This window comes from Bufo bufo, chromosome 11, assembly GCF_905171765.1.
Source record: "Bufo bufo chromosome 11, aBufBuf1.1, whole genome shotgun sequence".
NCBI lineage: Eukaryota > Metazoa > Chordata > Amphibia > Anura > Bufonidae > Bufo > Bufo bufo.
In genome coordinates, this window is record NC_053399.1 from 22800338 (window position 1) to 22872426 (window position 72089).

A 72089-nucleotide genomic window follows, 5' to 3' on the forward strand; every position below is an offset into this window, starting at 1 on the left:
GCTTTATGTGATGTGCCAAGATGTCAACTCATCTCCTTCTGCTGGGACCCCCACCAAAAGAATGGGGGTCCTGTGTATGCCAAATGAATGGAGCGACAGTCACACATGTGTACTGTAGCTCTGGTTACCTCCATAGGACTGACATCAAGTGCTGATTACAGTGTTTTCTGTAATCTTCGGCAGTCCCACAGAGATGACCGGAGAGGGAGCACACATGCTCGACTGTTTCTCTATTCATATGCAGGACAAAGAGCCACAACCATAATGAAATAAAAAAAATAAAAAAACACTACTCATCTAATCAATCCTTGGCCAATCCAGCATAGACTCAATGACGCTCCACCCTGCCTTTGTTAATAAAAGGGCAGGATGTGACTGCTGCAGCCAAGCAGTGGCTTCAGGTCATGTACCATACTATTGGCATCACGGTTCCCATCTCTAAGCGATGATGCAAGTAGTACGACTGTGACGGTTGCTGCCATTGATTGGCTGCTGCTGTCATGTGTCAGCCTCTTGTAATTAATTAAAAGGTCAGAGGTGGAATGAGCGAGAGATTGAAGAGGTGAGTTTTCTTTTTCTAGCATTTGCAGCTCTAATTTTCTAATTTTGATTAGAATAATGTAATGCTTCATATTGCCTCTGGAGGCACTGTAAGAAACAAAAAAAACTTGCTGTCAGATTCCCTACCGATCACAACTGATTGCTGAATGTGATAAGTGATCGGTTTATTGTGGAGGCACCCTTCTAAAAAAGGATGGTCCAAAGTGCACAACCCTTTATAATGAGAATTAGGGCTCTTTCACACTTGCGTTCTTGTCTTCCGGCATAGAGTTCCGTCGTCGGGGCTCTATGCCGGAAGAATCCTGATCAGGATTATCCTAATGCATTCTGAATGGAGAGAAATCCGTTCAGGATGCATCAGGATGTCTTCAGTTCCGGAACGGAACGTTTTTTGGCCGGAGAAAATACCGCAGCATGCTGCGCTTTTTGCTCCGGCCAAAAATCCGCATTGCCGGAGCCGACATTTAGCTTTTTCTGAATGGTTACCATGGCTGCCGGGACGCTAAAGTCCTGGCAGCCATGGTAAAGTGTAGTGGGGAGCAGGGGAGCAGTGTACTTACCGTCCGTGCGGCTCCCGGGGCGCTTCAGAGTGACGTCAGGGCGCCCCAAGCGCATGGATCATGTGATCACATGGATCACGTCATCCATGCGCATGGGGCGCTCTGACGTCACTCTGGAGTGCCCCGGGAGCCGCACGGACTGTAAGTATACTGCTCCCCCGCTCCTACTATGGCAACCAGGACTTTAATAGCGTCCTGGGTGCCATAAACGCATTTGGAAGACGGTTCCGTCTTCAAATGCTTTCAGTACACTTGCGTTTTTTCCGGATCCGGCGTGTAATTCCGGCAAGTGGAGTACACGCCGGATCCGGACAACGCAAGTGTGAAAGAGGCCTTAGGTCTATTCCTCTCCATCAGCTACAGAATAACAGAACTGAATATGATAAACAATCAATAAAGTGGCAGCAAAAATCACATGCCGCAAACGACAGCGATTGATCAGATATCGAACAACACTGAACTTCTAGAAACCAATGGCTTATTGGCTAGAACCCAATAATTATGAAACCCCACGTCCCATAAGGTTGTCGCCAAGCACTAGTACATGGGCTTATATGTTACTAACTAGCTTTTTGGATATGTTCTGGTTGAGCATCTCCGTCATACTGTATATGTGGAGGAATGCTTCTTTGGGACAATAAAGACAGAAAAAAAAACCACAATGTTTTATAAAGAAAATACAGTTTCGCACCCAGTTTTGGTGCACCAATTTGTATAAACTTGACCACCTACAATCATTAATGTTGTACAAGCTTCGTTAAAGCAAGTCCTAATATTCCCATTCGTCTGTCTTCATATCCAGGTAGCTCAGGATATTATTGGCAAACTTTACCGCTTGTTTCCTTGCAATTTTTGAACGTTCATCGCCCTGTGAGTCAATGGCGTCTAGGGTGAGTAGCTGCTTGGTGAGGAGCTCTTCTAGCAGCTTGTAATTTTTATCTGCTCTGCTGCCATCAAATGACAGGACCTCTCTCTGAAGCTCAGATAGGCTCCCAAGAACTTTCCATACAGCAACGTGAGATAGGTGTTCTGGAATGACCGGATCGCCAAGGTTGTGCCTCCTTTCAAGAGCTTCCTTGAGGTCAATGTACGTGATGACAGTCTGTACCTCCACCACCGCTCTCCTTCTTGCCTCTCGAATGCAAGGGTTCTTCTCTACGCTCACTTCGTCCAACTGAGCAATAAGACTCTGAAGTTCGGACTTAGTCCCCAAGTGAATTTCAGACATGTTAATTTGTTTTTCGAAGAGCCTGGCTTTTATGTCGGCCAATCGTCCGCGAATGGTTTCTATCTGAACTATGGACTGATTCGTGGCCAGATCATAGGCGCTGGTGAAGTGGGCTTCCTCTTCAAGGTCCAGGTACTTGAGTAAGTTGTTAATTTCTTTAACCACCTCTTTTCTGTATGTCCTAACTTCTACGTGGCCGGAAACATCTAATGCATCCAGTTCTGCTATGAACCCGGAAAGTACACAAGATAAGTGTCTGTAGGTTTCACATTCATTGACACCGGCAAGAAGAGCGATCAGGCTGGCCCGAGCCTTGTTGACTTCGCACATAATGCAATTAATTTTAGATATGGATGGATGAGCATCGGTGAAGAGGGGAAGAGCCAGGACCTGTTGCTTCAAACAATTTTCAAGTATCTCTTGAATGGCGAGAACTTTAGTTAAAGTGCGATATCTGGCTTTTCTTAAAGAAGCTTTTCCTTCTGTCTTGACTTGAGTAAGTCTCATAAGAATGGTCTGAACGCCTTCTTCAAACTCCTCTGTGATACATCCTCTCCCTCCATACAAGGGACCTATTTGTTGAGCTACAAGATTCTGCATCTCCTTGAAAATCTTCTCGATCTCCAGCCGACATGGATGGTTTGCAGTCTTCTCCAGTTCTTTATGAAGCCTCTCCACCTCCTCGGTTGCTCTCCGGCGGGCTTGCTGAATGTTCCCCTTTCCTTCTGTGTCTATAGATTCAATCTCAAAAAGCTGTTTGGTCAGAGCTTTCTCTAATCTTTTGTACTCTAGGTCACTCTGTAAGCCACTGAAGCTAGCCACATTCTGCTCAAGGTCTTTGATCTTCCGTTGGATCTCCTGAAGGGCTGTGATCGAAGCATGTTGATTACCCATATCCATACTCCAATAACCATCCGCTTATAATCTGAACTGGAAGACAGAAGAAGAATTTTGAGTAACAAGACAATCACATAGGCCATACCTCCTTGCATTTAAATTATCTCAAAAGGGTAATTCCAATCAGTGGTGGTAAATATTACTTGCCAGTCCAAAAGATTAATGGGCTTGAAAAGTGTCAACCTTCTTTATAACAAAACGCTTCTGCCTACAGCAATTTTAAAGGGGTTGTGCCATAAAATACTTTTCGTCCTTTTTTATTTTATTTTTTATTTTCTAATTTACCTCATTGGCAATTTTCTCTTATCCCCCATGCTTGAATCCTACTTTTTGGTTTGTCATGTGTCTGCTGTCCCATCATGCCTTAGGGCAGTGACATGTGGCCTGACATAGCAGATCATGTGACACTAACCACACCCCTTGTTCTTACCAATGAGGCTTCCTACATCCTACATTACAAGTCTCAAATGCAGGACGTACCCAACAGCAATTGAATATCCAAACAGATTGGCCACATTGCACAATGATAGGATAATAACTTTACAATAAGGCAGTTTTTATAAATGGTGGTAATTGGGGGAAGTGATATAACAGCAATATCTGCTGGGCGGGATACATTTACATTAGTGGCACAACCCCTTTAACTTTGGTAACTCCACTACTCTTCATAGCAGAGGTTATTTACATCAGCCATGGTATCACAATGGACGTAAGATACGCAAGAAAGCTCAAGGCACCAAGAGCGCTACCGGCTGCAAAGACTCAATATTTCCAGTGTTGATCCTTTTTTTCCAAAGACTTCTGCAGTTCGTCCAGGCATGCTGGATATCAGCTTCTGGGCCAAATCCTGACTGATGGATGGCAAGCCACTTTTGTGTAATCAGTGATTAGAGTTTATTACAATATCTGTGGTTTTGATTGTCCATCTGCTTTTTGAGGATTGACCACAGGTTCCCAATGGGATTGAGATCTGGAGAATTTCTTGGCCTTGAACCCAAAAATTCAAGGTTTTGTTCACTGAGCCACTTAGTTCTCACTGTTGGTGCTCCATCATGCTGGTAAAGCATTGTTAATAACCAAATTGCTCCTGCATGGTTGGGAGAAGTTGGAGAAGTTGCTCCTCGATGGTTGGGGGAAGTTGCTCCTGGATGATGTTTTGATACCATCCTTTATTCATGCAAAATTGTAAGTGAGCCCACTCCCTTGGATAAGAAGCATCCGAAGGGGCTTCATCAGAGAAAATAACTTTCCCCCAGTCCTACGCAGTCCAATCCCTGTATTTCCTGCAGAATGTCAGCCTGTCCTTAAGGTTTTTCTTAGACAAAAGTGTTTTTCTGCTGCCCCCCTTACACCAGACCATCCTATAAAAGCCTTTGATTCCCTGTGTGTGCAGATGCACTCTCACCTGCCTACTGCAACTCCTGAGCAAACTTCTCATCCAAGGGAGTAGGCTCACACACAGTTTTGCCATAAATAAGGAATGGAATAAAAACATCCTCCAAGAGCAACTTCTCCTAACGATTCAGGAACAATCTGGTGATCAACCATGCTTTTTCGAGCATGATAGAGCACCATATCACAAGGCAAAAGTAAGAACTAAGTGGCTCGCTGAACAAAACCTTGACATTTTGGGTCCATGGCCAGAAAACTGTGCCTCCTTTCAAGAGCTTCCCAAACCGTGGTCAATCCTCAGAAAGTGGGTGGAGAAACAAAAAATACAGAAATTGAACTGATTAGGCAGGAAAGCGTTGCCATCAGTCAGGATTTGGCCCAGAAGCTGATATCCAGCATGCCAGGGTGAATTAAAAAAGAAGGGTCAGCACTGGAAATATTGAGTCTTTGCATAAACTTGATGGATTTGTCAATAGCTAAAAAACTCATAAATGCTTAGAATTACACTTCAGTATACAACAGAAACGTCTGACAAAAAGATCTAAAAACACTAAAGCAGAAAACTGTGAAAACCAAAATTTGTGTCAGCCTGCCGAATCTCTTTTCATTCTGGCATTGCTGTCCAGCTCCATTCACTATAATGGGGACTGGCGGAGAGTGAAAAGAGACAGCAGGCTACTAGAGAATCTCAAGGCTGTACAGAGACAAGGGCTCAGAATTTTTCATAATGACCAATTGAAAAAATTATTTTTAGCTAGTACAATGCAATAATAATAAAAAAAATGCCTGCAAAGGTTTAAATAGCCTTCAACTCTCTCCATATAGAACTCATGCACGCTAGGTCAAGTTGAACCATGGGGAGGTCGGGAGGGATAGCTACTGAATGGTCAACATTAGTGACTTGGCCACAGATCACAGATGTCTTCTCTATGAAGAGCTACCGACAAACATTCTTTCCAAGCAGCCGCTTTGTTACTAGCTCAGCTTGACAGCAATTTATATGACAATTGTACTTTTTGAGTGAAGTATCTCTTTAATTTGCAGATAACAGTACCATTTTCCTAGAGGAACACCTACAGTAAGTAATCAGCTGCATATTACATTCAGAAAGCTCCTCAATCTATCTTCCTCATGGGGGGGGGGGGGGATTTAAAAGCCTCAACCAAGCCGACCAGAAATAGCTGAGGCGGCTGCTCTGCCGGTGACTGTGAGTTTGCCTGGAATCTGACTGCAGCAGCGAGCTCTTAGTCTGCAGGCTATGACTGAGGCTAGGAATACTACCACATAAACCTCTGTCCTGCACCGCAGAGCACACGCAGCATCGGCCGAGAGCAGCTGTTCCCCAAACAAGCCGGAACAGCAACATCTAGTCCTTACTGAGGGAGTCCTGGGCAAGACACTATATTTTATAGCAGTTAGGTGCCCTTTGTCAGTCTTTAGTAGACGTAGTATTTGTGTGGCATAGAACCAGCCTCATCATGTCTGATAAAAATCCACCTCTCTGCAAAATGTACTGCAAAAATATATAAGCAAAAAAAAAAGGGGTGCAGTATGTTCAGATTTGTAGGGTATGTGCCAAAAAGTTAGGCATTCACTGCAAATTAATAGCCATATTGGATCCCTGACTCCTAGGACTGTCCAGTCCAGTACTGCCTAAGGCCTCATGCACATGACTGTACTCTTGGTCTGTGTCCGATCTGCAGAACTCACATGGACCAATTAATTTCCAAGGGTCTGCAAAAAAAACAAAAATGGATAGCACACGGATGTCGTCTGGGAGATGTTCACATTCATGTGGCCAGGCTGCATATAATAAAACCTGTCCTTTTGGCGGACCAGAATAGGCTCTTTTACAGTGGGTCCTGTGAAAACTGCGGGATGCATATGGATAGGATCCGCGATCTGCGGACCGCAAAACAGATACAGTCGCGTGCAGGAGGCTTTAAGGCCCCTTAACATGGCCAATGATGGGGGGCAATTATCAGGAAGGAGCTTGTTCCCAATAATTGAGTAAGGGAGCACATGACAGGATGTTAACCGCATGGCATCTCCAAGTAGTGGCATCCACCAGTAGTTTTCACTTGATCAGATTATGGGACTACTTGGAACCACAACCCAAGAACTAACGTAGTATATATAATACTGCTCCAGTTCAAGGTCTAGAAAGCATTTACACCGCGTGAACAGAATAAGATTTTCTGTCTATAGTGCTGCAGGAAAATGACCAGTGATGATTAAGATTCTGCTGGAAGTCTGATCTCCACGCAGGTGATTGAAACCAAAGAAATTCTGCTAATAACCATTTATTCTATTCTTAATGTACAGATATAGGTTCAGTACAGAGCTACAGGTGAACAAGTGGCTCGGATACGACCTCTCACAGACACAGGAATCTGCTAGACTGTGATAAGGAGAAGGATTAGGAGCTGCACGTTTAGCATGATATTACTAGCGTAGGAATGTCCTGTATGATATGAACACGCTGTCAGGTTAATAAAAATATCTACATAGACGCTGCCTAACCTACCTGTGAAGAACGTCCCAGGAGTTCTCCTCCAAATGTCGTTATGTAAGGACTCTCTTAGTGGCGTCACGATGTGTATGAACTGGTCCTCCCACCAGTATACTTCCTACACCCAAGGGGTTGCTTCCTCCTTGCGCCTCAGCATGCATGGGAGTACAGAAGAGCAAATATTTCCTAATTCAAGGTAGACAATGGACTTGTCTTACATGAAGAGGGTGAGGCCTCAGTTGGGGCGGAGTACGAAGAGCACAAGTAATTATAGAAGTGTATGTGGTTACCTTAAAGACATTCAAACACACTCAAAGTCTCTGAAAATCCTCTATGTATCATGGATAGGAAGAAAAACTAAGACAGTCCTACCGGTAAATGGTTTTCCAGGAGTCTGACATGACAGCACCCACTGGAGGATGTTCTATTGGTCTCTGTAGGGATAGGAGGCGAGAGAGATTAAAAGGCCCCTCCCCACCTCCACTCTCCAGTGTTCTTCCAACTTTAGTACACCGGATAGGAGCCAACTTATTTATTGAAATCACAATGTTTAACCTCACATTGTTACAAAAATGTCAGATCAAATAAATCATGTACAAGAACATAACAAGGGGGGGGGGGGGGGGGGGGGGGTAATATCGGGTGCTGTCATGTCGGACTCCTGGAAAACCATTTACCAGTAGGACTAAATCTTAGTTTCCAGGACGTCCCTCCATGACAGCACCCACTGGAGAACTATTGTCACCGCCAGTTCTGTGAGAAGGTCTGGCAGACGTCCTTCTCTACCTCTTGCATGACGTTCTTTGTTTTGGTTTCACTTTGTCATCTCCTTTCCTTCTCCCAGGTGTCACCTATTTAGACTAATCGTCTTGCTTTATATTCCCTCCCATACTGCCTCACTTTGCGGTTTATACTACTTCCTGGATGAAGTGTTCACTGCTGGAGGCTGCGGCTGCTGTTTGCTCAGATAAGTCTTTTCATGTATTGTGTTTCCTTGCTGGCTTGATTCTAGGTGAGGAACCTATATAAAGCCCAAACAAAATTCAGGGCCCACCCCTGATTAAATCATGAAAACCGACCAAAAGGAGTGGGCCAAATATATTGCAAATAACACTAGTGGTACAAAAATAGTCAAAAAATAACATAATTTTATTAGAAAATCACAGAAAAGACACATGATTGACACAAGTCACACTAAAACATTTAATACAGGTCATAATACATATTAAAAACCAAGGGGACCGATGGTGAACTGACAGTATATATAAATAAAGTTTATTGATTCTAGGTGACCCTGACTCCGTCCGTATTAAGTGCAGGGAGCCGGTGGTTGTGTCCCCTCACTATTATGGGTTTTCAGGTGTCACACAGTCTTTGGTACGTGGGCATGCAATCGTCTACCATTGAGACCCTTGCATGGGCATAGCAGTCAGGGAGAGCTCTTAGGGTTTTATAGGGCTCACCTATATGCTCCTTAGTTTGGGATCAAGCCAGTCGGACGTTTATTCATAAGTTCCAGCTATCTGCAACATCATCCGTGACAACTATCACCATCCGTGACAGAAAACTAGGTGGATCACCGCCTGGAGAACCTTCCATCCGAATGCCAGGTCTTGGTTTGCTAGGGAATCTAGCCTATAGTGTTTAGCGAAAGTCAAGAAACTAGCTCATGTTGCGGCCTTGCAAATCTGATCAACCGTAGCGTCGGCTTTCTCCGCCCACTACGCTGCCGTGGCTCTGGTTGAGTGGGCTTTTATAGAGGACAGACAATATTTTGCAGTCTGTAGCATTCTCTGATAGTCTCTTTAATCCATCAGGCTAAGGTATGTTTTGACGCCTTATCTCCTTTGTTCCTCCCACCGAACTGAATGAAGAGGTTAGCCGATTTCCTCTAGGATCTTGTTCTTTGAAGGTAGGCCATGACTGCTCTTCTAACATCCAGACAATGGAATTGTTCCTCCTGTATGTTTTTGGGTGAGGTACAAAATGAAGAAAGCATTATTTCCTGGTCCCTATGAAAAGGGAGACTACCTTAGGCAAGAAGGACGGGTCCAGTTTCAGTATTATACGGTCATCTAAAATTTTTAAATATGGCTCTATCATGGAAAGGGCTTGGATTTCCCCTATTATGTGAGCTGTAGTTATCGCTACCAGGAACACCGCCTTAAGGGACAACATTTTGTCCGATATCTAATCAATCGGTTAAAAAGGAGGGTTACAAAGGCCATTTAGAACTATATTTAAGTCCAAAGGGGGAAGTGACTGTCTAAAAGGTAGGTCTCATCCTGGTCACCGCCTTTACAAATCTTTTTATCCATCTGTGGTCTGCCAATAGGGGGTCTAGAAAACAACCTAATGCAGAAATCTGGACTTTAAGGGTACTAGGTTTTAGACCCATATCAAAGCCCATCTGAAGGAAATCCAGAATGCGACCAATTGACAGAGAGGTGTCATCTGGATGAGTCAGGGATAGCCATGAAGAGAACTTCTTCCATATTTTGCTATATATGGCTGAAGTTACTGGTTTTCCGCATTTTTGTAATGTTGAAATTACCTTGTCTGAGAGGTCCTTCTTCTTTAGAGCTTGCCTCTCAGGATCCAGGCTATTAGATTAAATTTCTCGAGATTTTGATGTTCTAGGGGACCTTGTAGCAGAAGATCTCGTCATTTTGGGAGGGATATTGGATCCTCTATCGACCTCTCCTTCAAAATAGGAAACCAGCCTCTCTTGGGCCATGCTGGTGCTATCAGAATTAGAGTTGTTGAACTCACTCAACTTTATTTTTAAACCGCCGGAATCAGAGGCAGTGGCGGGAATGCATATGTTAGGGCCATATTCCATTCCTGGCCTAAAGCTTTCACTCCCCTCGGATTGTCTCTTGGATTTAGCGAATAGAAACAATCCAGCTGAGCATTCTCTTTTGACGCAAACATGTCTATTTGTGGGACGCCCCACCTGCGGCAAATCATTTGAAATACTTATTTGTTGAGCCTCCATTCTCCTTGGTTGAAGTTGTGTCGATTCAGGGAATCTGCCGTGGAGTTTGGAGGCCCCCTTTAGGTGAATAGATGAAATGGAAAGTATTTTCTTTTCCGCCTATGTGAATATTTGACTTGACAGACTCTGAAGTAGAGGGCTTCTCGTTGCCCCCTGACGCTTCAGATAGCAGACCGTGGTCATATTGTCTGACAATATTTTGATGTGTTGACCCTGAATCAGATGCTCCGCAGCCTTTAGTGTCTCCAGTACCGCTTTCAATTCTCTGAAGTTTGATGACCTCCGGCTGTCCTGTATGGACCATCTTCCCTGAAAGAAACGATCTTTTAAATGGGCGCCCCAGCCTTTCTGACTTGCGTCTGTGGTAATCAGTATTTCCCAAGCCATGTTCCATGTGCTTCCCTTCTTCAGGATCTCCGGGTTCACCGACTAGGACAACGAGTCCTTTACATTCTGCGAACTGATTATCCTGGAGTTGAGGGAGCGATGGTCTTTGTCCCAAGATGAGAGCACTGAGTCCTGCAATGTTCTTGAGTGGAACTGAGCCCACGGTAGAAATTGAGATGCATGAAGTCATTAGACCCAGGATTTGCATGGACTCCCTTAAGGTATGACCCTTTTTTCTTCCTGAAGGATTCCATCCTTCCTCTTATATTTTCCTGCTTCATCTCTGGGAGATAGGAACGTTGCTCTCCTGAATCCAGCAGGGTTCCCAGGAACATTTTCCTGGTATCCGGATGCAGGTCCGACTTCTTGTAATTTATAATCCATCCCAACTCTGTTAGGAGGGATAGAGTTTGAGAGATAGATAGAGATAGAGTTTGAGAGATAGATAGAGATAGAGTTTGAGAGATAGATAGAGATAGAGTTTGAGAGATAGATAGAGATAGAGTTTGAGAGATAGATAGAGATAGAGAGAGACTAGATACCTATAGCAAACCCAACTTCCGAAAATTACAGGGCAGGGAAATAACTTACCTGGCCCAGGACGGGGGAGTCTGTACCAGCCTTCTGCTCCCCAGACAACTGGACCTCCATGATGCACAACTGAACATACAGCCATCATCACTTAAATGGACTTACCCCATATTGGTCCGCCTCACCCGCCACCGCGCAGCTCTGCCTCCTCTTCTGGGGGACTCATTCCAAGAAGAGTCAACCCCCCATGCGAGGCCACCGCATACCGCGGCCTCCAGCATGTTTTTTTGATGCCCACCGTCTAACCCACATGCGATGCGCGCCGCCATCTTCTTCCGGCGCACGCATCCGGTCACGTGATCCGCTCGCAGGGCGCCTAGAGAAGCGCAGGAGCCGCAGCCGAGCCCAGAGCTCCCCCACGAGAGAAGCGGCGTCCCCTGATACCGTGGCAACCATCATAAGAAGGAATGGAGTCCAGGACGGAACCCGGACCCCAGGTATCAGGGGAGAGCTAGGGGACCTCTTCCCAGAGGGGTGCTAGCATAGGCTACCAGAGGCTGAGAGGAGAGGTAAAAACCCCCGACCCGGCCTCAGCCTTTCTACCCCCATCCGGGGGCTTGCATGTTTGTCTTCATCCCAAGCAGGGACTCCTCTCTGCTCCTATCCCTGTATGGACAGGAAGAACACTGGAGAGTGGAGGTGGGGAGGGGCCTTTTAATCTCTCTCGCATCCTGTCCCTACAGAGACCAATAGGACATCCTCCAGTGGGTGCTGTCATGGAGGGACGTCCTGGAAAACCTATTGAAAACCTTTATTATGCCAAAACTATTATATGTACTACAAATGCTTCCTATCTTCTTGCCCAGCTCTCTTTTCTCTCAAGTAAGGAAGGTCTTTTCCAATTTCCTATGGAATGGGAAGAGACCTAGAGTGGCTTACCATAGACTAATAATGAGGAAAGAGCCTGGAGGATTTGGCCTTCCAGATGCCCTTACTTATTATAGAGCAATACATCTTAAAAGATGGCTCCAAATCCAAGTTCCTGATTTTGGGGCACTGGGCAATGAACTGGAGCAGGTATACCTCACACATGAACAGAGAGCAGGGCTATGGTGCCTCACTACTACGCCCTTAGATGATAACCCACTCCCGAGGGGAACAGCATCAGTGATTAGAACCCTGAATAAAGAATATGGCCTTCTGAGTAGTCCCTCACGGAATATATGCCAGTTGACCTTATTCCTCTATTTGTAAGGCCAGGAGTGAAAGATATTGCTCCGATGTGGGATAAACTCAGAGAGTACACGGTAGAAAAGTTTCTTGGAGGCTTACCATATGGAGGGGGTCCTGCAGAGCATCCCACAGGTTCCCAGGGGCAGCAACTTCATGGATGCCTCAGAACTTAACTCCACCAGTAAATTATTACATAAACAAATAGGTGAGAAAAGGGAGAGGACGGGGTTCGAGAAATTAATGGCTAAAGGGAACCTCCCAGGGAAACTGATATCGTATTTACACTAACTCCGAGGAGTAAGGTTACGCCCAATTATATTCAGCACTGGACGACAGAATTGGGTAGGAAATTTTCTGAAACAGACATTATGCGCTTACACTCTAATTCGCATGGGTTTTCCAGGTGTATTCAGGTACAAGAACATTCTTATAAGGTTTTAACACATTGGTACAAAACCCCCAAACAGTTGTATGTAAGAGGTCCTCCAAAACTCTGATAAATGTTGGAGGTGTGGGGCTGAGGCGGGAACATCGAGTCATATTTTCTGGTACTTACCTTCTGGTCAGCAATCCAACAATCCATTCAGAATATATCAAACCGTTCTATGGTTCTAACTCCAGAGTCTTTCCTGCTCTGGCTGCCCACGCCGACCTGGCAACCGAACCTTCCAAAAGGGATTTGATCACCCATCTGATTCAAGCAGCGAGACTGTTAATACCACTGAAATGGCTCAGCGTGGAGCAGTGAAAAGACTAAGTCAATCAAATGTATACGTTGGAGGAGTTGGCAAGTTGGCAGGATAGAGCACATGACAGATTCCTGGAATTGTGGAACCCATGGAGGTCTTATAGGTTGGGGGACCCCTCATAAAGTGGTTCTAGAAAATATATCCCCCTTTTGTGTCATGGTCTTACCTGCTTGCTGCTCTCCTTCGTTTGACATGTGCTGGCGGCCATCTTGGTTTCTGGGTTTCTTGTAGCCTTCCACCCTGCGGCTCCTCCTTCCCCTGGGAGGAGCTGGATGCCTAGCTCATATATATAGGAGGTCTGTGGCTTCAGTTCCTTGCTTGGTCCTCTTGTGTTCACATGCTTCTAAGACTGCTGCTGCTTCTGGTTCCTGATCCTGGCTTCGTCTGACTACCCTGCTGGTTCCTGATCCTGGCTTCGTCTGACTACCCTGCTGGTTCCTGATCCTGGCTTCGTCTGACTACCCTGCTGGTTCCTGATCCTGGCTTCGTCTGACTACCCTTCTGGTTCCTGACCTCTGGCTTCGCAAAGACTCTGCTCGGTTTCACCATCCGTTTGGACTTTTGCTTTACAGCTTTATTTTCAATAAAGCCTTCTTATTTTCACTTATCTCTTGTTGTACGTCTGGTTCATGGTTCCGTGACATTAGGACCAAGCCATGAATTCTGACGGTACAGGGCCATCCTCGCTACCCACGCTGGTTGCCAGACTTGATCAGCAGGATCACCTGTTGGGTCAGTTCGCTGTGGCGTTGCAAACCCTGCTTGAACGCACGGCTCATTTCGCTCCCGTTGCCGATGGGTCGGTTGTCGCTCCTGGGCTCGCTCCTACTGCCGCTCCGGTTGTTGCGCCAGAGTCTACCCCGACACCTGTTGTTGCGCCTGCGGTGTTTCGGGGTATGACCGGTTCTGCCCCTCTTCCACAGCGCTTTGGGGGAGAGCAACTCAGTGCCGAGGTTTCCTTAACCAGGTGGGCATTTATTTCGAGTTGCTGCCACATGCCTTTCCTACTGAGAGATCAAAGGTGGGCTTCTTGATCTCGCTGCTCTCGGACAAGGCCTTGGCCTGGGCCAGCCCTTTATGGGAGAACAACAATCCGGTGGTTGCCGAGTTTTCCGGTTTTGTTGCTTCTCTTCGGAAGGTATTCGATGTGCCGGCTCGTGCTGCCTCTGCTGCGAAGCTCCTTATGTCCATCAGACAGGGTTCACGATCCGTAGCTGAATACGCCATTGAGTTTCGTACCCTGGCAGCAGAGGTGGGCTGGAATAATGAGGCTCTGGTCGCTGCTTTCTCTCATGGTCTCTCGGATGCCTTGAAGGATGAGGTTGCAGCTAAGGACCTACCAGTTGAGCTCGAGTCTCTTATTTCTTTCCTGATTTTGATTGACACCAGACTCAGGGAGAGACCTTCCTTTAAGGAGAACCTGCGGAGGTCTTCTAACAGATTGGTGCCTACGTTTGCTGTCCCACCCGTGCCTCCCTCTCCTCCCACGCCTCCTGGGGATGACTTGTCTGGGGGTGAACCCATGCAGCTGGGGTTTGCTCGCCTGTCCGAGGGGGAGAGGGCACTCCGGAGACGCGAGGGCCGATGCATGTACTGTGGTCTCGGTGGGCATTTTCGGTTGGCATGTCCGAACCGTCCGGTAAACGCTCGTACCCTGAGATCCTGTCGGGGGCAGATCTTGGGTGGAGTTTCCTCGTCTCCGGTTTCCCGTGTTGACAAACCACTGATCACTGTTGTCCTCTCCTGGGTCGGGGGCTCGGTGACGACCCAGGCGTTGGTGGACTCTGGTGCTGGTGGTTTGTTCATTGATAGTGTGTTCGCTGCCGCCAATTCCATTCCTCTGCAGGCTCGAGGTTCCCCACTGGCTCTTGAGGCGATAGACGGCAGACCCCTTCTGCCGCCACACGTGACTCATGAGACCCTTCCAGTGGGGATAGCCATTGGTGCCGTTCACAGAGAGTCGGTCTGCCTCCAGGTTATTTCGTCTCCACACTACTCGGTGGTCTTGGGGTACCCCTGGCTCCAGAAGCATAATCCGACTTTCGATTGGAGATCGGTCGAGATCCTCTCGTGGTCACCGCAGTGTGGGGCTAGTTGCATCCATGGGTCTGTCAAGTTGCTGTGTACTTCCTCGGACTCTCTGTTGCCTCCTGAATACGAGGAGTACCGGGATGTATTCGATAAGGTGCGTGCGGTTGCCCTACCTCCGCACCGCCCATACGATTGTGCCATAGAGTTACAATCTGGTGCCGTTCCTCCTCGTGGCAAAGTCTATCCACTGTCGGTAGCGGAGAATGAGGCCATGGAGGAGTACGTGAGGGAGGCGCTTTCACACGGACACATTCGCAAATCTTCGTCCCCGGCAGGGGCTGGATTTTTCTTTGTGAAAAAGAAGGGCGGTGAGTTGAGGCCTTGCATCGATTACAGGGGTCTCAATCGCATCACGATCAAGAACGCTTACCCGATACCCTTGATTTCCGAGCTGTTCGATCGCCTTAAAGGGGCCACGGTCTTTACCAAACTCGACCTGAGGGCGGCATATAACCTGGTAAGGATCAAGGCGGGCGATGAGTGGAAGACCGCGTTTAACACCAGGACCGGTCATGACGAATCCTTGGTTATGCCCTTTGGGTTGTGCAATGCGCCCGCAGTCTTTCAGGAATTCATCAACGATGTTTTCCGTGACCTGTTGCAGCAGTGTGTGGTAGTCTATTTGGATGACATCTTGGTATATTCTGAATCCATGGAGGCCCACATTCTGGATGTCAGACGAGTGTTGCAACGGTTACGAGAGAACAAGCTGTTCGGTAAGCTTGAGAAATGCGAATTTCACCGATCCCAGGTAACCTTCTTAGGTTACATCATTTCCGCTGAGGGGTTCTCCATGGATCCTGAGAAGGTTTCGGCTGTCTTACAGTGGCCCCAGCCCAGTGGTCTTCGTTCCCTGCAGCGCTTTTTGGGCTTCGCCAATTATTATCGGAAGTTCATCAGGGACTTTTCCATGCTGGCCAAGCCTCTCACGGATCTGACCAGGAAGGGCAGTAATTCCCAGGTCTGGCCGCTCGAGGCCATCCGAGCTTTTGAGGCCCTAAAGTCCGCCTTTGTGTCGGCTCCGATTCTGTCGCATCCCAACCCTGGGTTGCCCTTTGTCCTCGAGGTGGACGCGTCTGAGACGGGAGTAGGCGCCCTTCTGTCTCAGCGTAGAACACCAGAGGGTCCTCTGCTTCCTTGTGGGTTTTACTCCCGGAAACTGTCTTCCGCGGAGTGCAACTATCAGATTGGTGACAGGGAGTTATTGGCCATCGTGCAGGCCCTTAAAGAATGGAGGCACTTGCTCGAGGGTTCGGTGGTTCCGGTTCTCATCCTGACGGACCACAAGAATCTGACCTACCTTTCTGAGGCCAAGAGATTGACACCACGTCAGGCCAGATGGGCTCTGTTCTTGTCACGTTTTAATTACGTGGTCTCCTACCTACCCGGTTCCAAGAACATCAGGGCGGATGCCTTATCACGGCAGTACTCCGAGCTGTCCAGGGAGGAGTCGATTCCGACTTCGGTCATACCTCCGAATCAGATCCTGGCCGCCATTCGCACCAGCCTGACCTCTCCCCTGGGTGAGCAGATTTTGGCGGCTCAATCTGGTGCTCCCTCTGGGAGACCCAACGGCAGATGTTTTGTGCCTGAGGAGTTGCGCACTCGGTTGTTGCGAACCTACCATAACTCCAAGACCGCGGGGCATCCTGGAAAGAATCAGCTGTCCTGGGCTGTTTCACGTCTGTTCTGGTGGCCTTCCCTACGTTCCGACATCGCCGCATATGTAGCGGCATGCTCCGTTTGTGCCCAGAGTAAGTCCCCTCGGCACCTTCCGTTGGGCCTTCTGCAACCCATAGCCACCGGGGAGCGCCCATGGTCACACCTGGGGATGGATTTCATTGTGGACCTCCCTGCATCCCGAGGCCATACGGTCATTCTCATGATTGTGGATCGGTTTTCCAAAATGTGCCACTGTGTTCCTCTCAAGAAGTTACCCTCTGCACAAGAGTTGGCCACGATTTTTGCCAGGGAGGTCTTCCGGTTGCACGGTTTGCCTAAGGAGATTGTGTCGGATCGGGGGAGTCAGTTTGTGTCCAGGTTCTGGCGCGCCTTTTGCTCCCAGTTGGGGATTCATCTCTCCTTCTCCTCGGCCTACCACCCTCAGTCCAATGGGGCCGCAGAACGATCCAATCAGGCCTTGGAGCAATTCCTTCGTTGCTATGTCTCCGATCACCAAGACAATTGGGTTGACCTCCTGCCTTGGGCTGAGTTTGCCAGGAACACGGCGGTGAACTCTTCCTCTGGGACGTCTCCCTTCATGGCCAATTATGGGTTCCAACCTGCCGTGTTACCGGAGGTATTCTCTCCCCAGGATATTCCGGCTGTGGAGGATCACCTTTCCGTCCTACGTGCTTCTTGGGTACAGATCCAGAAGTCCCTTGAGGTCTCTGCGCAGCGCCAGAGACTCCAGGCTGATCGCAGACGAGCGCCTGCTCCTTCCTACCAGGTCGGAGACCGTGTATGGTTGTCCACCCTAGGGTTGTTGCGGGTATCGAAATTTCGATACCCAATCGATACTTTTGTCCCGGTATCGATACGATACCGGGATTTCCGTTTTTTCGATACTGGGCTGCGCTTCTGCGCAGTCTAGTATCTCTGAACATGAGCGCGCTGCTATCGGCGCGCTCATGTTCTCTCTCAGCAGCAAAGGGGAGAAGGAAGCTGTCCTCCCTCCCCCTGTGCTGCTGCCGCTGCCACCAATGAGAAGAGAGGGGCGGAGGAGGGGCGGCAATGAGAAGAGAGGGGCGGAGGAGGGGCGGCAATGAGAAGAGAGGGGCGGAGGAGGGGCGGCAATGAGAAGAGAGGGGCGGAGGAGGGGCGGCAATGAGAAGAGAGGGGCGGAGGAGGGGCGGCAATGAGAAGAGAGGGGGTGGAGGAGGGGCGGCAATGAGAAGAGAGGGGGTGGAGGAGGGGCGGCAATGAGAAGAGAGGGGCGGAGGAGGGGCGGGCGCACTGCGCCACCAATGATAGGATTACTATCGGAGCGATGGGAGGAGACATCAGCTTCACTAGTGGGCGTTCCTTTTCCCTGCGCTGCGATTGGACAGCGCTACAGCCAGGGAGAAGGAACGCCCACTAGTGAAGCTGATGTCTCCTCCCATCGCTCCGATAGTAATCAGCAGCATGTGGAGCAGGAGAGGAGACAGTAATGGGGCACTGCGGGCGAACGGAGCGGCGGCGCCCAGGACTAAATGGTGAGTGCTGAGACATCGCTGGGCGCCGCTCTGTGTGGCCTAATAGTGAAAGTCTGGACTCATATACAGTAGTCAGTCTTTAACACATACAGGAGGCGGGTGCCGGCAGCAGAATCGCATTGCCGGCACCCTGCCCCTGACAGGGAGCTGCGATCAGCGGCAGTTAACTGCCGCTGATCTGCTAGTACCCGCCTCCTGTATAAAGGGGTAAAATCATTGGTGGTGCAGTGTGCCCCCCCCCCCTCAATCCCCCCATCCCATTAAAATCATTGGTGGTGCAGTGTGCCCCCCCCTCAATCCCCCCATCCCATTAAAATCATTGGTGGCACAGTGCGCCGGCCCCTCTCAACCCTCCAGTATTAAAATCATTGGTGGCAGTGGCCACAGGGACCTCTCCACTCCCCCTCATTGGTGGTGCAGTGGCAGCTTCTGATCGGAGCCCCAGCTGTGTAAGCCTGGGGCTCCGATCGGTTACAGAAGCCCTGGTTGCCATGGTAACATCCCTGATGCTGTGTGCACAAAGCACAGAGCAGCAGGGACAGTGTGGAGTCCTATTCACCCTGATAGAGATCTATCAGGGTGAATAGGAAAAGGGATGAAAGATCCCAGGTTCTAGCCCCTAAGGGGGGAAATAGTTATTAAATAAAAAGTGAAAAAAAAACACTAAAATATGAAGTATAAATCACCCCCCTTTTCCCAATTTCACATATAAAATATATAAATAAACATATTACATCGCCACGTCAGAAAAGTCCAAACTATTAAAATATAAAAAAAAAATCTAGGTGGTGAATGCCGGAACAGAAAAAATAAAATAAAAACTGCGCGATTCGCCATTTTTGAAAATGAGGAATGCACGTGGCTTTTTTTGTTTATTTTTTTCGCGTGGTATCGAATGGTATCGAGTATCGCAATACTTTTTCATGGTATCGAAACCGAATCAAAAATTTGGTATCGCAACAACTCTAGTCCACCCGCAACCTCAACCTTCGAGTGCCCACTCCCAAGCTGGCGCCTCGCTTTGTTGGTCCCTTCCGAGTGCTTCGCAGGGTAAACCCGGTAGCCTATGCCCTTGCGCTTCCTCCTGGCATGCGGATCTCCAACGTGTTTCATGTCTCCCTGTTGAAGCCACTGGTGTGTAATCGTTTCACTTCCTCGGTTCCTCGGCCTCGTCCGGTCCAAGTGGGCAATCGTGAGGAATATGAGGTGAGAAATATCCTGGACTCACGCCTGGTCCGCGGTCGGTTGCAGTTTTTGGTCCATTGGCGTGGTTATGGTCCAGAGGAGCGTTCCTGGGTTCCCTCCGCAGATGTCCATGCTCCTGCCTTGCTCCGAGCCTTCCACGCACGCTTCCCTCAGAAACCGTTTTGTGCTCCGCGGAGGAGGGGCCCTTGAGGGGGAGGTACTGTCATGGTCTTACCTGCTTGCTGCTCTCCTTCGTTTGACATGTGCTGGCGGCCATCTTGGTTTCTGGGTTTCTTGTAGCCTTCCACCCTGCGGCTCCTCCTTCCCCTGGGAGGAGCTGGATGCCTAGCTCATATATATAGGAGGTCTGTGGCTTTAGTTCCTTGCTTGGTCCTCTTGTGTTCACATGCTTCTAAGACTGCTGCTGCTTCTGGTTCCTGATCCTGGCTTCGTCTGACTACCCTGCTGGTTCCTGATCCTGGCTTCGTCTGACTACCCTGCTGGTTCCTGATCCTGGCTTCGTCTGACTACCCTGCTGGTTCCTGATCCTGGCTTCGTCTGACTACCCTTCTGGTTCCTGACCTCTGGCTTCGCAAAGACTCTGCTCGGTTTCACCATCCGTTTGGACTTTTGCTTTACAGCTTTATTTTCAATAAAGCCTTCTTATTTTCACTTATCTCTTGTTGTACGTCTGGTTCATGGTTCCGTGACATTTTGATTGAGATCATTATGATAATGCAAAAGTGGAATAAATTGGCTCCACTAAAGACTCCTCAGCTACAGGTCTTTTTGTCACGAACAGAAGCTGAAAATTACTGACCTACAGTCAGGTCCATAAATATTGGGACATCAACACAATTCTAACATTTTTGGCTCTATACACCACCACAATGGATTTGAAATGAAATGAACAAGATGTTCTTTAACTGCAGACTGTCAGCTTTAATTTGAGGGTATTTACATCCAAATCAGGTAAACGGTGTAGGAATTACAGTTTGCATACGTGCCTCCCACTTGTTATGGGACCAAAAGTAATGGGACAGAATAATCATAAATCAAACTATCACTTTTTAAAACTTGGTTGCAAATCCTTTTCAGTCAATTACAGCCTGAAGTCTGGAACGCATAGACATCACCAGACGCTGGATTTCATCCCTGGTGATGCTCTGCCAGGCCTCTACTGCAACTGTCTTCAGTTCCTGCTGGTTCTTGGGGCATTTTCCCTTCAGTTTTGTCTTCAGCAAGTGAAATGCATGCTCAATCGGATTCAGGTCAGATGATTGACTTGGCCATTGCATAACATTCCACTTCTTTCCCCCACTTCTTTTGCAGTATGCTTTGGGTCATTGTCCATCTGCACTGTGAAGCGCCGTCCAATGAGTTCTGAAGCATTTGGCTGAATATGAGCAGACAATATTGCCCGAAACACTTCAGAATTCATCTTACTGATTTTGTCAGCAGTCACATCATCAATAAATACAAGAGAACCAGTTCCATTGGCAGCCAGACATGTCCACGCCATGACACTACCACCACCATGCTTCACTGATGAGGTGGTATGCTTAGGATCATGAGCAGTTCCTTTCCTTCTCCATACTCTTCTCTTCCCATCACTCTGGTACAAGTTGATCTTGGTCTCATCTGTCCATAGGATGTTGTTCCAGAACTGTGAAGGCTTTTTTAGATGTCGTTTGGCAAACTCTAATCTGGCCTTCCTGTTTTTGAGGCTCACCAATGGTTTACATCTTGTGGTGAACCCTCTGTATTCACTCTGGTGAAGTCTTGTCTTGATTGTTGACTTTCACACACATACACCTACCTCCTGGAGATTGTCCTTGATCTGGTTAACTGTTGTGAAAAGTGTTTTCTTCACCAGGGAAAGAATTCTTCGGTCATCCACCACAGTTGTTTTCCGTGGTCTTCCGGGTCTTTTGGTGTTGCTGAGCTCACCGATGCGTTCCTTCTTTTTAAGAATGTTCCAAACAGTTGTTTTGGCCAGGCCTAATGTTTTTGCTACCACCTGCCGGGTTTGTTGTGTTTTTTCAGCCTAATGATGGCTTGCTTCACTGATAGTGACAGCTCTTTGGATCTCATCTTGAGAGTTGACAGCAACAGATTCCAAATGCAAATAGCAGACTTGAAATGAACTCTGGACCTTTTATCTGCTCATTGTAATTGGGATAATGAGGGAATAACACACACCTGGCCATGGAACAGCAGAGAAGCCAATCGTCCCATTACTTTTGGTGCCTTAACAAGTGGGAGGCACATATGCAAACTGTTGTAATTCCTACACCGTTCACCTGATTTGGATGTAAATACCCTCAAATTAAAGCTGACAGTCTGCAGGTAAAGCACATCTTGTTCGTTTCATTTCAAATCCATTGTGGTGGTGTATAGAGCCAAAAATGTTAGAATTGTGTCCATGTCCCAATATTTATGGACCTGACTGTATATAGTCAGTTTTGATATGTACCCCCTCCCGCCTGTCTCATTATTCCTTAATACTGTTCTATACATTCAACATTTCAGTTTATATGTAATAAAGATATGGCACTTTATACTATACTAACTCCTGGAAACTGTATGACACGATATGTGCTGTACCCGTTTGTCTTGCATTATGTTACTTTATACACCGAACCCTGGTACTGCGTACTGGGGTCGGAAATGTAGCATTCCTTATCTTATCTAATAAAAATAAATTTGAAAGAAGTGTATGTGGTTACATTGCTTTTCGGGAAGAAGCCTTTCAGATGGCCAGCAATGTACTGCCATGTAGTGTCACTAACATGTTGTACCAAGTGTTATCTATCTCCACAGGAATAACTGAAAGAGTATTGATAACGTTAGGCTGGGTTGGTCAAACTCCCAACCCAGATAAAAACCAGGGCCAAAACTCAAAGGGAACCTGTCACCTCCAAAACACATTTTAAACCGACATCATTACCTTACAGTTGCCCCCAGTGTGTTCCTAATCATGTTTTTCATTCCTCCACTGGTTGTTGTATACTTTATAAAATCGCAGTTTTAATCTGTGTTTTCGCTATCCTCAGAGTCAGCGGCCTTCTTGCTTCAAGTCAAGCTAAGCTCGCCCCTTACCCGTCCTCCCTCCACTGTGATTGACATCCTGCTGTGAGGCTGGGATCGTGCAAGTCTCGCGCATCATGCACGGTGCGCTCCTTGTCACTGCGCGATCCAGTCTCCGGCTCCCGCACTCAGCCGGGCGCTTTCATCTCTCTGCGCATGCTTACATTCTAGGACAGGTTGCTGGTGGCTACTTTAAATCATTCCTGGAGAACCCCTTTAAAGGTGTTTTTCCAGAGTAGAATACTGAAGTCCTATCCGCGGGATAGGTAATCATTATCAGATTGTTGGGGGGTCCAACAGCCAGCACTGCCACTGATCAGCTTGTTTGAAGAGGCCATGGCGGCGAGTGCTGCAGCCTCACTCACCACAGTGACATGGCCTCTTCAAACAGCTAATCGGCAGTGTGTCGGGAATTGGACCTCCACTGATCAGATATTAAAGGGGTTATTCAAAGTAGGGGTGGGCAATATGGCCTAAAATCTATATTGCGATATAATTTTAAGCATATGCGATATATATCGCAATATATTGTTTTCTATATTGGGGCGGGGTGTTTAAACTTTTTTTTTTTAAACTTTTTATTTAATAACTATTAGCCTCCTTAAGGGCTAGAACCTTTGTCATATTCACCCTAATAGAGCTCTATCAGGGTGAATAGGGCTTTACACTCTCCCTGCTGCCCTGTGCTTTGTGCACACAACAGCAGGGAGCTGGGCATGGCAGCCAGCCTCTCATGTGCCCCCCAGCCTCTCATGTGCCCCCCCCCCCCCCCCCCCAGCCTCTGATCAGCCCCCCAGCCTCTCCCTCTTATCAGCCCCCTCTGGTAACTCAAACCCACCCCCCTCCCTCCCCAGTTTTAATCATTGGTGGCAGTGGCCACAGGGTCCCCCTCCCCCCCCCCCCCCATCATTGGTGGCAGTGGGCAGTTCCGATCAGAGTCCCAGCAGTGTAATGCTGGGGCTCCGATCGGTTACCATTGGGGGGCATGTTTTATACTTTGGATAACCGATTTAATCACCTATCCAGAGGATTGGTCATCAATATTCTAGTCCAGTAAAACCCCTTAAATGGTTATGGACACCTTTGGGGGAATTTTTAAAAATATTGAATTCTACTTTCTTGGGCTAAAAATGATTTTTCCTGTTGGTCTTTATTAAAAATGTTCAACAGTTTGTCTTCTATAGCTTTCAGTTTCACTGCCTATGCAGACTGTTTCTCCTCCTTACCAATGAACTCCTTTAGAGAACTGCTCTGCTGGCTCGATCTGTAGCCCTCATCTCTAGTGTCCTGACAGCTCATAAACACTCATTTAAGGCTCCTTTACACGGGCTTATAGACAATAGTGGACAAGAATAGGCATTTCTATAGGGGTGTCGGCCCGCGGATCCGCAATACACTATGGACGTGTGAATGGACCCTAAAGGGGGGGGGGGGGGGGGGGACCCTGCAAGGAAATGTATCTATCTAGAATTTAAAAAAAAAACATGGAAGGTCCGCTTTCCTCAGAGGTAAAGGCTACAGATCGAGCCGTCAGAGCAGCTCCGTGACGGACTTCAGTGAGACTGAGAAGCAACAGATGTTGCTGTGTCGGATCTCAAAACCCGACAAAAATAAAAAGCTGATGTGAAAGTAGCCTAAATCAGGCACAAAATAAGTCGCACCTACTTAAATAGGTTGGAAAATAGGCACAAAGGTTAGAAAACTTCTGAATTAGTCTAAAAAAATAAATAAAAAATAGGCGAACAAGGCGCAAATGCTACCAAAAGAGGCACATCCTCAGTAGTAATTAAGACTAAAGAAACAAGGCAGTCTAAGCATTTTTCTGCCTAAAAACAGGTGCAGACAGTACAGTAAATGGGCCCCATTGGGGGGGGGGGGGGGGGGGTTATATATCTGGGTCCTAGAAGCCCTGGCACCTGTATGTGCAAGCGAACCAACCAGTACATGGAGATGCCATGTGGACCTTACCTATGGGCCAAGTGGATCCAGAGCGCACACGTGTGGAACCTGTCCCCCTCCAGCTGGTGGACCTGGCGGCCATTATTCTGCAATAGGCATATAGTGTAGGTGTTGTATGACCATGTGGGCACCTGTGTGTGTACAGTCAGTAGCTGGGCACAGTATGGTACTCCGAGCAGTGTGGTAAGCGCCATGTCTTTGGGCACTGTGTACGGTAATGGATACCCGCTGTATATCACTATGTGGGCAGCGCATGGCGGTACAATCCTACAATCCTATAGGAATACAGGTGCTACAAGGGACAGAAGCAAAATATGTTGCACATTGCGGCCTCTCCAGGAAAGCGTGGTAGAGGGCAGAGCCTGGCACAAGGGGTTGAGCGCCAATTGTCGGTCATATAACTACGTTAATAATTATCATTACTAATTATTCATCTAAAACGGACCCTTCTTAACGATAATCGCTGCGTATATGATAGCGACGGATATCTGCACTGGGGCGACTGGATATACCCCACATGGCACAATGTCAGGGTGGGCTACGGCCTGACTGCCCACAGCGGGCACACAATCCTCTCCATCCTGGTGACACTCCATGAAATTGGGCAGAATCAGGTCCTGACCACAAGGCAATGACAGGCAGGTGACAACATGGCAGCTGACTAACCTGTGGCCCCAGGCGCGGGGGGGAGGAGGGGGCCTGGTCAGCGCGGCTCTTCCAAGCTGCAGGCTCTGCCACGCCCCTCTTCGGGCTCTCGGAGTTCCCACACAGTGGGCCCCGGGTTAGTGACGGGTCACTATGGCCCAGTCGTCTCACTGGAAGATGCCGTCAAAGCACTCCTACGTTGCCATGGCGATGGCGGAAGTGACGTCCTGCCGTAAAGCTGCGCCAGGGAACGACCGGCGCCGCCATCTTTGAAGGGGGTAATGGCGGCGTCCTGCGCTCGGTTGACCCGTCTTCGCCCTCGCCCCGTACGGCTGCTCTCCTCCCGCACTCGGCACTCCGAAAGCTCAGACACTAGAGCGGGCGCCGCCAAGGTGACGTCATCAGAGCGCCTGCGTCATGCTTGTCCTCTAAGGTTGCGCTTAGCTCCCAGAATGCTTTGCGACCACTGCAGTCTACAGATCATATGTGAGGGGGTCATTGCTGTGATGCCAGGGCTGGACCGCAGTGCCCACAGAGCGGGCAGAGCACCCAACAACAAAAAGTATTAATTGCCCTTAAAATCCACGTTCCCTCTACCGGTGCACACAGCCATTTATTTTACATTTTTTTAATGACGCACTGTGGTGTCTGGTTCTGCTGGGGCGGTATTTTATGATGCGCTGTGGTGTCTGGTTCTGCTGGGGCGGTATTTTATGATGCGCTGTGGTGTCTGGTTCTGCTGGGGCGGTATTTTATGATGCGCTGTGGTGTCTGGTTCTGCTGGGGCGGTATTTTATGATGCGCTGTGGTGTCTGGTTCTGCTGGGGCGGTATTTTATGACGCACTGTGGTGTCTGGTTCTGCTGGGGCGGTATTTTATGACGCGCTGTGGTGTCTGGTTCTGCTGGGGCGGTATTTTATGACGCGCTGTGGTGTCTGGTTCTGCTGGGGCGGTATTTTATGACGCACTGTGGTGTCTGGTTCTGCTGGGGCGGTATTTTATGACGCGCTGTGGTGTCTTGTTCTGCTGGGGCGGTATTTTATGACGCACTGTGGTATCTGGTTCTGCTGGGGCGGTATTTTATGACGCACTGTGGTGTCTGGTTCTGCTGGGGCGGTATTTTATGACGCGCTGTGGTGTCTGGTTCTGCTGGGGCGGTATTTTATGACGCGCTGTGGTGTCTGGTTCTGCTGGGGCGGTATTTTATGACGCGCTGTGGTGTCTGGTTCTGCTGGGGCGGTATTTTATGACGCACTGTGGTGTCTGGTTCTGCTGGGGCGGTATTTTATGACGCGCTGTGGTGTCTGGTTCTGCTGGGGCGGTATTTTATGACGCGCTGTGGTGTCTGGTTCTGCTGCGTCGGTATTTTATGACGCACTGTGGTGTCTGGTTCTGCTGGGGCGGTAATTTATGACGCACTGTGGTGTCTGGTTCTGCTGGGGCGGTATTTTATGACGAGCTGTGGTGTCTGGTTCTGCTGGGGCGGTATTTTATGACGCGCTGTGGTGTCTGGTTCTGCTGGGGCGGTAATTTATGACGCACTGTGGTGTCTGGTTCTGCTGGGGCGGTATTTTATGACGCACTGTGGTGTCTGGTTCTGCTGGGGCGGTATTTTATGACGCACTGTGGTGTCTGGTTCTGCTGGGGCGGTATTTTATGACGCGCTGTGGTGTCTTGTTCTGCTGGGGCGGTATTTTTTGACGCACTGTGGTGTCTGGTTCTGCTGGGGCGGTATTTTGTTCTGCTCTACGGTATTGTTGGCCCCGGCTTCTTCTGTTGTCCACCCTTTGTCATTCAGACTAAACCGATGACCCGGGGCCAGTTTTAGTTCTCAGTCCGACGCTGCGTGTATTACAGCGCCACAAAAAAATCTGCAACGTAAACTGACCTGAGGCGCGGATTGTAGAGACGTTTTTGATTGAGTGAAATCGACATCAACATTTCCGACAGACTGAGGCTACATTCACATCTGCGTTTTCCTTTCCGGTATTGAGATCCGTCATAGGGTCAGCTTCAGTTTTGTCCCCATTCATTGTCAATGGGGAGAAAACGTAACTGAATGGAACGGAGAGCACCAGAATGCGTTCCGTTTTGTTGCGTTCCCATGACGCACACATAAGGGCTGCAAGCAGCGTTTTTTTGTGCGCGTCCTGGGATGTGGAGCAAGACGAATCCAGCATGAAACACAATGTAAGTCAATGATGCCGGATCCGTTTTCTCGGACACAAAAGAAAATGAATCCAGCGCCCATTGACTTACAATAGTTTTAGAGACGGATCCATCTTGGTTATTACAACCGGATCTGTTCATAACTTGACGGATCCAGCAAAAGCGCAGGTGTGAAAGTAGTCTTGCAGGTCACTCAAACGGATTTTGCCAAGCGTTCCCTTAAAGAGGTCCTTTCACCGGTCCAGACATTATCATATAAATAGCTGGCAGGGTAGGGCATACTGATGGCATGTTACAGCGCTTACTATGCTTCCTGTGCCCTGCTTTGTTCGCTCACTGTGCCTCCCATATTGGTTTCCCGCTTGGCATGTAAATTCAAACCATCGGTACAGGGAAGAGGAGATGGCAGCTTTTCTCAATGGGTGTCTCCTTCTCCCTGTCCCTTATAGTATGAATTAACATACCAGATGGGAAACCAGAACGGGGGGGCACAGCGGGCGATTACCAATCAATATGAAAATACCGGAAAACCCCTTTAAAGCAGAATTCCGTTCACAATACACGTTTGACACAATTGATGAAATTCAGTTTTTTCCCCCCAAATGCTATAGCATGCCTTGTCCAGCAGGGGGCATTGTTGCTATAGACTTTTATGAAACACTTTATATGGTGCAATTTGTTTATTGCGACAGATGGACCTGATAAGACCCATTGTAAAACATCAAAAAGTTATCGAAAAGTAAGAGGTGAGGGCACCCAAAATATAGTGCTCCATACAAAAAAAATATATCGAGGAACCATTGGCTCCTAAACTGAAAAATTTAGGAGCCAAATTTAATTTTTAGTTGCCAAATTTTAAATGCATATAATTACGGTATAATAAAAAAAATATAAAAAGACATGTCTTAGGCTACTTTCACACTAGTGGCAGGACGGATCTGACAGGCTGTTCACCCTGTCGGATCCGTCCTGCCGCTATTTCGCTGTGCCGCCGGAGCTCCGGCGCAGCACGGCAGCGCACGGCGAGAGGCCGCCGGATAAAAAAGTTGGACATGCAGTACTTTTAGTCCGGCTGCCTTTTGCCGTGCTGCGCTGAGCTCCGCCCCCGTCCCCATTATAGTCAATGGGGACGGAGCGGCGGCAGGACGGATCCGACAGGGTGAACAGCCTGTCGGATCCGTCCTGCCGCTAGCGTGAAAGTAGCCTTACCTTGTGTAGTTGCCCATTTGTCTCTCCTTTTTGATTAGTTCTTCTAGCCCCATCAATCTTGAGTCTCACCGTACTTCATTACACCCCCTCACTGTTCCTCCATTAAAACCCCCACCTACTCTCACCCACATGGCTACTGTAGTGTTACAATAAAAATAAGAAAAAAAATAAGCTGGTAGGTCGTTACGGATGCAGCGATTACTAATATGTCTATTTTTATTTTGGTTTTACACAATAAAAGCATTTTTGAAATAAATAAATAAACATTTTTGTGTCTCCATATTCTGAAAACCATATTTTTTTTATTCATTGGGCGATTCTCTTAGGTAGGGTGTTATTTTTTGTGGGATGAAGTGACGGTTTCATTGGTACTATTTTGGGGTACATATGACTTTTTGGTATTGCACTTTTTGTGATGTAAGGTGAAAAAAATGGCTTTTTTGGCCTTTTTTTTTTTTGTGTTCACCTGAGGGGTTAGGTCATGTGATATTTTAATAGAGCTGGTTGTTGCGGACGTGGCAATACCTATTATGTCTACTTTTTAAAATTTATTTCACTTTAACACAATAAAAGCATTTTTGAAAACAAAAACAAAAAAACGTTTTTGTGTCTCCATTTTCTGAAGGCCAAATTTTTTAATTTTTTTGGGCGATTCTCATGTAGGGGCTCATTTTACGGCAGAGTGATCCGGCAATCTGCATGCAAACGGACAGCATTTGTAGACGGATGCGGATCCGTCTCACAAATGCATTGCAAGAACGGATCCGTCTGTCCGTTTGTCATACAGACAAACTGATCCGTTCCTATTTTTTTTCACATTTTTAAAGGTCTGCAATATTTTTAATGCCGGATCCTGCACTAATACATGTAAATTAATGCCGCATCCGGCATTCCGGCAAGTGTTCAGTTTTTCTGGCCGGAGAGAAAACTGCAGCATGCTGCGGTATTATCTCAGTCCTAAAACATCAAAAAGACTGAACTGAAGATATCCTGAACGGATTGCTCTCCATTCAGAATGCATGGGGATATGCCTGATCAGTTCTTTTCCGGTATTGAGCCCCTAGGACGGAACTCAATGCCGGAAAAGAAAAACGCTAGTGTGAAAGTACCCTTAGCTATACCATGGCAAGCCGGAAGCCTGTGAAGCCGTTTGGTTGCCGTGGTAACCATCGGGACGCCGCCGCCGCAGCCCGATGGGGATGGGAGGGAGGGAGCTCCCTGTTAACCCTTTTCATGCAGCGGTTCCTTTGGACCGCGGCATGGAAGGGGTTAAACGGCTGACATCGGTGCCAGCACCGATGTCGCCCTTTTTAAGCAGAGTGTCAGCTGTATGCTGACACTCTGCTAACCACTCCGGCCATCCTGAAAAGGGGGGGGGGGGGGGGGGGGGGGGCGTTGCACGCCCGCTCGGCCATCCTGAAATAGTACACATCAGGAGATGTGGGGAGTAATAAAACAAATATATATATATATATATACAGTATCTACCTACATATTTAATAAGGTTCTGATCCCCCACAGTCACTGACCTTTCAGCCGGCATTAGGATCCTGTGATTGGCTAGTCTGTACAGACTAGCCAATCAGAGCGATCGCCGGCCCGGGACCGCCCTCATTGGTCCCAGGCCGGTAAGCTGAGATCACTGTCTGTAATGCCATGATGTGTATACTCGTCATGGAGCACCTAGTAGCAGTAGCAGACGATTATACACGTCAAAGAACAGCAGAGGGTCGAGGCGCAAATGGCGAAAAGACTACAAAGTCCTGTCGCCATTTTGCAATTCTAAGTCGCATTGGCGACCATTTTGGTCGCCATCTGGAGCCCTGAATGCTGTGTTTTCCAGTCTTAACAGTGCTTTGCAAGTTTTTGCATCTTCAGACAGTTTATGTGTATTTTTTCTTTTCTTTTTAGGCCATCAGCTTCTGCCCACCTGTAGACTCCAAATATGACTGGATTGGTCCCCCCGATAGATATTCCAATATTCGACCAATAAAATACTTTGTCCCAGCAGATGAGTCTCCTTTGGAAAGAAAACTCCGGGAATTGCGCCAGGAAACACAAGATTGGAATCAAAAGTTCTGGGCAAATCAGAATCTGACTTTCATTAGGGTAAAAATCCACTTTGGGAAACGTTGGTATTAAAGGGCAGACCATAGGTTGGCATTCTACATGGAATTCATGGTGACATGCGGTTTGCCCATGTTTGTAGTGCTGTGTCGCCAGCATAGGCCATATCCACGCTGTACTGACTGCAGGACTAGTTCAAGTGATGACCTACACTGCTGCCCATAATTATTCATACCCCTGGCAAATTTTGACTTAAAGTTACTTTTATTCAACCAGCAAGTAATTTTTTGACGGGAGATGACATCGGTGTCTCCCAAAAGATAATAAGGCGATGTAAAAGAAGCATATTGTGGGGGAAAAAACATTTCTCAGCTTTTATTTACATTTGAGCAAAAAGTGTCCAGTCCAAAATTATTCATACCCTTCTCAATAATGAATAGAAAAGCCTTTATTGGCTATTACAGCAATCAAATGCTTCCTATAATTGCAGACCAGCTTTTTGCATGTCTCCACAGGTATTTTTGCCCATTCATCTTTAGCAATGAGCTCCAAATCTTTCAGGTTGGAGGGTCTTCTTGCCATCACCCTGATCTTTAGCTCCCTCCACAGATTCTCAATTGGATTCAAGTCTGGACTCTGTCTGGGCCTCTCCAAAACGTTCATGTTGTTGTCTGCTAACCATTTCTTCTCCACTTTTGCTGTGTGTTTTGGGTCATTGTCATGCTGAAATGTCCACTGGTGCCCAAGGCCAAGTTTCTCTGCAGACTGCCTGATGTTGTCGTTGAGAATCCTCATGTATTGCTCTTTTTCATGGTGCCGTTTACTGTGATTAGGTTCCCTGGTCCTTTGGCTGAAAAACACCCCCCAAAGCATTAGGTTCCCACCACCATGTTTGACAGTGGGGATGGTGTTCTTTGGGTTGAAGGCTTCTCCTTTTTTACGCCAAATGAAGAAAACATCATTGTGACTTGGGCTGCACGATATATCGAAAAAATAATCGAATTGCGATAATCGCCAAATGCGATATGGCGATTTGGCCGACCTGAAAATGCCGCGATTATATATGAAGGGGCCCCTATTGATAAAATGGCCAGCCTCTGTACTCACTTTCACTATGAATGCACTGCAGCGCGCGAGCCGGCCGGTGCGTGACTGACGTCACTTAGTCACCCTCCTGCTTCCTGAATTAAGTGGGAGGAGAGTGACAGTGACGTCAGTCACGCACCGGCCGGCCCGCTCGCTACCGTGCATTCATAGTGAAAGTGAGTACAGAGGCTGGCCATTTTATCAATAGGAGAGAGCTTGTTTCAGACAGTAGTAAAATACTTTACACACAAATCCAGTTATGTGCGCGGTTTAGGACACATGAGGGGACACATTTGGCCATGAGGGGGACCAGCATAAGATGCTATATGTGTGTGTTATGCTGGCCCCCCTCATGGCCCTATGTGTCATAGCACACATCCCCTATAACAGTGCCATCCACAGATCCCCCATAACAGTGCCATCCACAGATCCCCCATAACAGTGTCCTCCACAGATCCCCCATAACGGTGTCCTCCACAGATCCCCCATAACGGTGTCCTCCACAGATCCCCCATAACGGTGTCCTCCACAGATCCCCCATAACGGTGTCCTCCACAGATCCCCCCCATAACGGTGTCCTCCACAGATCCCCCCCATAACGGTGTCCTCCACAGATCCCCCCCATAACGGTGTCCTCCACAGATCCCCCCCCATAACGGTGTCCTCCACAGATCCCCCACATAACAGTGTCCTCCACAGATCCCCCCATAACGGTGTCCCCCACAGATCCCCCATAACGGTGTCCTCCACAGATCCCCCATAACGGCGTCATACCCAGCCGCGTCAGCGGCTCAAATGGGAAAATCCAAGCAAATAGACCTCTAGCACAATTCCCTTAAAATATCGCATCGCATATCGTTATCGCAATTTTTAGGGGACTAATCGCAATCGCACAAAATTCCCATATCGTGCAGCCCTAATTGTGACCAAACAATAAAATTTTTGTTTCATCTGACCATAACACAGAAGACCAGAAGTCTTCTTCTTTGTCCAGATGAGCTTTTGCAAAGACCAAGCGAGCTTTTGTGTGCCTTATTACTTGCTGGTTGAATAACAGTAACTTTAAGTCAAAATTTGCCAGGGGTATGAATAATTATGGGCAGCCCTGTATCCTGAGGATAGTCCATCAGTGTCTAATTGGAGGGCTTACGACACCCTGCACTCCTGCTGATCCGCTGTTCTCCACTAGCATGTTTAGTGGAATGACTGAATGAATGGAACGGTGTCGTTTTGGTGCTGACTTAAAGGGGTTATCCGAAGTTTAAAAGACCCACCCCCACCCCCAATGTCCGGGCCCCTCGTATACATTAGCTAGATGCTAGGGAGGCACTGGAGATGTAGCGGCGGCCGTGCGGGGATCTGTAATGATGTGGGTGCTGGGGAGCAGGTAAGCCTATTGTATACAAGGGGTCCGGGCATTGGGGGGGGGGGGGATCTTTTAGACTTTGGATAACCCCTTTAAGGTAGGTTTACATCGCACTATGTTACAGCAGATTGTCGAGAAGGAAGCGTTCCTTCCCAACAGTCGGCTGCGTGTTCAGTGAAGGAGACCGTTGCATTTACATGCAGCAATCTCCTTCACAGTCTGAGGAAACCATTGTTTCTGGGCAGCAGATTCGCTGTTTAGACAGTACGATCTGCTGAACAGAAACTATGATCAGTGGTGCCTGCCCGAGCGACAGGATCACCGGATGAGCGAGAGTTTCGCTCGTTCATCAGGTGATTGGCAGCGCATTTAGATGGGCAGATTGTCGGGAATGAGCGTTCACAATGATTTCTATAGGGCTGACGCTCGGCTATTTTCGGCAGTTGGCCCTCCACAACTTTCAGCGATCCATCGGTGCGATATGCCCCCATTGTCTTAGATGGGATTACCCTTTTAAAGGGGTTGTCCAGCTTCAAGCCCAGGCAGCTGTAACTATTAAACAATCATACTCGCCTGCTCCCTGCCTCTCCACTCCGGCTCCCTTCTGCGGTCGCCCAGTCCCCAACCTGTAAACTTACGGATGGTTGGGTTCATGCACCACTACACCACTAATGACTGGCTTGAGCAGTGATGTGTACTGAAGCGGCGCATTATCCAGCGGAGAAGTGCTGCTTGTGGACACCACTGCTGAGGCCGGTCATTGGCTGCAGCGGCGCACGTCAACCTCTCCATCCGTAACTGGCCAAAGATCTCTAAAGAGGAGCAGGTATGGATAGTTTTGTAAGCAGGTACAGCAGCCTCTGTTCGAAATTTAAAAAAGTGCGCAAAGCTGAAAAACCCCTTTAAGCGGTTAATAGCCATAGTAACTTCCATAGGTTGAGATGCAGAATTACTTGAAGATGGTTTATTAAAGGGGTTTTCCAAGTGTTTAATATTGATGACCCTGAGTGCCGCAGCCTCTTCAAAGAGCGGATTGGCGGTGGGGGACTGTTATCGACTCCCCCACTGATCAGATGTTGATTACCTTTCCTACGGATAGCGTTAAATAATGTTTTCATTTTACTATTGCTTTATTTTATATTTTTAATATTTGATATTTGTTGCTGTGTCTTATCCTCCCACAATCCATCACTCACCAATCTCATGGGCAGCTTTGTTCACCTTCTATAACGAATCCGGGTCTGTACTGCCGTCCTCTCATCCACATTATTGAATGTGTTTCTTTATTTTTAGGAAAAAGAAGAATTTATCATCTTAAAACTTCGTGCCTTGGGTTTGGGGCAGAGAGATGAAGAAGGTGAGACCTCCTACACATGTACTGTCCTTTATCCTCCCATTGCTTTGGGATTCTGATTCATCTAGTACAGGGATGCTCAACCTGCGTCTCTCCAGCTGTTGCAAAACTACAACTCCCAACATGCCCTAATAGCTAAAGGTTGTCCAGGCATGCTGGGAGTTGTAGTTTTGCAACAGCTGGAGGGCCGCAGGTTGGGCATCCCTGATCTAGTATCATCAATGCCCAAATAAACTGTACCCTGACAAGTTGACAATCTGTGGTCTGTCCGGCCTGACCGTTCCTTGGATGTGGGCTGCCTTTGGGGGGAGACGTGGATCCAGCGGGGTCCCATCCCTGCCCTAATAGGGTATATGGTTATAGATGCAAGGTAACTCCTCACCAGTCATCAGCACAGCGCTCCTGTGTCCTCAGTTGCAATGGTGTGATGATTGAGCCTGAACACCGCCCCTCCAGTACAAAGTCTGTGGCACTGTCGGAGGGATCCGGAATACATTGCTCAACAGTCCCATAGAGCCTGAATGGAGCGGCAGTGCGAATGTTGAACCACTGGCCGACTCAAATGGTAGACACACATGCAGCATCACAAATATGATTAGATGGTAAATCTCGAATTGGCAGCTCCCCAGCTGTGACAAGTCTATAACACTTAGCATGCTGGGAGTTGTAGTTTTGCAATATCTGTAGAGCCGCTGGTCGGCTGATGATTCAAGGTGACAGCAATATGTTTATGTAGATCATAAGGTCGGTATATTGTGATAACTGTTCTCACATTGCTGTCTTATAATGCATGCTACGAATGAGCCCTTGCCAAAAATCCTCTCTGCCCTTCACAGGACGTAAAAGGACATTGGATGCAGAAGTGATGGCGGATTTTTATAAGAATTTCCTGGGCAAGAACTTTTCAAAACATGCTCAGTATAACAGGTACCTGTATCCCTTGACCCCACCATAGACTTACGGTACACAGGTTACAGTATATAATGGGATGTCCATCAGCTGGCCGGGTGGATGCCATGCATTGTGGTCCCGTGGTTGCATCCTCTCTCCTCAGCACAGACCACTCCTACCCTAACACTGCTTTGCGCCAGACCACTCCTACCCTAACACTGCTGTGCGCCAGACCACTCCTACCCTAACACTGCTGTGCGCCAGACCACTCCTACCCTAACACTGCTGTGCGCCAGACCACTCCTACCCTAACACTGCTGTGCGCCAGACCACTCCTACCCTAACACTGCTGTGCGCCAGACCACTCCTACCCTAACACTGCTGTGCGCCAGACCACTCCTACCCTAACACTGCTGTGCGCCAGACCACTCCTACCCTAACACTGCTGTGCGCCAGACCACTCCTACCCTAACACTGCTGTGCGCCAGACCACTCGTACCCTAGCCATGCTGTGCGCCAGACCACTCGTACCCTAGCCATGCTGTGCGCCAGACCACTCGTACCCTAACACTGCTGTGCGCCAGACCACTCGTACCCTAACACTGCTGTGCGCCAGACCACTCGTACCCTAACACTGCTGTGCGCCAGACCACTCGTACCCTAACACTGCTGTGCGCCAGACCACTCGTACCCTAGCCATGCTGTGCGCCAGAGCACTCCTACCCTAGCCATGCTGTGCGCCAGACCACTCCTACCTTACCACTGCTGTGTGCCAGATAGGGTTGCATCGAGTATCGAAATTTCGATACCAAATCGATACTTTTGTGCCAGTATCGATTCGGTACCGGGATTCGCATTATTGTGATACTAGGCTGTGCTGCTGGAGCCCTTTACATTGTTCTGTGCCAGACCACTCTTACCCTGGTTCTCCTTTGTGCCAGACAACATCTACCCTGAATCTCCTTTGTTCCAGAACTCATAATTATCTTTGTATTAGTCCACTGTAGCTATGAGCCTTCGTTAACACCCCTGTTAATATTGTTTCTCTATATAAAACAATCTTTTTATTGTCTCCCTGGGCCTTCATGAGGTGCGGAAACAAATATAAAAATACACGCCAAGTGCCACATAGCATAATACAGTAGGATCAGGAATAATAGCACTGGTGTAGTTATAGGTATTGCTCTCAAGTTTACTGGTATTGAACAGTCACAACCACTATATACGAATATAGTCCAAAGACGGAGTCAGGATGGCAGCAGGTTGCAGATGCTCTCCAGGATGCCGGACGTCAGATAATTGCAGAGCAGAGGTTTGGGACACATATGTCTCTTACCCCAATGGAGAAAAGAAGCAGCGCCGGACTCCAAGATTCTTTGGATAAATTCCCAAAACTATCCATTGTCTGTATGAAGAAGTTTTGGAATAGACGATGAAGTTACCCAGAGAATCTTGGAATCCGGCGCTGGTTCCTTTTTCCATTTGTCTATGACACAGATGAGTCCCAAACCTCTGCTATGGACCTTAAAGAGGACCTTTCATGGGATTATGGGTTACAAACTGGTATGCTTACCAAATAGGATGGCCCCTACAGATGCCAGCACTTTTTTTTCCTTCCTAAAATACCCCTCTATTCCGGCGCTGTGTCCCCTGCTGCTGTTGGCGCCTGCTATGTTAATTTAGAGTAGCGGTACAGAGAGGGGGAGACGGCCGGGTTTCTCAATGGGCGTCTCCTTCTCCCTGGCTGTAGCTGGTCCAATTGCAGCGGAGAGAAACTAGGCCGTCTCCTCCTCCCTGTACCGCTACTCTAAATTAACATATCAGGCGCCAAAAACAGTGGGGGACACAGCGCCGGAATGGAGGGGTATTTTAAGGGGGGGGAAAAAGTGCTGGCATATGTAGGGGCCATCCTATGTGGTAAGCATACCCGTTTGTAACCCATAATCCCATCTAATGATTCCTTAGTATGATTGCTTCTTATATGTGAATACCAGCAGCAATCACAAATCGAGCAGGTTATCTTTTTGCCATACATCGATGGGTTACGTATATTTAGATTCTATTGACCATGTATTTATAGGGATTTTATGGAGGACATTACCGTCTTGAAGACTTTTGGCAGCGAAGGAGCTATTACATAATTTATACAACACCAATCAATGCTGTATATTGAGGCGGGTGTACTGTGTACTGTCCGTGCAGTATATACACTAAGTGAATCTTCTATTATATTGCCTGTGTCTTTCAGAGAATGGTACAAGAGGAATTTTACCATCACATTTCTCATGGGGCAAGTCGCATTACAGAGAGCGTTGAAGAAGATTGGCTGGAGATAGACTACACTGGAAAAAAAAAAAAAGATTTTTATTAAAAACAATCGTAATGTAAAAAAAATACAGGGATTTATTGGTATTCTTTTATTTGTTTGAAGAGCAATTTTATGTTGCATCTCAAAGATTTTCCAAAATCATTGTGTTCAGCATATCCAGGTACCTTTTCTTTAGCTGCCTTTGCATGCACTATTAGAATGCTATACTTTTTAATTTAAAAATCGCCATATTTTATAGCTGTTCTCTTCTAGATTGCTCACTCCATAGAAATGTATGGAAATGCAAAGAGGAGGCGTTTGCATTGGTAGCTCCTTGGCCATGCACTGCTATGTGGGAGCAACACACCTAGGCTTGATGCATGCGGCGTCAGAGAGATTGGTGAAGAGAGCAGGGTAGGTGCTATTTTCAGGGGTAGTTGTATGCAGGTGGGGTTAGGCATAACTTAAAGGGGTTTTCCAAGATATTTTTACTGATGACCTATCATCTGCGATACCAAGCACAGCTGCTATACAATGTACAGCGCGGTGCTTAGTAAGGCCACTTTCACACTGGCGTTTTGGTTTCCGTTTGTGAGATCCGTTCAGGGCTCTCACAAGCAGTCCAAAACGGACCAGTTTTGCCCCAATGCATTCTGAATGGATAAGGAATAGTTTAGCCTCCGTTCTACCTCCATTACGCTTTGGAGGCGGACACCAAAACGCTGCTTGCAGCGGTGTCCGTCTGACGAAACTGAGCCAAACGGATCCGTCCTGACACACAATGTAAGTCAATGGGGACGGATCCGTTTTCACTGACACAATCTGGCACAATAGAAAACGGATCCGTCCCCCATTGACTTTCAATGGTGTTCAAGACTGATCCGTCTTAGCTATGTTAAAGATAATACAAACGGATCTGTTCTGAACAGATGCAGAAGGTTGTATTATCTGAACGGATGCATTTGTGCAGATCCATGACGGATCCGCACCAAACGCGAGTGTGAAAGTAGCCTAAACTGAGAGAAGGCTGCGGCACTATTGCAGGACCCCTGCTGATACTGATGACCTATCCCGTTAAAAAAAATTGGATTACCCCTTTAAAGGGAACCTGTCTTTTCAGCCTCCTAAATCACCACTATGCCATGATACATGACCTCTGCTTGTGTTTGCAAAGATGCCCCTGTATATAACTGCAGATGCAGCACACCCTACGTTTTAGGGCTTATGCACAGGAATGTATTTTTTTTTCTGTGTCCGTTACGTTTTTTTGCCGGCCCATATGCAAAACCATTCACTTGAATGGTGCCGCAAAAAAATGGAAATGACTCTGTGCGCATTCCGTTCCTTATGTGCGTTCTGCAAAAAAAAATGTCCTAATATTGTCCGTATTATGGAGAAGGATACGACTGTTCCATTAGGACCCAGCTGTTCCGTTCCTCAAAATACGGAATGCACACGGCCGGTATCTGTGTTTTGCGGATCTGCAATTTACAGAGCGCAAAACATCCAATGGTCGTGTGCATGAGCCCTTAATAAGGCTTGCCTAGTTTGCAAATTACCAAGCAGGAGTCATGCCGCTATGAGGAAGAGTCAGACTGTCTGGTCTGGAGACACATGCTGCGTTATCTCCTCCTATGTGCTGGAGGTATACCACAGTGCAGTGTGGCATTGACTCTTCATTACACAGATTAAAGGGATTGTCCGGGTTCAGGAAGACACTGAACAACACGTGCCTACCTACACACTCCACGCTGACACTCTGGCTCCAACAGCCGGCCTCTTCTTACAACGGTGACATCATGTTGACAACACGTGACCTCTGACATGGCACAGCCTATGGAGCTTCAGTCAAGCCTTAAGGGGTTGTGCCACTTCAGCAAATGGCACGTATCATGTAGAGAAAGTTAATACAAGCCACTAACTAATGTTATGTTATTATCCATATTGCTTCCTTTGCTGGCTGGATTCATTTTTCTATCACATTATACACCGCTCGTTTCCATGGTTACGACCACCCTGCAATCCAGCAGCGGTGGTCGTGCTTGCACACTATAGGAAAAAGCACCAGCCTATGAGCACTCCCGTGGTCTTGGCCTCCAGAGAGGCTGGCACTTTTTCCTAGAGCGTGCTAGCACGGCCACCGCTGATGGATTGCAGGGTGGTCATAACCATGGAAACAAGCAGTGTATAATGTTATGGAAAAATGAATCCGGCCAGGAGGGAAGGAAGTAATATGGATAATAACAATACATTAGTAAGTGGCTTGTATTAACTTTCTCTACATGATACGTGCCACTTGCTGAAGTGACACAACCCCTTTAAGGATATGCCTTTGAACCAAACTGCTTGACTCTTCCTTCAGAGGCAACATCCAGATGTCTCTTGACTTGATTTTATAGGTTGTGCTGCATTTCCAACTATACAGAGGAAATATAGGCATGTCGTCTATAATGGCGTGGTGGCTTTATAGGGAAAATATCTGACCGGTCCCCTTTAGAGATTCTGCACCCAATCTCTTGACCTAGTTTACAGCTGGGAAGAAGGACTGCTCTGGAGCACAGAGTGCTGTTCTGCCAAGATAAATATTGTGCAGACTCAAAGTCCATGCACACAGCCATGACATGTTTGGGCCCTGTATGGCGGTAAACAAAGTCCCTATGGCTAGTTTCAGACGAGCGGGTTCAATCCGTGAAACACTCTGCGTGTGGCAGTTTGATTTCCCGTTATGACCTCTGCTCCTCTGACAGTATCGCACAGCATTATAATGATTTATAATGCTGTGTGTCCCTGACAGATCTACATCTACTGAAGGACGCTGATTGCATTATGTCAGAACAATTCAGTAGATTCGCGGTCTGGCAGGAACACACAGCCATGCCGTGCGATCCTATCGGAGGATGAGAGGTCAGAACGGGAAATCGTGCTCCCACCCGCAGCATGTTTCTGGCATCGAACTCGCTCATCTGAATCTGGCCTATAGGTCCGTATTGCAGCCAGTTGGCCTGTGGTACCGCCTTGATGAAATGTATTCTCTCCTACAAGGATCATTTCCAGGACAGAATATTTGTATGAAATTGCATGGCAATGGCACGTACCGCCAAAAATGTCTAAAATGTCTGGCACGTGGAGTTAGAGGATGGACCCATACAGCCATGGACGTGAGGCCTACAAAGAGAAGAACATCACTTATGAGCACTTGTAAGTTTTATTATTTGGACGGAGCTCTACAAGGCAGCGTTGCGAAACTGGCTGATCAGGGCCAGAATTGGTTTACTGCATTTATTGTCGGGAAGATGATCACGTTGCTGTCAGTAAACTGCTCATGATCTGTGATTTTTGTACTATGTGTTTGTTCGCTGCCTGTCATGTTTTCTGCGCTGTGACTAATTAGTCACTTTGTCCTCTTGGATGCTTCTGAACAGCAGGGAGGCTGCTTACCGAGGTTTGGCAGTAAATTTCCTCCACGGTGTTTTCCTCAAGAATTTTAAAGCAGCCCCCACCCAAGGGATGAGTTTTTAACTTTAATCTGATCCAGTGTAGAAAAATATTGCAAAGCATCAAAAGATTTTTTTTTATATGATTTTTAACCCCTTTGCAACGCTGCTATTTTTGTGTTTTTATTTTTTAGTTCATGCACATGAGGTCATGTGTTTAGCAGGACAAGTTTCTAATATTACTTTCTAATGGCACCATTTAATATTCCCTACAGTGTCCTAGGAAGCAGGGAAGAAATGATTAATGAAATTGGGGGGGGGGGAGTGTGATTGTGCCGTTGCGTAATGAGTTTCCTTTTTATGGCGTTCATTGTGCGGTAAAAATTATCTTCATTACAGCAATACCAAATTTATATAGTTTTTATATACTGTATTTTTTTTACCCCAAAAGTGGATGGGGAATGTCTTATAGTGTAAATACTCTTAAAGGCTATGTACACCTTCAGGGACAATTATTGCATTTTACATTTTGGGCTTAAAGGGTTTCTGTCACCCCATTAAACCGTTTTTTTTTTTTTTTCTTTACTAATATTCCCTATAGTGCGATCTCATGATACATAAGCAAATTAATCATTTTGGTTCAGTAGAATTTGCTAAAAATCGATTTTTAAAATATGCTAATTACCTTGCTACCAGCAAGTAGGGCGGCTACTTGCTGGTAGCAGCCGCATCCTCCGATGGTAATGACGCCCCCTCGGCATGCTGATTGACAGGGCCAGGGAAGGTAATCGTTCTCTGCTGGCGCTGTTAGAATTTGAAATCTCGCACCTGCGCCGTACCTGTCTTCAATCGGCGCAGGCGCACTGAGAGGCGGCCGCTCTCTCTACCACTCCATCCTCAATGTGCCTGCGTCGATGACGTCATCAAGTACACCCGGAAGAGATTTATTATTAATAATCGTTGGTGGTATAGTGTTAATAACTGTCATTTTTATAAAATTATTTATTCCCATTTCGTTGGTGGTTTTTGTGGCAGCATGCTTATTATGTACATACTTACCTGATTCGAGCATCCAGCGACGTCACCAGACTCTCCGCCTCCTTCCAGCGATGCCGGCGTCTTCTCTTCCGGGTGTACTTGATGACGTCATCGACGCAGGCTCATTGAGGATGGAGCGGTCGAGCGAGCGGCCGCCTCTCAGTGCGCCTGCGCCGATTGAAGACAGGTACGGCGCAGGCGCGAGATTTCAAATTCTAACAGCGCCAGCAGAGAACGATTCCCTTCTTTGGCCCTGTCAATCAGCATGCCGAGGGGGCGTCATTACCATCGGAGGATGCGGCTGCTACCAGCAAGTAGCCGCCCTACTTGCTGGTAGCAAGGTAATTAGCATATTTTAAAAATCGATTTTTAGCAAATTCTACTGAACCAAAATGATTAATTTGCTTATGTATCATGAGATCGCACTATAGGGAATATTAGTAAAGAAAAAGAAAAAAAAATGGTTTAATGGGGTGACAGAAACCCTTTAGTCATTTTCCTCAGTTGGTCTTTATTAACCGCCTCAGCCCCCCTAGCTTAAACCCCCTTAATGACCAGACCACTTTTTACACTTCTGACCTACACTACTTTCACGGTTTATTGCGCGGTCATACAACTTACCACCCAAATGAATTTTACCTCCTTTTCTTCTCACTAATAGAGCTTTCATTTGGTGGTATTTCATTGCTGCTGACATTTTTATTTTTTTTGTTATTAATCGAAATTGACCGAAATTTTTGCAAAAAAATGTCATTTTTCACTTTGTAAAATTTTTCTAATAAAACTACATTTCTATATAAATTTTTCTCTAAATTTATTGTTCTATATGTCTTTGATAAAAAAAAATGCAATAAGTGTATATTTATTGGTTTGCGCAAAAGTTATAGCGTTTACAAAAATGTGAATTTCCGCATTTTGAAGCAGCTCTGACTTTCTGAGCACCTGTCATGTTTCCTGAGGTTCTACAATGGCCAGACAGTACAAACACCCCACGAATGACCCAATTTCAGAAAGTAGACACCCTAAGGTATTCGCTGATGGGCATAGTGAGTTCATGGAAGTTTTTATTTTTTGTCAGTTAGCGGAAAATGATTTATTTATTTTTTTACAAAGTCTCATATTCCACTAACTTGTGACCAAAAATAAAATTTTACATGAACTCACCATACCCCTCACGGAATATCTTGGGGTGTCTTCTTTCCAAAATGGGGTCAATTGTGGGGTATTTATACTGCCCTGGTATTTTAGGGGCCCTAAAGCGTGAGAAGAAGTCTGGAATCCAAACGCGTAAAAAATGCCCTGTGAAATCGTAAAGATACTCTTTGGAATTTGGGCCCCTTTGCGCACCTAGGCTGCAAAAAAGTGTCACAAATGGTATCGCCGTACTCAGGAATGGTTGGGCAATGTGTTTTGGGGTGTCTTTTTACATATACCCATGCTGGGTGAAAGAAATATCTCTGTAAAAGTCAACTTTTCCCATTTTTTTTTATACAAAGTTGTCATTTTACAGAGATATTTCTCTCACCCAGCATGGGTATATGTAAAAAGACACCCCAAAACACATTGCCCAACTTCTCCTGAGTACGGCGATACCACATGCGTGACACTTTTTTGCAGCCTAGGTGCGTAAAGGGGCCCAAATTCCAATGAGTACCTTTTAGGAGGGCATTTTTAGACATTTGAATTCCAGACTTCTTCTCACGCTTTAGGGCCCCTAAAATGCCAGGGCAGTATAAATGCCCCACATGTGACCCCATTTTGGAAAGAAGACACCCCAAGGTATTCCGTGAGGGGCATGGCGGGTTCATAGAAGATTTTTTTTTTTTTTGGCACAAGTTAGCGAAAATTGATTTTTATTTATTTTTTTCCTCACAAAGTCTCCCTTTCAGCTAACTTGGGACAAAAAGTTCAATCTTTCATGGACTCAATATGCCCCTCAGCGAATACCTTGGGGTGTCTTCTTTCCAAAATGGGGTCATTTGTGGAGTGTTTGTACTGCCCTGGTATTTGAGGGTCTCTGCAATCATTACATGTATGCCCAGCATTAGGAGTTTCTGCTATTCTCCTTATATTGAGCATACGGGTAATGAGATTTTTTTTTCCATTCAGCCTCTGGGCTGAAAGAAAAAAATGAACGGCACAGATTTCTTCATTCGCATCGATCAATGTGGATGAAAAAATCTCTGCCAAAAAAAAAAAAAAGAAGGGGAAAGGCGTCTGCCAGGACATAGGAGCTCCGCCCAACATCCATACCCACTTAGCTCGTATGCCCTGGCAAACCAGATTTCTCCATTCACATCAATCGATGTGGATGAATAAATCATTGCCGGGATTTATTTATTTATTTTTTTATATACAAAGTGTTTGCCAAAGCATATGAACACCGCCGCCTCCTCAGCTCATATGCCTCGGCAAACGTATCTTTTACTGCAGAGGAGAAATCTCGTCTTGCAGCGCCGCATACACCGACTTGTGTGTAATCTGACAGCAGCGCAATGCTTCTGTCAGAATGCACATCAGTGCTGCAGCTGGTCGATCGGTTGGTCCACCTAGAAGGTAAAAAAAAAAAAACAGGCCGCAACGCAATCAATTTATTAACATTAACTTTATATAACATTTGAAACAGAACATTAACTTTTATAAACTTTATTGAACTTTTGGAACATTAACTTTTTTGCTTACCTGTGATTTTTTTTTTTTGTGTGTTTTTTTTTACCTTTTATAGGACAAACCTCTCCTTCCCCATGGGACAATGTGCAAAGCGCAAATCGCCCAGAGATGTGGCGAAGTACATTGTGCACTTTGTCCCAGGTGAAAGGAGACGTTTGCAGCAGCTGTGAGTGAATGGGCCCTAATAGCCCTGTGTGCCTGTCCTGTGTCAAGCAATCCCTATGCTAAGTGTACCTGGGTGTGGTACTTCCGGAAACACTCCCCTAAGCATAGGGCAGGGTGGTCAGGACAGTCAGGACAGAAATAGCGGGTGTCACGCCTTATTCCACTCCTGCTACAGACACAACATCTTTTTTGGGGTGACGGGTTGAGGTACCAGGAACGACACTGGGGAAATGTCGCTCGTGTAGACGGCTCACTACACTGGTGGTTGGGGCCACGGAACCTCCTGGATACAGGAGGTTCTCGATGATCTCTTCCTGAAATTTGAGGAAGGATCCTGTTCTCCCAGCCTTACTGTAGAGAACAAAACTATTATACATCGCCAATTGAATTAAATATACAGACACCTTATACCAGCGTCTGGTGCGGCGGGACACTAAATCAATGACCAGATGTTGGCTCCTTAAGTCCACCCCTCCCATGAGCAAATTATAGTCGTGGACTGAGAGGGGCTTTTCAATGACACGGGTTGCTCGCTCAATTTGGATTGTCGTGTCTGTGTGAATGGAGGAGAGCATTTGAACGTCACGCTTGTCTCTCCATTTCACCGCGAGCAGTTCTTCGTTACACAAGGCAGCCCTCTCCCCCCTTGCAAGACGGGTGGTAACGAGCCGTTGGGGGAAGCCCCGGCGACTAGGTCGCGCGGTGCCACAGCATCCAATCTGTTCTATAAACAAATGCCTGAAGAGGGCCACACTTGTGTAGAAATTGTCCACATAAAGATGGTACCCCTTGCCGAATAAGGGTGACACCAAGTCCCAGACTGTTTTCCCACTGCTCCCCAGGTAGTCAGGGCAACCGACCGGCTCCAGGGTCTCATCTTTACCCTCATAGACTCGAAATTTGTGCGTATAGCCTGTGGCCCTTTCACAGAGCTTATACAATTTGACCCCATACCGGGCACGCTTGCTTGGGATGTATTGTTTGAAGCCAAGGCGCCCGGTAAAATGAATCGGGGACTCGTCTATGCAGATGTTTTGCTCAGGGGTATACAAATCTGCAAATTTGGTGTTAAGGTGGTCTATGAGGGGCCGAATTTTGTGGAGCCGGTCAAAAGCTGGGTGGCCTCTGTGACGAGAGGTGCTGTTGTCACTAAAGTGAAGGAAACGCAGGATGGTCTCAAAACGTGTCCTGGACATGGCAACACAGAACATGGGCATGTGATGAATTGGGTTCGTGGACCAATATGACCGCAATTCATGCTTTTTTGTCAGGCCCATGTTGAGGAGAAGGCCCAGAAAAGTTTTAAATTCGGAAACTTGGACGGGTTTCCACCGGAAAGACTGGGCATAAAAGCTTCCCGGGTTGGCGTCTATAAATTGAGTGGCATACCGATTTGTTTCTGCCACGACTAAGTCCAAGAGCTCCGCAGTCGAGAACAGCTCAAAAAATCCCAGGGCCGTACTGATCTGAGCCGTCTGAACCCGAACTCCAGACTGGGCGGTGAAAGGGGGAACTACTGGTGCGGCTGAAGTTGGTGACTGCCAATCAGGGTTTGCCAGCACCTCAGGGACTCTAGGGGCTCTACGGGCCTGTCTGTGCGGTGGCTGCGACGGGGTAACTACTGCACGTGCCACCGTACCAGCTTCAACTGCCCTTCTGGTGCTCGCCACTTCACCATGTTGTACGGCAGTGCTGGTACTAGGTCCAGGGAGGGCTGCGCTGCTGGTGTATGCCTCACCACGTGATCCGGCAGCGCCAGCCCCACTCTGCTGCTCTTGAAGCGGATCCTGCGCAACCTGTGGTCTAGCGACACGGGGCCTGGTACGCCTGGTTCTATCAGGGACCTCCTCGTCCGAACTTTGGGTCAGAGAGCCACTGCTTTCTACAGGTTCATATTCTGACCCGCTAGATTCGTCAGATGAGGGTTCCCATTCCTCATCCGACTGGGTCAGAATCCTGTAGGCCTCTTCAGAAGAATACCCCTTACTTGCCATTTGGACTACTAAATTTAGGGGTATTCCCTGAGACTACCCAAGAAAAAAAGCAAGCCTGTCTTACAAAGGGGAGGCTAGCGAAGTACCGGAGGCCGCTGCGATTAATAAAAAATATCAAAACTGATTTTTTTTATCGCCGCAGCGCTTGTGAAGTGATTGTGCAGTGATAAAAAATAAATAAAATTTGGTCACTGCGGTGGGGCGGGCGTGGGTGAACGCACGTGTGGGCGACCGATCAGGCCTGATCGGGCAAACACTGCGTTTTGGGTGGAGGGCGAACTAAGGTGACACTAATACTATTATAGATCTGACTGTGATCAGTTCTGATCACTTACAGATACTATAAAAGTACCAATGCTGATTAGCGATACGCTAAACAGCGAATAAGTGACTGCGGTGGGCTGGGCGCTAACCGACGCTAACTACCTACCAAAGGGGCCTAAACTAACCTAAAACCTAACAGTAAATACTGGTGAAAAAAAAAAAGTGACAGTTTACACTGATTACTTTTTTCCCTTTCACTAGTGATTGACAGGGGTGATCAAGGGGTTAATTGGGGTGATGGGGGGTGATCTGGGGCTAAATGTGTTGTGTCTTGTGTACTCACAGTGATGTGTGCTCTCTGCTGGAACCAACTGACGAAAAGGAACCAGCAGAGAGCACAGAAGCCATTTAACACATTATATTTATAAATATAATGTGTTAAATGGCTTGTGATTCGATTTTTTTGAAAATCACCAGCCTGCCAGCGACGATCATTGGCTGGCAGGCTGGTGACGAACTCCTCCTTTAACTTTTGCCGGCTGGCACTGCGCATGCGCGGGCCTGCTATGCGCGTCATCTTGCGTCTCGCGAGATGACACATTGGCGCGTCTACGAGGAATGAATCGACCGCCTCAAGAACGCAATCCTGTGTCAGGCGGTCCAGAGGCAGTTAAAAACTAGCTGAAGGACCCGGCTTCGCTCGGGTATATTTAATCTATTTCATTGAATGTTTGTGTGTGTCGTTAAATTATATCAACACTATCCACTATACCAGTGACCTCTATAGCACCACGGCCCCAAAACAGTGACCTCCACAGCCCCCCACCCCTTAACACTGACCCCCCAACAGTACCCCGTCTCTTAAAATTGGACCTCCACAGCAGCCCACCGCCTTAACTTTGACATTTACAGCAGCCTTCCCCTTTAACAGTGACTTTCACAGCATACCACCCCCTTGACAGTGACCTCCACAGGGGCTGGCCCCCTTAAGGCTCCATTCACACGTCCGCAACGTGTTTTGCAGATACACGGAGCCGCGGATCCGCAAAACACGGAAAGTGGCAATGTGCGTTCCGCATTTTGCGCACACTGCACATTGCCGGCACTAATAGAATATGCCTGTTCTTGTCCGCAATTGCGGACAAGAATAGGACATGTTCTATTTTTTTGCGGAACGAAAGTGCGGATCCGCAATTCCGTGTCCGGGCAGCACATCGTGCTAACCCCATAGGAATGAATAGGTCCGCAATTCCGTTCCGCAAAATGCAGAACGAAATTGCGGACGTGTGAATGGAGCATAACAGTGGCCTTTACTGGATTAGGGGCATGTCCTTTTGAACAGCTCACTCTAAGACGGCAGCACTGTACTATCTAAGTGTGAGCTGCAGGGTGGGTTTTGGCAATTTTCTTCAAAATGTAAAAATCGCGAATTTTTCAACATTTTGGGTAAATTTGGGATTTTTTTTTATAAATAAAGGTGAAATATATTGACTCAAATTTATGATTAGCATGAAGTACAATTTGTCACGAGAAAACCATCTCTGAATGGCTTGGATAAGCAAAAGCGTTCCAAAGTTATTACCACATAAAGTATGATATGTCAGATTTGCAAAATTAGGCCTGGTCAGGAAGGGGGCAAATGGCCCAGATGTGAAGTGGTTAAAGAGACAAGATGTGGATAACATGAGGAGCTTGGATTGTATGTGAGGAGTCAGTCAGGGAAAGGCTCAGGGATTGTCAGGTTTTGACCTTTCCCTGTTCCCTAGCTTTGGGGCCTAGCCTGGTGTTTTGTTGCTTTTGTTGTATTTGGTTTGCTTCCCTTCCCTCACCTACCGTGACACTCTCCTCCTCTGCCAGTAGGGCAGGTATGCGTGCTCCCTCCAGCTCTTAAACGGCCAGTGCCTGCACCTAAATCTTCCCCGGCCTATGCCTGGCAATCCTGGGGTATTTCAGGCACATTCCCTAGTGGAATGGTGCCTGTGCAATAAGATTCCAAAACTTGCTAAGTTCCCTACAACGGTGTGCTGATTTGTTGTCTGCCTGTGTACCAATATCTGCCTGATTCCTGACTCTGATTCTCCGCTGCCTCCCCCAACCTGTGTGTGTTTACCATATTGAGACATCGTTGCCTAACCTTGGACTGTTTCTCGGATTTGCACATACTCTGCCAGCCCTGACCTCGGCCTGTCCCTGACTACAGTTTTGTCTTATCTCTTGGTGCTCTGCACTGGTTTCTCTGACCATTGTGGGGCAGCTGTCAGCCACACAGGGACCACCCCAAGAGATAGCAGCCTGGTGGCTCTTCTGCAGTGAAGTCCACATCCCTTTTTAGGCGATAAAGAGTGAATTCCAGGGAATTGCCAGGATAACACTCTTAGGCCCCTTTCACACGGGCGAGTATTCCGCGCGGGTGCAATGCGTGAGTTGAACGCATTGCACCCGACTGAATCCGGACCTATTTATTTTTTATGGGGCTGTGCACATATGCGGGGATTTTCACGCATCACTTGTGCGTTGCGTGAAAATCACAGCAAGTTCTATATTCTGCGTTTTTTCAACGCAAAATCTGGCGCCGAACCTGTCTTGAGTCGGCCCAGGCACACTGAGGGGAGGACGCTCTATCCTCAATGTGCCTGCACATCTACACCCGGCGCAGGCGCACTGAGGAAGGAGCGGCCGAGCGAGCGTCCTCCTCTCAGTGCGCCTGCGCCGACTCAAGCCAGGTACGGCGCCGGCGCCAGATTTTGAATGCAGACAGGGCCAGCAGAGAAAGAGTGCGTCCGCTGGCCCTGTCAATCAACATGAGGAGGGGCCGTCTTTATGAGAAGAGGATGCGGCTGCATATTATAAAAGTACGTTTTTTGCAGTATCTACTGAACCAAAATGATTAATTACATTATGTATGGATAAATCGCAGTATAGGGATTATAAGTACCCAAAAAAAGAGTTTAGTGGGGTGACAAAAGCCCTTTTTAAATATGCTGGGGCCTTCTCCGCTGTACATATTATATAGTGGCTGTACTTGGTATCGCAGCTCAGCCCTATTTACTTCAATGCGCCGGTGCCTTCTCAAAAAGCTGATTGGTGGGGACCCCAGCCAATCAGATACTGATGACCTATCCTGAGGATAGGTCATCAGTATCAAAATCCCAGAAAACGTTTTTAAAGAGGCTTCAGCGCGAGCATTGGGGCCCTTTAAAACAACTGATCATTGGCGGGTGGCGATCCCCACTGATCTAATACTGATGGCCTATTCTGGGGATAGGCCCTAAAGTTTAAAAGACAGAATATCTCATTTAATGTAATAAACTTGCATGTACATAAGGCATTTAGGTGAACGGCCTCTACTGTGTGATCCTTTTTGCTGCTGAAACTCACAAAAATAGCCCTAAGTCTCATTGAGGCTTGACGAAGATTGATATGGACTGTGAAAGCTGAATCCTTATCACTGAGCTGCCGCTTCTAGGATCTTAATTAAACAGGACTTTGCAGAAGCTTTGATTAATGCGCTAATTAATGCACTTGGCATATCCTTCCAGCAACTGAACGCTTCCTGGAGATGGGAACAGGATACGGGAGATGAAATTTCACTATTTAGTATCATACGTCCAGGATTAACCGTTGCATTGATTGTCCCCATAAGACCAGGCTGCATCAGAAAGTCAAGAGGTTTTTTTTTTTCTTCATGCATTTTTTCCACTTAAATGGGGCTATCATCGTATAAGGGAAAAGGTCTGGAAATGCCAATACAGTATCTGCATCAATCCATTATGGTGATGCAACCTTCCAGATGATGCAGATCTGAACTGGTATGCTCATATAGGTTCGCACCGAATCCATAGAAACAAAGTATAGCTGTAGAGGAATTTAGAGCAGGTATAAGAAATAGACTGAAGCCCTTGGGCAAAATGTCTTTGGGGCCCTCAGGTACCTGGGTCCACACCCCCTACATCTTCAAAACTCATTCAGGAATGTGTAAGACATAGAGCACTGTAATAACAGGCAGCAGGACCATCCACCCTAAGGCCTCATGCAAAGGAATGTTTTTTTGGTCCACGTCCGATCTGCATTTTTTGTGAAATCCACGCTGACCCATTCATTTTTAAGGGGCCGCAAAAAATATGGACAGCACCAGGATGTCATCCGTGTGCTGTCCGCATCCGTGCAAATGATTGAACATGTCCTATTCCGTTTTGTGGACAAGAATAGGCACTTCTACAATGGGAGCCTGGAAAAGTGCGGGATGCACGTGGCCAGTGTCCGTATTTTGCGGATTCACAGTTTTCAGACTGCAAAACGGATACGGTTGTGTGCGGGAGACCTAATGCAAGGTAAATCCAAAGTAGTCGGCCCCTTTCACTTTTTGTACATTTGTACAAAAAAGAAAATAAATGCATTCACGTTTCCAAAAGTATTCACACCCTCTACTCATTGCTTAGCTTATTATCCTGCCAGAGCTCTCTGGATCAGGTTTTCATGATGGATTTCTCTGTACTTTGCTCCATTCATCTTCCCTTTGATCCTGTCTCCGGGTTCCTGTAGCTGAAACCTATCCGCCAATACTTCATAGGGATGGTATTGACCAGATGATAAGCGGTGCCTGATTACCCGCAGATAACATTTGGGGAGAGTTTGTCTCACACTGCATCAGAATTCTGGCTTCAAAAAAGTTGCAAAAATGGGGACTTTGTGACTTTTTGGGGTTATTGGCACAAACATTTTTAGACTTTTTTTTTTGCATTTTTACACCACCCACTGCAGTTTTGAGAAGTGGGTGTGGTTAGCTATGTTTATGAATTTCACTCTCTAGATTTGTAAAAACAAAAAAAAAAACTCAGTCTAATAGAGGGTTGGCATAAAAAAAATACAGTAGCATCTCTAGATAAAAGTGTTAGGTTTAGAGATGCACCAAATTTAACCACTTCAGCCCCCAGTGCTTAAACACCCTGAAAGACCAGGCCACTTTTTACACTTCTGACCTACACTACTTTCACCGTTTATTGCTCGGTCAACTTACCACCCAAATGAATTTTACCTCCTTTTCTTCTCACTAATAGAGCTTTCATTGCTGCTGACATTTTTACTTTTTTTGTTATTAATCGAAATTTAACGATTTTTTTTGCAAAAAAATGACATTTTTCACTTTCAGTTGTAAAATTTTGCAAAAAAAACGAGATCCATATATAAATTTTGCTCTAAATTTATTGTTCTACATGTCTTTGATAAAAAAAAAATGTTTGGGTAAAAAAAAAATGGTTTGGGTAAAAGTTATAGCGTTTACAAACTATGGTACAAAAATGTGAATTTCCGCTTTTTGAAGCCGCTCTGACTTTCTGAGCACCTGTCATGTTTCCTGAGGTTCTACAATGGCCAGACAGTACAAACACCCTTCAAATGACCCCATTTCGGAAAGTAGACACCCTAAGGTATTCGCTGATGGGCATAGTGAGTTCATAGAACTTTTTATTTTTTGTCACAAGTTAGCGGAAAATGATATATTTTTTTTTTTCTTACAAAGTCTCATTTTCCACTAACTTGTGACAAAAAATAAAAACTTCCATGAACTCACTATGCCCATCAGCGAATACCTTGGGATGTCTTCTTTCCAAAATGGGGTCACTTGTGGGGTAGTTATACTGCCCTGGCATTCTAGGGGCCCAAATGTGTGGTAAGGAGTTTGAAATCAAATTCTGTAAAAAATGGCCAGTGAAATCCGAAAGGTGCTCTTTGGAATATGGGCCCCTTTGCCCACCTAGGCTGCAAAAAAGTGTCACACATCTGGTATCTCCGTATTCAGGAGAAGTTGGGGAATGTGTTTTGGGGTGTCATTTTACATATACCCATGTTGGGTGAGATAAAAATCTTGGTCAAATGCCAACTTTGTATAAAAAAATGGTAAAAGTTGTCTTTTGCCAAGATATTTCCCTCACCCAGCATGGGTATATGTAAAATGACACCCCAAAACACATTCCCCAACTTCTCCTGAACGGAGATACCAGATGTGTGACACTTTTTTGCAGCCTAGGTGGGCAAAGGGGCCCATATTCCAAAGAGCACCTTTCGGATTTCACTGGTCATTTTTTACAGAATTTGATTTCAAACTCCTTACCACACATTTGGGCCCCTAGAATGCCAGGGCAGTATAACTACCCCACAAGTGACCCCATTTTAGAAAGAAGACACCCCAAGGTATTCGCTGATGGGCATAGTGAGTTCATGGAAGTTTTTATTTTTTGTCACAAGTTAGTGGAATATGAGACTTTGTAAGAAAAAAAAATAATAAAATAAAATCATCATTTTCCACTAACTTGTGACAAAAAATAAAAAATTCGAGGAACTCGCCATGCCCCTCACGGAATACCTTGGGGTGTCTTCTTTCCAAAATGGGGTCACTTGTGGGGTAGTTATACTGCCCTGGCATTTTCCAGGGGCCCTAATGTGTGGTAAGTAGATAAATGACCTGTGAAATCCTAAAAGGTGCTCTTTGGAATATGGGCCCCTTTGCCCACCTAGGCTGCAAAAAAGTGTCACACATGTGGTATCGCCGTATTCAGGAGAAGTTGGGGAATGTGTTTTGGGGTGTCATTTTACATATACCCATGCTGGGTGAGAGAAATATCTTGGCAAAAGACAACTTTTCCCATTTTTTTATACAAAGTTGGCATTTGACCAAGATATTTCTCTCACCCAGCATGGGTATATGTAAAATGACACCCCAAAACACATTCCCCAACTTCTCCTGAGTACGGCGATACCAGATGTGTGACACTTTTTTGCAGCCTAGATGCGCAAAGGTGCCAAAATTCCTTTTAGGAGGGCATTTTTAGACATTTGGATACCAGACTTCTTCTCACGCTTTGGGGCCCCTAGAATGCCAGGGCAGTATAAATACCCCACATGTGACCCCATTTTGGAAAGAAGACACCCCAAGGTATTCAATGAGGGGCATGGCGAGTTCATAGAATTTTTTTTTTTTGGCACAAGTTAGCGGAAATTGATATTTTTAATTTTTTTCTCACAAAGTCTCCCTTTCCGCTAACTTGGGACAAAAATTTCAATCTTTCATGGACTCAATATGCCCCTCACGGAATACCTGGGGGTGTCTTCTTTCCGAAATGGGGTCACATGTGGGGTATTTATACTGCCCTGGCATTCTAGGGGCCCTAAAGCGTGAGAAGAAGTCTGGAATATAAATGTCTAAAAAATTTTACGCATTTGGATTCCGTGAGGGGTATGGTGAGTTCATGTGAGATTTAATTTTTTGACACAAGTTAGTGGAATATGAGACTTTGTAAGAAAAAAAATATATAATTCCGCTAACTTGGGCCAAAAAAATGTCTGAATGGAGCCTTACAGAGGGGTGATCAATGACAGGGGGGTGATCAATGACAGGGGGGGTGATCAATGACAGGGGGGGTGATCAGAGAGTCTATATGGGGTGATCACCCCCCTGTAAGGCTCCATTCAGATGTCCGTATGTGTTTTGCGGATCCGATCCATGTATCCGTGGATCCGTAAAAATCATACGGACATCTGAATGCAGCCTGACAGGGGGGTGATCAATGACAGGCGGGGTGATCAATGACAGGGGGGTGATCAGGGAGTCTATATGGGGTGATCACACCCCCTGGAAGGCTCCAGGGAGACGCCTGTATGTGTTTTGCGGATCCGATCCATCTATCAGTGGATCCGTAAAAATCATGTGGACATCTGAATGGAGCTTTACAGGGGGTTAATCAATGACAGGGGTGTAATCAATGACAGGGGGGTGATCAGGGAGTCTATATGGGGTGATCACCACAGTCATTGATCACGCCCCTGTAAGGCTCCATTCAGACATCCGTATGCGTTTTGCGGATCCAATCCATCTATCAGTGGATCCGTAAAAATCATGCGGACATCTGAATGGAGCTTTACAGGGGGTTGATCAATGACAGGGGGGTGATCAATGACAGGGGGGTGATTAATGACAGGGGGGTGATCAGGGAGTCTATATGGGGTGATCACCACAGTCATTGATCACGCCCCTGTAAGGCTCCATTCAGACGTCCGTATGCGTTTTGCGGATCCGATCCATCTATCAGTGGATCCGTAAAAATCATGCGGACATCTGAATGGAGCTTTACAGGGGGTTGATCAATGACAGGGGTGTAATCAATGACAGGGGGGTGATCAGGGAGTCTATATGGGGTGATCAAGGGTGAATAAGGGGTTAATAAGTGACAGGGGGGGGGGGGTGTAGTGTAGTGGTGCTTGGTGCAACATATTACTGAGCTACCTGTGTCCTCTGGTGGTCGATCCAAACAAAGGGGACCACCAGAGGACCAGGTATCAGGTATATTAGACGCTGTTATCAAAACAGCGTCTAATATACCTGTTAGGGGTTAAAAAAATCACATCTCCAGCCTGCCAGCGAACGATTGCCGCTGGCAGGCTGGAGATCCACTCTCTTACCTTCCGTTCCTGTGAGCGCGCGCCTGTGTGCGCGCGTTCACAGGAAATCTCGCGTCTCGCGAGATGGCGCGTATATGCGTGATTGTGCGCAGCGCTGCCACCTCCGGAACGCGAATCTGCGTTAGGCGGTCCGGAGGTGGTTAAAGGCTAGATACTCCTTTTGGGAGCATTTTTTTTTTTATTGTTTCATTGTACTCATTTTGAGCTAAAAATAATTTTTTATATTGGTCTTTATAAAAAATGTTGAGCCCCTTTCTCTGTACAGTCTTGAGATTCTCTAGTAGCGTGCTGTCTTTTTTCACTCTCTTCCATCAGGCAGCTCTTTATCTCTGCTCTCTGACCTAATAAACGCTCATTATAGCTCAGTTCTTATCTTACTGATAAGAATGTGGCTTTAATAAGTGTTTATAACCTCTCAGTAGTTTAGTTATGAGGTTTATTAGATGACCGGCACAAAGTGAAGGGACGATTCACGTGGCTAGACCCTAGCCTTTGGCTGCATGCACACAACCGTATGTGTTTTGCGGTCCGCAAATAAAAATGGATGACATCCATATGCCATCCGTTTTTTTTGTGGATCCATTGTCACAATGCCTAAAACGGACAAGAATAGGACATGTGTGTTTTTTTTTTTTTTTTTGCGGGGCTATGGAACGGACATACTGATGCGGACAGCACACGGTGTGCTGTCTGGATTTTTTGCGGACCCATTGAAATGAATGGGTCCGCATTCTATCTGCAAAAAATACGAAACTGACACGGAAACAAAATACGTTCGTGTGCATGAGGCCTTTGTGACAGAAAGGCTGAATTTTTTTTATTTTCATAATGACCAATTGAGTAAAATGCAATAATTAAAAAAAAAATCCCCTGAAGAAGTACATACTGTAGCCTTACAAGCAAAGCTGACCTCAAATTCTAAAGGATTTATCAATATTAAAATCCTGGACAACCCCTTTAAAGGGGTTCTCCGGGAGTAAAGATGTTTTTATCTAACGCCTGCAGCCTGCCTCCTACTTACCTTGTCCCTGCTGCTCTGGTCCACCGCGCTGCTTCCCGCATGTCAGCGTTCCAGTCCCTGGAGTGTTGACATCTGGTGCTGCATGGGCACGGTCACATGCTCTGCTGCAGCCAATAACCGGCTTCAGCAGTGATGTGCAGCTTGTGGCTATGTTACCACCTATTCTAAAACGTAGCCTTTATTATATTCTTTAAAACAACCCCACAAAAACAAATACACAAAACAAATAATAATAGATACGGTAGGGACACGGTGGCCCTGAGTCCTCCAAGGTTCAGGAGGGGACTGTTCTTCAGGTAGGGTTATAGCAATCTCATTTGGGACCTTTCCCTAGGGCTTACCCTTTGCTCTGATAATCCCTGCCTAAAGAACGGAATGGCCGATCCCATATTCAGGAACCTCCTGTACGCCCTAGGATGGCCCTGAAGATGGATAACACAGGCAAGACCTTGATGGTATGCCTAATGCTCATATACTGTGGCCTATTCTAGATACATAAAATAATAAATGCTCAGTACACGCGGTTGTTATTATAAATATTTAAATTAATAAATGCTGAGTACACAATGTCGTTCTAATAATTTCTACAATGTTAAGATGTGCAACAGAAAATATAACTATCATCCAGTGGATGCCAAGTACACTGTTTGCCAGTTTAGATTCTATATCATGGGTACCTAAGCCATTACAGTTGACAACACCACGCTTTAGGCCCTTAATTTTTTTTTTTTACGTTACCGCTGAAGCCAGTTATTGGCTGCAGCAGAGCATGTGATTGTGCCCATGCAGCACCGGATGTAAACAGTCTGGGAACGTGCACATGCAGGAGGCAGGGAGCAGGTAAGTATGACTCTTCTATTGACGGAGGCAGGCTGCAGGCATTAGATTAAAAAAATATATAATAATTTTTATTCCCGGAGAACCCCTTTAAAGGGTTTCTATCACTTCGTATGACATAATTAGCTGTCAGACACTAGCGATCTGCTAGTGTCTGCTCTGACCAACCATCCTACTATAATCGCTTGTGGGGCAGCGGTTTTGCTAAAAAACTAACTTTTATAAATATGCTAATGAGCCTCTAGGTGCTATGTGGGCGTCATTAGCACCTAGAGGCTCCGTCTACCTTCATACACAGCCGCCGCCCAGCGCGTCCCTCCAGCCCGCCCATGTCCTCCTACGTGTGACGCAGCGGACGAGTTCTCGCGCATGCGCCGTGCGCGGCTGTATTCGGCGCATTTGAGATCTCAGCTCGGAGCGGTCAGACATTCAATGCGCATGCGCCGAATACAGCCGCGCATGCGCATTGAATGTCTGACCGCTCCGAGCTGAGATCTCAAATGCGCCGAATACAGCTGCGCACGGCGCATGCGCGAGAACTCGTCCGCTGCGTCACACGGAGGAGGACATGGGCGGGCTGGAGGGACGCGCTGGGCGGCGGCTGTGTATGAAGGTAGACGGAGCCTCTAGGTGCTAATGACGCCCACATAGCACCTAGAGGCTCATTAGCATATTTATAAAAGTTAGTTTTTTAGCAAAACCGCTGCCCCACAAGTGATTATAGTAGGATGGTTGGTCAGAGCAGACACTAGCAGATCGCTAGTGTCTGACAGCTAATTATGTCATACGAAGTGATAGAAACCCTTTAAAGGGGATGTCTGACTTCAGCAAATGACATTTATTATGTAGAGAACGTTACTACAAGGCACTTACTAATGTACTGTGATTCTCCATATTGCCTCCTTTGCTGGCTGGAAACCCTTAGTGACCACCCATACGTGTTTTTACTGACGTAAACAAATGGGGTTTTAGCTAAACGTCTGGCTTTAATCAATCATTACATGTACTTAAAATGGTGTATTAGAAACTATAACTTGTCCTGCAAAAAATAAGACCTCCTACAACTACATTTATGAAAAAACAAAAAAGTTCTAGCTCTTGGAATGCAATTTTAAAAAAATGTGCTTGGTCACTAAGGGGTTAATTTTTCCATCTCATTATAAACTGCTCGTATCCGGGGTTATGACCACCCTGCAATACAGAAGCGGTGGACGTACTTGCACATTATAGGAAAACACCCTAACCCCTGCCCACCTTATAGAAAAACTGCACACACGGTGTACACGGAGAAAAATAAGCAAAAAGATGTGACCTTTTTAGCACCCACTTTATGGAGTAAAGGGAACGGTACATTCCCCCATTATGTATATTCATCAGAGTCATATTTCCTCATACATAACTCACAGCACCGGCTGTGCCCGTCCTGCGGTTAGCTAAACCCAGCAGCTGATACGCTGACGAGTGACTTGATGATGGTCAGATGGCGGTGGAATGTTACGTTGGGCCTATGGTGGTCACAGATGCGGGCCGGTGCCTGATACTCATCCCTATGATCTAAATACGTTTAGTAGACTGGAATGTATGGCACAGGGTTGGTAGTGGGGGGAGTAGAAAAAATGAAAATAACAGCAGTGGTGCCGACCGCGGCCACCAATCAGATCTCATTGTTCACTTCACTAATGGCGGTTATAGAATGAAAGCACAGATTTCATTGGCCGATGTGTGCAAGATTGGCGTCCTATTACGACAATACGCCATCTACGTGCGTGTCTTGCCGCATATTAAAGGACTGGGCCGCTTTCTGTTTTGTTTTCATTTTTTACTCCCAGCCTTCCCAGAGCCATAACTTTTTTATTTTTCTGTTCACATAGCCGTATGAGGGCTCGTAATTGGCGGGACAAGTTGTACTTTCTAATGGCACCATTTACAGTTGTATATTATGTAGTGGGGAAAAAAGAATTATTAGTGCCCCCATACTAATACGGTGTTGGACCCCCTTTTGCCTTCAGAACTGCCTTAATTCTACGTGGCATTGATTCCACAAGGTGCTGATAGCATTCTTTAGAAATGTTGGCCCATATTGATAGGATAGCATCTTGCAGTTGATGGAGATTTGAGGGATGCACATCCAGGGCACCAGTGGCGTCTCTAGCTTTCAAATTTTGGGGGGGCACACTGGGGGCCAGGACAAAAGTAGGGGGGCAGCTATAACAACGATACATTTACACAAGTACGCTTAGAAATGCTGCGATACTTTACCCAATACCTAAAACCGCAACAGGGAAGAAAAGTCCAGCTGTCTGTGGATGACACTTTTATAGAGAGGGGGATCTGTGGATGACACTGCTATGGGGGGGGGATCTGTGGATGCCACATACCGTATATAGCATCTTATGCTATATGTGTCATCCACAGATCCACCCCATGACAGTGTCATCCCCATTTCCCCCTCCATAACAGTGTCATCCACAGATCTCCCTCCCTATAACAGTGTCATCCACAAATCTCCCTCCCCGCCTCTCACAGGAGTGTACATATATAAAATAAACATATTTCACATGAACACTTACAGTTACTTTGCTTGGCCCTTGGGGATCTCGGACGCCACTTCAACACTTGGCCGGGGGCTCGGCGGAGCTGATGTTGTGTTTTATCCTAATGAGAAAGATTTCATAATAAGGATTTGGAGAAGGGGCAGAGGGACAGCAGAGAGGAGAGAGGCTGGTGATACTACTAGGGGGTCATACCATGGGGGAGTAATACAACCCACCATAATGCCCCCCAGTAGAAATAATTCTCCTTATAATGTGCAAAACAAACCCCCTTATGCCCCCAGTTGAGCTAATGTCCCCCATAATGTGCCAGTATAAAATACCCCTATATAGTGCCCCAGTAAATGCCTCCATAGTGCTCCTCTCCCCCCTTCCTGCTAGTGCCCCCCATAATGTACCAGTATAAAATGCCCCATATATCGTGCCCCAGTAGATGCCCTCAGTGTCCCCCATAATTTGCAAGTATAAAATACCCCTTCTTAGTGCCCCCCGTAGATGACTCCATAGTACTCCTCTCTCCCCTTCTCCATAGTACCCACCATAATGTGTCCCAGTATAAAATGCTACTGTACAGAGCCCACCATATAAAACACCCCTTCTTTGTGGCCTCAGTAGATGCCCACCAATAATGTGCCAGTAATAAGTGCCCTCAATAATGTGCCACTGCCAGTAACAAGAGCCCCCCAATGTGCCAGTAATAAGCCCCCATCATGTGCCAGTAACAAGAGCCCCCATCACGTGCCAGTAATAAGCCCCCCATCACGTGCCAGTAATAAGCCCCCCATCACGTGCCAGTAATAAGCCCCCCATCACGTGCCAGTAATAAGCCCCCCATCACGTGCCAGTAATAAGCCCCCCATCACGTGCCAGTAATAAGCCCCCCATCACGTGCCAGTATTAAGCCCCCCCATGTTCCAGGGCACGAAGCTCCCGTTCCACCACATCCGCCGCTGCAGGGCACGAAGCTCCCGTTCCACCACATCCCAAAGATGCTCTATTGGGTTGAGATCTGGTGACTGTGGGGCCATTTTAGTACAGTGAACTCATTGTCATGTTCAAGAAACCAATGTGAAATGATTCGAGCTTTGTGACATGGTGCATTATCCTGCTGGAAGTAGCCATCAGAGGATGGATACATGTTCTCATTCTGTTTACGCCAAATTCGGACTCTACCATTTGAATGTCTCAACAGAAATCGAGACTCATCAGACCAGGCAACATTTTTCCAGTCTTCAACAGTCCAGTTTTGGTGAGCTCGTGCAAATTGTAGCCTCGTTTTTCCTATTTGTAGTGGAGATGAGTGGTACCCGGTGGGGTCTTCTGCTGTTGTAGCCCATCCGCCTCAAGGTTGTGCGTGTTGTGGCTTTACAAATGCTTTGCTGCAGACCTCGGGTGTAACGAGTGGTTATTTCAGTCAACGTTGCTCTTCTATCAGCTTGAATCAGTCGGCCCATTCTCCTCTGACCTCTAGCATCCACAAGGCATTTTTGCCCACAGGACGGCCGCATACTGGATGTTTTTCCCTTTTCACACCATTCTAGAAATGGTTGTCCGTGAAAATCCCAGTAACTGAGCAGATTGTGAAATACTCAGACCGGCCCGTCTGGCACCAACAACCATGCCACGCTCAAAATTGCTTAAATCACCTTTCTTTCCCATTCTGACATTCAGTTTGGAGTTCAGGAGATTGTCTTGACCAGGAGCACCCCCCTAAATGCATTGAAGCAACTGCCATGTGATTGGTTGACTAGATAATTGCATTAATGAGAAATAGAACAGGTGTTCCTAATAATTCTTTAGGTGAGTGTATATTATATAAAAATTATTTTTATTTTTTTTACAGGGTTTGCTATGTGGTAAAGCTGACCTGTTACTTTCATTCATTTTCTGAGTCAGTACGATTACGATACCACATATACATAGTTTTTTTGCGTTTTAATACCGGGGAAAAAAAATCTTTTGAAAAAATAAATAAATATATATATATATATATATAATATATATATATTTTTTTTTTTTGCATCGACCCCCATAAGGCTACTTTCACACTAGCGGCACGGACCTCCGGCAGGCTGTTCCGTCGGGTGAACAGCCTGTCAGATCCGTCCTGCCAATAGTAACCGGTGTGCCTCCGGACTGCCGCTCCGTCCCCATTGACTATAATGGGGGTGGGGGCGGACTTCCGGCGAGGCACGGCAGCGCACAACGAGAGGCTGCCAGAATAAAACTACGACATGTCCGACATTTATTCCGGCAGCCTCTCGCCGTGCGCTGCCGTGCCTCCGCCGGAACTCCTCCCCCACCCCCATTATATTCAATGGGGACGGAGCGGCAGTCCAGAGGCACACCGGTTACTATTGGCAGGACGGATCTGACAGGCTGTTCACCCGACGGAACAGCCTGCCGGAGGTCCGTGCCGCTAGTGTGAAAGTAGCCTAACTTTTTTTTTTATTTCCACGTGTGTGGAGCTGTGTGAGGGCTCATTTTTTACAGGACGATCTGTAGTTTTTATTGATACTGTTTTGGAGTACGTACGACATTTTGATCACCTTTTTTTCAATTTTTGGGGTTTTTTGAGCTCTCAGATGCCGTTGTCACATTTGACCACAGCATCTGAGGTGCTAAATAAATGTGTGCGATCAACGTTATCGTCGATCTCATACATTAGCCTCGGCTATGGCTCCCGCATCATTAAATACCCAACTGCCGACGTATGTTTACATTAGGTAGTCAGGAAGGGGTTAAATGGTCCTTTCTCCGTTCATCTTCTTCTGAATGGATTGGCAGGTCTTGTGGGAGAAGTTGATTGTGGGGCCCCAAAATCACGATTTACAGACAGACCTTATACTTTGAGGCCCTCTAAGCCGCGCTGGACAAGCTCGTTCAAAGGACGCAAACTGGAGGACAAACGATCGTTAGTGTGATCGTTCAGTCGCCATACACATCCATCTGTTTCCTGGATTGTCGGCCAATCGCTGCCATGTGTACACGGGCCGATGATCTTATGAAAACCTGGTTTGTCCGATCATTCGCCATGTAATAAGATGCAGTCACACCCTATGGAGCAGAGCGCTACTGGCAGGACAGAATGACTGATGTATGGTGAGAATTACGGGGGGGGGGGGGGGGGGGGGGGCAGTTGCCCATAGCAACCAATCAACTTCTCTAATTTTTGTAAGACGAAATCTGGTTGCTATGGGCAACTGCCCCACTTAAAAAGGAATCTGACTGATTGCTATGGGCAACTGCCTATGTAAGGCTGAATCTAGTTGCAACGGACCGCTGCTCGCATATAAGACTGCATCCGATTGGTTCCGATGGGCAACTGCCCACATAAGACTGCATCTGATTGGTTGCTATGGGCAACTGCTCACATAAGACTCACCCTGGTTGCTATGGGCAACTGCCCACGTAAGACTGAATCCAGTTGGTTGGTGAGGGCAACTTCACATGTAAAACTGAGGCTAATTGGTTGCTATGGGCAACTGCCCATGTAAGAGTGAATCTGATTGTTGCTATGGTGAACTGCCCAAGTAAAATGGAATCTGATTGGTTGCTATGTGCAACTGCTTGAGGAGGATTCTGACTGGTCCCCTTTGCATTGGTCCGACTCCTGAACACTCTCTCCCTGGAGTTCTTGTTGCTGGCAGCACACAGCTGTACTGGTGAGAGACATGATGTGTCCCCCATTACTTGACGTAATTTCCAGTAGAAATTTCAGGATTTCTAGGAACGTTTATTATTAAGCTGACACGTTATTGCCTCGCACAATGTGACAGGACCCCCCCCCCCCCCACCTGCGCTGTCACTTTAAGAACTGACATATTACATCATGGCCAGCCGCGGTGCATTGTGGGTGGGGAGGAGGCAACGCCATTTTCGTTGGGGGAGCACAGAGGCGGATACCGGCTGAGCAGCTGCAGGAGGAAGATGCGCCCCGGCACCGCGGCTGTCAGCTAGGAGAGGCCCGGCCCGGGAGAGGAGGACGCCGGTGATACCCCGGATACCGCAGCTGACACCAGTGAAGAGCGCTGACACTGACCGCTGAACGGTGAGCGAGCTGCTGATGTAAACACGGGGCGGCCGGCAGGGGGCAGTGCGGGGACCAGGGGAGGATGCTCCGGGGGCTATTGTCACTGCTGGGGGACGGGGTCTCCATGCTGCATAGGTCAGGAGGAGGAGGAGGCCATGTCGTGACAGGAGAGACTGCATTGTCATGGTGGACGGGATGGCCTGAGTGTCTCCTGTAATGGAGGAGGCTGCCCTGATAGGGGGTGTCATGGAGGAGGCTGCCCTGATAGGGGGTGTCATGGAGGAGGCTGCCCTGATAGGGGGTGTCATGGAGGAGGCTGCCCTGATAGGGGGTGTCATGGAGGAGGCTGCCCTGATAGGGGGTGTCATGGAGGAGGCTGCCCTGATAGGGGCTGTCATGGAGGAGGCTGCCCTGATAGGGGCTGTCATGGAGGAGGCTGCCCTGATAGGGGCTGTCATGGAGGAGGCTGCCCTGATAGGGGGTAACTTGGTGTCGCTAATGGAGGCTGCACGGATTTTGGGGATATCCTGGATGGAGGCTGCCCTGATCTGGGGGTGGATGGTATATGTGGACGCCTGGCCGTACGCTGTGTCATGGACAGCGGCTGCACTGATATGGGGTGTCTGGTGGATGTTATATGGGGGATGCACTGGTTATGGGGGTGTCACGGATGGAGGCTGCACTGGTTATGGGGGTGTCACGGATGGAGGCTGCACTGGTTATGGGGGTGTCACGGATGGAGGCTGCACTGGTTATGGGGGTGTCACGGATGGAGGCTGCACTGGTTATGGGGGTGTCACGGATGGAGGCTGCACTGGTTATGGGGGTGTCACGGATGGAGGCTGCACTGGTTATGGGGGTGTCACGGATGGAGGCTGCACTGGTTATGGGGGTGTCACGGATGGAGGCTGCACTGGTTATGGGGGTGTCACGGATGGAGGCTGCACTGGTTATGGGGGTGTCACGGACGGAGGCCGCATCAGGTTCATTCAGTGCTCGTTGATCACTGTGGAGACAAAGCGACGGTCGCTGACAGATGGAAATGCGTCAGTCACACTTCACGGAGATGCGGCTTCCTGGTGGTGACCCCCATAGTAATCCCCCACAGATTTCCTCTGTGAGATAAACAAGCGTATCATGCGCTTCTCTCTGTCGGAGGCCGGAGTCCCGGGAGGACGTATGGTGCATTGTTGTGGGTGGAAAGCATGGCAGCGCTGGTCTATGGAGGAGATGCTGTCAGCGCACACGTGTCGCACCTTAAGGATGGCGGCGGACGCAGTGATCTGGGGCTCAGGACGCAGTCTACATGGTCTTATGGTCTCCAGTAGGTTGTGTTCTGGTTGAGATCTAATCTTGAATGGTTGCCATTGGTCACAGTCCTGCAGCGGAGCAGAGCTGTATTGTCACATCGGACAGGGGGCAGCGTGAGCCTGTCCTTTACCAGCTGTGGGGGCTACATCGTCCTCGGCGTGAGCCTGTCCTTTACCAGCGGTGGGGGCTGCATCGACCTCGGCGTGAGCCTGTCCTTTACCAGCGGTGGGGGCTGCATCGTCCTCGGCGTGAGCCTGTCCTTTACCAGCGGTGGGGGCTGCATCGTCCTCGGCGTGAGCCTGTCCTTTACCAGCGGTGGGGGCTGCATCGTCCTCGGCGTGAGCCTGTCCTTTACCAGCGGTGGGGGCTGCATTGTTCTCCTCCCCTGTAATCTGTGAGGTGTGCAGTGCTCATCCATGGAGGGTGCAGCCTCACAGGGCACGTGCATGGAGACTTTACCATTTCCTGGGTGGGGTTCAGTGCTGGGGTCTTCTGAGGGATGCTGGCTGGATCGTCATGGAGGCTGCAGGGTACTGTACCAGCATGGATGCTGTTTTCTGGGGGGGGGGGGCATGGCTTAGAGGGCGTAGGCTGCATTGTCGCGGGGGTGACGTTTGTTAGACGGAGGAGAAACTTATCTTCCGATGCAAGTCATGGATGCTTAAGGGGTGGGGTGGGGTGGGATCAGGATGGATAAGATATTTGCTTTGTAGTTCGGTAGCTGTAATTGTATTGTGGTGGATCAGACAGCCCTGGTACAATGTGAGGATGGGGGTTGTACTGGGATGTGACAGTGGGTGTTGTCATAGGGAGCTGTCCTAGGTTCTTCATCCCAGGATGTCTTCAAGGCCTTGGTGAGAAGTGTCCGGATTTGCTTGCATGGGATATACGGTTACATCAGTGCGAGGAGAGATCGCCTATAGCATTGCTGTACCGCCATGGAGGAAGGTGTGGGTGAATGGGGTGTTATGTGAAGTATGCATGCTGGGAGTTGTAGTTTCACAACAGCTGGAGTGCCGGAGGTTGCCTACCCCCGGTCTAGCTGATCATTGAGTGGATGGAGCAGTGCCCCCGATGAGGAGGGCGACCGGGTATAATGATGGAGGGTCCTAGTGATCTGCTGGATGTCATTATGTTGACTTAACTGGAAATTGCTGGTAAAAAAAAAATGGAGGACTTTTTGGAGGTGTTTTGAGCAGGTTGTATGTTGGAAGCGTTGTCTTCTACTGGGAGGAATCTATTCGTTACTTCCATGGAACTGGTCTTGGACCTGTATAAGAAGTCTCTAATAATGTGATAAACTGTTAGGCCGGGTTCACACCATGAAGAATGTGGTTGAATACCTGGGACTGGTGCTCGGACGTATAACCCCGCAGGTACGTTTGCTTCACGAGGAATTGTCTTTGGCCTTGGTTTGTTCTGATTTCACAGTGGTGAAGGCCCAACCAGTGGGAGAGGGCTCTTCTCCAAGAACCAGTGACCAGAACGTCTGAAGACCACCCAGAGAGTAAGGTCTCGGTCACCCGTCGGTGAATCTCGTACATGTGCTGTTGTGGTCTCCACACACTACTCACATATCCGTTGACTTTAAAGCGGTTCCGCAAGAATGCCCCCTTCCCTCCCAATTTGGCTGGACCTGTAAAGGGAAGCTTACTTAGGCTACTTTCACACTAGCGTTTTTTGCGGATCCGTCATAGATCTGCAAAAACGCTTCTGTTACAATAATACAACCGTCTGCATCCGTCATGAACGGATCCGGTTGTATTATGTCTTCTACAGATCCGTCATGAACTCCATTGAAAGTCAGTGGGGGAAGGATCCGATTTCTAGTAGTGCCAGAGAAAATGGATCCGTCCTGGCACACAATGTAAGTCAATGGGGACAGATCCGTTTTCTCTGGCACAATAGAAAACGGATCCTTCCCCCACTGACTTTCAATGGAGTTCATGACGGATCCGTTTGGCTCTGCTTCATCAGGCAGGCAGCGTTTTGGTGTCTGCCTCCAGAGCGGAATGGTGACTGAACGGAGGCAAACTGATGCTTTCTGAACAGATCCTTTTCCATTCAGAATGCATTAGGGCAAAACTGATCCGTTTTGGACCGCTTGTGAGAGCGCTGAACGGATCTCAGAAACGGAAAGCCAAAGCGCCAGTGTGAAAGTAGCCTTACCTGGTTCCCCTCGCCTTCTCCTCCAGGTTTGAGATGCTTTTCTGGTTTGACGTTGCTGTAGCCAATCACATTCTGCGGCAGAGACCGGATCTCCTTGCGTTATGCGACAGTTTGTCATGGCGTAGGGGTAGCCCGTCACCTCCGCGGCCAGTGATTGGCTGCAGCGATGTCAAAATGGATGTTTGACAGCAAGGGAGCGCAGCGGAGCATCGCAGGCCGGGCGGAGGAGGAGTGGTGAGCCGGCGCTGGGACCTAGGCAAGTCATCTTTCCGTCACAGATCCAGCCAAGTGGATTGGGGGGGGCTGCTCCTTTTTTTTTTTTTTTGTCCATGATTACGGATCCCTCACACACATTAGTCTATGGGTCTATGAAACCCATGGATACAGCACAGGTACCGTCCGTGTTTGGTTCGTGGTGTTTACGGATTGTTGCTAGGAGATACTCTTGAAAATTAATTTTAATTTTCGGCCTAGCAGTGTCCATGGAATATGGATGACACATGGAGGGCAAAAAGCGGACATGTGGAACAAACATGGATGAGCCACTGACCATCTCCTCACACAGGTCGTGGTTCAGTGAGCAGGTTCGCCAGGAACAGTTCCTGACATTCATGGGTCTCCATTGGTCTGGAATTCGTTGGTACGTCACAAAAGAGCATTTTAAGTGTTTATTACGTATGGTGCTACGTGTGCGCTTCTTGAGCAGTATAATTAGTCGCTGACTGTCCGGTGCTCAGATACAGGAGAGTGACGGCATGTCTATGCATTGTGACACAGTGAGAGGTTTTGTCTGGCAGAACAGGTATTTTCCTCCCAGCATGTGCTGCTGGGCTGATTTACAGTCAGGTAAGGTCAAATACCGGACCGGATTTTGGCAGCACCTGGCTGTCCTTAAATAGGCAGCTGGACACAAAAGCCTTGTCTCTGTGTTGGGGTCTGGGAGCCTTGTGTCTGGATGCAGGCTTGCTACCTGTTTGGCGTGAAAACAGGTTGGTGCTGCCATCAGCAAGGACTCTTTGAGGCAGAATTGCCGCATGGTGTGAATTACCACCAACACCGCAAGGTGACTTTTTGTTTGAATATGACTGCTTGTTTTGTCACTTGCCTAAAGTGTGAATAAAACACTGAACAGTTTGATCCAAAAAACTTGTTGTTGCCTCTATACTGCGTCCGCTAATCCTGTCTACCAGAGCGAGTCCCCACAGCATCTACTGTAGAGCAGAGGTCTACAACCCCCAGCATCCTCCGATGACCTGTGTTGTAGCTCTCCAGGATCCGAGGACATTGCAGGCATTGTCGATCTTTCACTCAAGTCCTGGGATTGGACGCTCGTGAGAACCGGTGGATCAGCGGTGAAGTGAGTCATTCTGACATGTCACTTACTAGGAGGATAAACCGCGGTATTGAGAACCCGACAATTATAATTTTTTTTTTATTTTTTTTTTATATATATATTTTTTTTTCCCAGTGTTATTTCGGTCTTGTCATTCACCTCCCGGTGGGAGCGGCGTCACTGGTCTCTACGTCTCCACTGTAACGCTTGTCATTTAAACGGTGCCCAGGTGGCGCTGCCAGGCATGAATCCCCTCCGGGAACAATCTGGAATATTATATAGCAGTGCCAGGAAGGTGCAGCGTGTAAGGAGAATGAGACGCTGTGTAACATGCAGGAAGATGACTTTTCTGTGGTTTAGGGTCCATTTACACGTCCGTAGTGTATTGCGGATCCGTAATACACCCGGCCCGCACCCCCCATAGAACTTCCTATTCTTGTCCGCAATTGCCGACAAGAATAGGACATGTTTTATTTTTTTCCGGAGCCGCGGACTGGAAGATTGCGGGCGCGCTCTGGAAATGCGGATGCGGACAGCACACTGTATGCTGTCCGCATACATTCCTGCCCCATAGAGAATGAATAGGTCCGCACCCGTTCTGCAGAATTGCGGAACGGGTGCGGACACATTCACGGACGTGTGCATGGACCCTTATCCTTTTATTTATTTTATTTCATAGATTTTTTTTAATTTTTATTGTAATATTATCAAAAATGTATTAATCATAAAGTGGTTTATTGATGTGGATGAGGCCACGTTGGGTCGCTCGCATCTGCACTGGTGTCTCCTATATAACGGGGTGCAGAGTGGAACGTAGGGTGCGTTTATAGAGGCACACCACATGCCTGCAGTGGGGCCCCCGGGTGGAGGGGTTCCAGGATGGTCTCATACTTCTAGTGCCTGGTCACTAGACCCTACAGTATTGGCGGATCAGTCTAACGTCCTGGGGAGCAAACGTTTCATATGGCCGCCACTTATGTTTTGGTTGCAGCGGGGTAAGTCTTGAGGGGTGGGGTACAATATTATAGGGTAGATTGTCATAGTGTTGGGTACATTGGGTTGGCATGTAGTAGGCAGCTGGGCACTACAGAAGTGTTAGTCTTCGTCACAATTTTTTTTTTGTTAGATTAAATTTTTTTCCTTTTTTTTTTTTTTTGTACTTTTTAAGCTCTGAGCTTCTCTCAGAGGTTCCTATGGGAAAATATAGGCCTGAAAGTACCTAGAGCATGATGTGGTTGGCAAAAATGGTAAAAAGTGCAACGTGACAAAAAGCACTTTTGTCTGAAGAGAATTTCACGCTTTACTGTAAGTCGGCAATTGTCATTTTTTTTAATTTTTTTTTTTTACATTTACATTACCTGCTCTCTGCTCCTCCGGTCTTGCGCGCCGGCTCCTGTTCCGCCATCTTCCGGTCCATGCAAACAGTATTGCAGCCTGCAAACAGCGGGTCCGCAATATATGAACCCCGGTTGTTTTTACGCCTCATCATGGATGCGGACCCATTCACTGGACATGTTTTATATTATTTTTTTGCGGTTCGGACAGATCACGGACCCATTCAAGTTGAATGGTACTGGATCCGTCTGCGGCAGCCGCACCGATGTTGTCCGTGCATTGGGGACGGCAAATTGCAGTCCCCATTGCACGGAGCGGCCGTGTGCATGAGCCCCAAGTGATGCGTCATGGCGCAGGTAACCGTGCCCAGCCAGAAGAAAAGCCGGGGAGCAGACAATGGAGGAGCTGGAGCAGATGAGTGCTAGTCTTTCTAGTTCAGGCTGCGGGGGATAGGTAAAAACTGAGATTCCTACAAAACCTTTTTAAAGTAACATCTGGCCACGTGAAAAAGCGGCGAAAATCTGCAGAACTGCAAAAAAAAAAGTGTGACACCAGGGTTATTGGGTAAGAAGAATCGTGTACCCAATAAAACCATGTAAAAACCGCATTGGAAAACGACATTAGTTTTGTTTTATGACGTGGTCCCCTGGTACACTGCCGTGGGGTAGGGTGGGTAAAATGTGCCTATACCTTGCATGGTTTGCTTCCTGCATGGCACAGAAGCCTCTTTCTCCGCAGAGGGCATGTCCTGCTAATAAACACTCGTCTCCTCAGCATGGCAGCCGCTTTTCCTGTCGCAAGGTTAAAGCCGAGGAGCTTCTCTCCATCACTTCTTTATGAGCCGGGGCACGCTCCTTGTGCTGGGCTGTTCTCGGCACGCCCAGCCACCGATGCATCGGGCACAGTCGCCCTGCTGCTGCCTGAAACAAAGAGGCAGGCGCTGGCTGTACCGCGCGACCTGCCGGTCTCCGAGCAGACTGGCATTCTCGTCTTGCCCGCATTGGCATTCAGGCAGTGCCAGGGCTGATTGTGATCTGCATTCGCTGCTGAAACGTCAGTGATAAATTTTTTTAATCTTTTTATTTTTTCCCCCGGCCGCTCTGCTGATTGGACTCTTAGATCGCATTTGCTGGTAGTTTGGCATAATGGCTCTGGTTAACCCTTTCAGTAGCTCTGAATTGTATCTCCATGATGCTGTATAGGGGATTAGCACGGAAGGGTTTTCAGCATCTGGAAATGCAGACTGTCCTCCTTTGATCGCCATCTCATCAGGGACCCCAGGGGATCCCAGTATGGAGTCCCTTCTATGAAGGGGTTGTATAAGATTCGGAGGAGGGGGCCACTCTTTCCCAGGCGCTTGCCCGTGGGCTTCGTCTTTCATGGCATTTAATTGGAATGGGGCTGAGCTGTAATACCAGACGCAGCCTTCTGACTTTCTTCTAATCTATAGGGGTTGACCCCCACCCCCAATCAGATGCTTATCCCCCTTTCCTATAGATGGGGTATAAGTTAAAATCTTGACACCCGTTATTAGCGCCATCATTTCTTTCCAGAGGCCTTCCATGCCCGCTACCTACCATATACTTGCCCTGTACAACCTAGCCATAGTCTCCTGTAGCAGTCTGTGGGTCGGGGCGTTTTATATATATATTTTTTCCCTCCGATTTTTAAGTCCGCTCGAAACAGCGCCACATCTGACCATGGCTGTGTCTGGTATTGCAGCCTTTCTCCAGTAAATCAAATGGGGCCAAGCTGCAATACCGGGCACAACGCGTGAACAGGTGTGGCGCTGTTTTCGGAACAAAGAAGCCATG

General features: G+C 47.4%; 3 protein-coding genes across 10 annotated transcripts in view; 2 read left to right on the plus strand and 1 right to left on the minus strand.

The window, feature by feature from the left end:
- Positions 1-1460: 1460 nt before the first annotated feature.
- Positions 1461-25384, minus strand: BAG5 (BAG cochaperone 5). 2 transcript variants are annotated; one of them, XM_040411712.1, is made up of 2 exons: positions 25237-25384; positions 1461-3279 (listed from the first exon to the last, which is right to left on the minus strand). In XM_040411712.1, exon 2 carries the CDS (start codon positions 3247-3249, stop codon positions 1891-1893), a length of 1359 nt encoding a protein of 452 aa, XP_040267646.1. In that variant the 5' UTR covers positions 3250-3279; positions 25237-25384; the 3' UTR covers positions 1461-1890. The 2 variants fall into 2 exon arrangements, with proteins under 2 accessions (XP_040267646.1, XP_040267647.1); XM_040411713.1 differs by lacking the exon at positions 25237-25384 and adding an exon at positions 7166-7271.
- Positions 25356-37702, plus strand: LOC120981920 (cytochrome c oxidase assembly factor 8). The gene is made up of 5 exons (XM_040411714.1): positions 25356-25607; positions 30505-30702; positions 34406-34469; positions 35303-35393; positions 37606-37702. The coding sequence occupies exons 1-5, from the start codon at positions 25497-25499 to the stop codon at positions 37691-37693; spliced, it is 552 nt and encodes a 183-aa protein (XP_040267648.1). The 5' UTR covers positions 25356-25496; the 3' UTR covers positions 37694-37702.
- Positions 37703-63968: 26266 nt separating this feature from the next.
- KLC1 (kinesin light chain 1) overlaps positions 63969-72089 on the plus strand; it is an 80647-nt gene continuing 72526 nt past the window's right edge. For all 7 annotated transcript variants that reach the window (XM_040410879.1, XM_040410884.1, XM_040410882.1 and 4 more), the window contains exon 1: positions 63969-64145. The gene's annotated coding sequence lies outside the window, so the exon portion shown is untranslated. The remainder of the gene's footprint in view (positions 64146-72089) is intronic.

Bases quoted from the DNA above. Each gene is read 5' to 3' on its own strand.
- LOC120981920 (XM_040411714.1), top strand. From the start codon at position 25,497: ATGGCGGCGTCCTGCGCTCGGTTGACCCGTCTTCGCCCTCGCCCCGTA. The intron at 25,608-30,504 runs GTGACGTCATCA...TTTTCTTTTTAG, and splicing joins CTAGAGCGGGCGCCGCCAAG to GCCATCAGCTTCTGCCCACC. The intron at 30,703-34,405 runs GTAAAAATCCAC...CTTTATTTTTAG, and splicing joins AGAATCTGACTTTCATTAGG to GAAAAAGAAGAATTTATCAT.
- BAG5 (XM_040411712.1), bottom strand. From the start codon at position 3,249: ATGGATATGGGTAATCAACATGCTTCGATCACAGCCCTTCAGGAGATC.